This window comes from Cornus florida, unplaced genomic scaffold (genome assembly GCF_030987335.1).
Source record: "Cornus florida cultivar Cherokee Brave unplaced genomic scaffold, ASM3098733v1 CherokeeBrave_3.0.0_Hap2_Chr05, whole genome shotgun sequence".
NCBI lineage: Eukaryota > Viridiplantae > Streptophyta > Magnoliopsida > Cornales > Cornaceae > Cornus > Cornus florida.
Genome location: NW_026775575.1, coordinates 109,946,799 through 110,007,746, shown reverse-complemented (window position 1 = coordinate 110,007,746; position 60,948 = coordinate 109,946,799). Strand labels below are relative to the sequence as shown.

General features: G+C 37.0%; 3 protein-coding genes across 6 annotated transcripts; 1 reads left to right on the top strand and 2 right to left on the bottom strand.

Moving 5' to 3' along the window:
* Positions 1-2,797: 2,797 nt before the first annotated feature.
* LOC132308517 (uncharacterized) lies at positions 2,798-7,837 on the bottom strand. 4 transcript variants are annotated; one of them, XM_059806616.1, is made up of 4 exons: positions 6,986-7,837; positions 5,643-5,884; positions 4,883-4,966; positions 2,798-3,106 (listed from the first exon to the last, which is right to left on the bottom strand). In XM_059806616.1, exons 2-3 carry the CDS (start codon positions 5,865-5,867, stop codon positions 4,910-4,912), a joined length of 282 nt encoding a protein of 93 aa, XP_059662599.1. In that variant the 5' UTR covers positions 5,868-5,884; positions 6,986-7,837; the 3' UTR covers positions 2,798-3,106; positions 4,883-4,909. The 4 variants fall into 4 exon arrangements, with proteins under 4 accessions (XP_059662599.1, XP_059662598.1, XP_059662597.1 ...); XM_059806615.1 differs by having other exon boundaries at positions 2,798-3,071; XM_059806614.1 differs by having other exon boundaries at positions 2,798-3,045; positions 5,643-5,880; positions 6,986-7,834.
* An 8,557-nt stretch (positions 7,838-16,394) lies between these two features.
* LOC132308516 (myosin-2-like) lies at positions 16,395-49,689 on the top strand. Its single transcript, XM_059806612.1, has 24 exons — positions 16,395-17,267; positions 18,105-18,206; positions 18,306-18,449; positions 18,546-18,696; positions 18,807-18,834; positions 18,973-19,141; positions 19,310-19,373; positions 19,508-19,521; positions 19,620-19,704; positions 21,835-21,938; positions 22,041-22,179; positions 32,037-32,155; positions 32,348-32,500; positions 32,583-32,672; positions 33,086-33,163; positions 33,628-33,786; positions 36,452-36,610; positions 36,966-37,171; positions 37,279-37,414; positions 38,005-38,134; positions 40,027-40,137; positions 40,212-40,321; positions 41,824-42,036; positions 48,728-49,689. The coding sequence occupies exons 1-24, from the start codon at positions 16,815-16,817 to the stop codon at positions 49,211-49,213; spliced, it is 3,603 nt and encodes a 1,200-aa protein (XP_059662595.1). The 5' UTR covers positions 16,395-16,814; the 3' UTR covers positions 49,214-49,689.
* Positions 49,690-50,441: 752 nt separating this feature from the next.
* Positions 50,442-54,512, bottom strand: LOC132308515 (probable galacturonosyltransferase 10). Its single transcript, XM_059806611.1, has 2 exons — positions 54,103-54,512; positions 50,442-52,246 (listed from the first exon to the last, which is right to left on the bottom strand). Exons 1-2 carry the CDS (start codon positions 54,250-54,252, stop codon positions 50,795-50,797), a joined length of 1,602 nt encoding a protein of 533 aa, XP_059662594.1. The 5' UTR covers positions 54,253-54,512; the 3' UTR covers positions 50,442-50,794.
* Positions 54,513-60,948: the final 6,436 nt, after the last annotated feature.

Below are 60,948 nucleotides of genomic sequence, written 5' to 3'. Positions count from 1 at the left end.
TGCCGGTTCACTAACTTCACTCAAAGGATACTAGAGTTGAATTTTTTTTTTTTTTTTTTTTCCCTTCTAATTGATACTCACACGCACTTGTCTCTTCTGAGACTTGAACCCTTATCCTCCCTTTGAGAAGTAAGAGGCTGATACCATTAGGCCACTAGCCCGTTGGTTACTAGAGTTATTTTGATTTGCATGATTATCTTACTTGATGTGTGAAAGACCATATTTGCATGTTTGTTGTTGGAAATTTGAAATTTACTTAGAGATGGTTGAAAAATAGCATACTTGAGGTAGTTTCCTTTCAATATTTGTTTGAAATTTTGGTGTCTCTTAAGTGAGAATGAGCTTGATATTAATGGGTATTATATCTGAAAACCCTCACGAGACTTCACTCGTCCACTAGGGGTTTAAAAGGCTTATTGCATATGCTAAATGCAACCGTGATTTCTATAAAAACGGTGTTATCCATTTATTATTTTATAGTTCATAGTTGTATAGTTGTTTATTTCCTTCCTTATAGCGTAGTTCATTGCTAAGGACTAACAATATCTAAGTTTGGAGGTGTGATAAGCACTTAAATGTTACACATTTTAGCACCTAAGTTAGGGTATTTTAGTCCCTTAATCTATCTTTATTTTCCCGTTTTAGTTTTAATTAGTGTTTTTGTCTATTTCATGTCAATAAGGTTCAAATGAGCTAAAAACAGTCCATTATGGCATTTTAGAGTCAAGCTAGAACATTTGGAGAAGAACCGAAAAAAGTATAAAAAAAAACTGCCAAAAGGGACCTACGATAGATCGCAGGTCAGTTGCGATCGATTGTAGCCACATCATCAATTGTAGTCCACGTCAACCCTGAGTCAACATTGGATAAGGTGCCGCGTTATCGTTCGCAGATCCTGTGATTGAACACAGCCACGTCAACAGATAGGGTTGCCACGTCAGCTGCGATCGATCACAGATTTTTGCAATCGATCGCAGACTGCCTGGCAGGGAGCTGTTTTACTCCCGTGTAATTTCGAACTTCACCTACCTAATGGCTGTGGGATTGAATAATTTTGGGGCTTATTTCTGACCTATTTTGGGCTCGAATGGTCTTGTGTAAAAGGGAAAACGAAGCATATTGTAAAGGGTTAGCCATTTTTTTTATTAGATAGATATATTGTTACATAGTTTTCTCTCTAGATTAGGGTTAGAAGTGGAGGCAAGAATATCTCATCTCTAGGGTTTCAAGCTTCAAGACAAGGAGGAAGAAAATGAATCAAGCCATGAGGATGGATCTTAGAGCTACCATGACTGCATCTACACCTTCTATGAGTGGCCAGGCTTCACATTAGGGTTTGGATGAGCCCTAAGTTTATAATATAAACCCTTATTCTTTATCTTTTTGGGGGAATTTATTGTTGTAATGGATGCTTAGCCTTGTGAATATATAAATCTTGGTTTATCTCGTGATTTATATGGTTAAATTCTTCCCATCTAATTCTCTATGTGATTACATGTCTATGTGTCTATGTGTGATTAATTGAAAATTAGGCTCTACATGGCTATGCATGGTATTCGTTAGATGCAATTAGTGATTAATTTAATGGGTTATATTTATGCTTGATGGATTATACTACGCCTTTTCAACTTTTAAGTCCCATAATAGGGATTTTTTTTTTTTTTTTTTTTCTTCCGGGCAAGAAAATTGAGGGTTAGTAGTATATTTGTTAAAGGAGAGGAGGAAAGTGCAAGGCTCGAAGATGGATTATCAAAAACAGGGAGCAATCCAACCACTCAGCAATAGGGTCGGCCTTGGACCTAAGCAACTCACGCAGTTGCTTAGAGTTGCAGAAAATATTGCGCCTTTCATGTTAGCCCTACACTCGGGCAACACAGCATATGCCCCCATAATAAGCATTAGTGGATATGTCTTAGCATTTTTTTAAATAATTAATAATAATTTAAATTGTGAATTATTAAGAAGGGTAAAGAAATAAAAAGATGGTAATTACAGTAGTGAGAAAATAAAGTAATAAATGATATTTTGTTTTGTGAGTATTTTATAAATATGAGCAAAATACACTAGTTCTTATCATTCCTTCATCATTTTTTTCTTCTCTCCAATTCTCTCAATCCAAACGAGGCCTAAGTAATTAAAAATGAAGAGCTCATTGATTTTTTTTTTTTGGATAAGTTACGAAGAGCTCATTGGTTTAAAAATGACAAATAATAATAATAATTGATGGCAAGGAGATTGATTTTGCTATCCTTGCAAGTGGGGAGATAAGGGATAAATGGGTTAAGAGAAGTAGTAAAAAAATATCATTGCATATTTGTTTGGCTTTACTAAGGTTTATCCTTCTTTTTTCTCTATATTTATTTATTTATTATTATTATTATTATTATCGGGTGTGTTTTATTTTCATCTCCATTCATGTCAACCAATGTTTAATCAACTTTATCATAGTTTGAAGTCAAAAGTACACCCATAATTGTTGAAACCCATGCACAACCCATCTTACGATATCAAGATTTGTTTGGATTATATGGATTACATCTGAAATATAATGTCCATAAAATTCAACTGGATTCATATTTGGATATGAATCCTAACATTAGCATGTCAATCTGGAGTTGAATTTATATGGAGGACTATATCTGGAATCGGTGCTATATACACACACACATATATATATGAATTTCCTGAACCACTCTGCACTAAACCATCATAGATTCCAGGAGTGACGACATAACCACAAAACACTTAGAAGGCGTCAACCATCAAATATACATCATCAACATCATAACTGAAAATGTAAGTAAAAACAAAGATGATTTAAACAAAATTCATTAAGGTACACCTTGCAACTCTGCCCCTCATCTTTAGATAGCACCAAGATGATTTAAACAAAGCGGGCTAGAGAAAAAACTTATCCAACCAAGCACATATACACAGAGTGTTACACATAGTATTCATTAGCTAAATACTAGTTCATTTTCGACATTGTACCACCATAAAACTTTTCGCCCAATAGATTCCCCAAGCTTGTTTGGAATACACAACCTGGATTTGGCATGCAGTAATTTCAACTGAAAAATTAGAATATCAGTAGAAAATCTAGTTGCTGCAAAAGCAATATTTTACAGATATTAGAAAAGAGAATTTCACAAGATTACATTAATCAAGATTTAGCATGTGGTTAAAGACAAAATAAGTAATAATTGAACCCCCGGGACACCATTGTGCCTCACCTAAATCATATAGATAATTTAGCAGTTAAATAGCAACTCCAATGATTCCTCATGCATAATAGGTCCGGCATAAGCCCAATAATGGAATATATATATCTATATCTATACATCTAATCATGAACCTTTACCAGTCAAACATGAATTTTGAAAATCTTTCTGAACATCCTATAAGTATTTGCTAGGAGAATTGCTACAAACGATTAGCCATCACAGATACACAGCCAGAGTAACCAAGTTTGCACTTAAGCTAAGACATTCCTCAAAGAGCTGCTCTGCATCAGCATTAACAAGAACATAATGTGAATTAAAAAAAAAAATAAAAAAACAAAAAAAAAAAACATAATAGGAGATGATTATGACGCCTCCACGCACTAAGGTGCAAATGTTGACCATAAACAAAGCTTAAATGAGGATGCCTATCAAAAGGATGTGCAAACATACAACAAAAGTCAACTGAGACAATTTAACCATTTGCAGTGACAACAAACAAATGCATCTGTAATGATCCATAAGCACAGAGAATTTTTTTTTTTTTTTTTAAAAAGATTGAGATAGAGAAAACAGTCTTGTGAGCTGTGATCCAATAAAAGCAGCCCTAGGTATAGTGAAAACGTAGTTCAAGTTTCCTTTTTAGCTGAAAAGTGTGTACTCCCGCAAAGCTTCATAGAGTAAACCGACTTAATGAAAAAAGGAGAAGTTGAGTTATTTACTTTTTATTTTATTTTATGCATTGAAAACAAGACATGGGTTAAATGTAACAGCTGGTAAAAAGAGATTCCCATTTTCAAGCAAACTCAACTTAACATAACTTGTACCAAGTACCAACTATTTGGGGTCAGCTACGCGAATCTTGCTTCACCATTCTACTTCATGTGAAGGCATAACTTCAGTTGATGAGGAACAAGGAAAAATTAAGTTATTTCTTTATTTTGACCGGAAGAAAGAAATAAAGTTCAACCATTTTAGCGGTAACAAGAAGACTAAGGTAACATGTCCGAGTTGGTAACAAAAGAATTCCATTTTCCAGAACAAGTTCAACTCAACTCAAATAGCCTTATCCCAACTATTTGGGTTGCTACATAAATCACTGAATCAAGTTTCCCATTATATTTTATCTCAGGTCATAGTTTCAACTAAACCATACAACATCATCTTTCATTATTATATCATCCATTTAATTTTGACATTTCCCTTCTTCTATCATTACTGTTAATGTGGCCAACTGGCCACGCGTTTCTCACCCATGTAGCTATTGATTTTCTTACATTTTTCAAAATAGAAAAAATACTGTTTCATGCTCTAAAGTGACGGAAAAATGTGTAAGAATTCTTGTTGTCAACACATTAAACTAACCCATATGTATTACAAATTTATGACTTGATATAAAAAATTATTGTCTTTAAACATATAGAAGCTACTCATGCTTCAAACCAAAAATAACTATATTAGAAATGAACCAAGCAGTTACATAGATCATACAATGAAAAGAATCAAAGAAGACATACACACACACACCCAAAAAAATGATCAAAAGATAAGTTCGATTGAAACTGACCACTGCCTGTACAATCTATGAACACATTGAAAAGAATAAAAGAAGACACAGACACAGAGAAAAATGATCAAAAGATATTTTGCTTGAAACTGACCACAGCCTGTAAAATCTGGATTTCTGTTCAAAGAGAAAGCCCAGCAAAAAGCAACTCCAACTCCTCATCCTGTGATGTGGTTCTCTGGCATAAAAGAAAGATATGAAAAAAAACAATGCTGATATTTTCAAGAAGCTTGAATTGAAGTGAAAGCAGAAAATCAATAAAAAATAAAGAAGTTTGAGCAAAATTGCACTTTACCTTCTATCTAGAATTAGCATTTTCACAGATTGTCCAACTTCTGTAAAATCTGGATAAAGTGAAAACTAAAAGGAAGGTTGGGTCTAAAACTGACACCATATCTATGTGGAAGGGAAGGTTCTTTACTTTTTATAAGTTCTGTAGTTCCTATCGCAATATCACAATGCAAAGCTCTGCTTAGTTTCTTAATGAAAAACTAACTGTATGCACTATTTATGAAGAGAAGGCCTCTTCATTTACTTCCAATTCATAAAAAGATTTATAAGAGGTATCCATCGCCACAATCCCAATGTCTCATCAGAAAATTGATTTTCTTAGGATCCTACATACTTATCTTAGTCTTAGTAATAGCAAATAAATTAAACTACACTTTCTTACATTCGTAGTCCAAGTTAGCCTCATATTAGGAATTTTGATCAAAATATAGCAAATATTATTAAAAAAAAAAAAGAAGAAGAAGAAGAAGAAGAAAGAAAAACGTATCTATAAAAGCAGTAATTCTTAATATATATATTTACAAGATACTATAAGACTTCTATGGAATTTTATGTTAGTGTACCTGAATGGACAAAAGTTGCAAAATTTTGTTGAGAACCCGCAATCGATGAGTTGCATACGTGCTGTTTGCAGGAAGTCGGTTCATTCTTTTCATTTCGTCGTGAACTGCTGCCTTCTTTTCTTCACACCCCATTTGCTTGCTTCCATCTTTTGCCTGAGTTCTAGTGATACTCTCTTTTGATTGATTAAGGGCACTGGTGCCCCCTAAATGGTGGAATGAATCCATTTTTGCAGTATACCTGTCTAATGTACATAAAAGATGATTTAATACTATTAAAATCACAAACAACAAACATAACTAGAAACACCATATCTGTGTAAAATTCATAATCTTGGTAATATGGTGGGCCAAAATGCTGGCCCTTCCTTCTCTTCTTAGTGGTGGAAGTGGGACACAAGCATTAAAGTCATGGAACCGCACTTCCCAAGGCTCTCCAAAAGCAAAGGGACAGAAGGACCAAATTAGAAGGTAGGGTGCTATTTATGGAACTACCGATCATATACTTGCAAGTTAAGGTGAAATGTTAGTCTGAATGTAGAGAATTTCTATGCCACTGGCAAAGGACAGACAATTAGAGAATTGGGTGCACTAATACATCTTTCTGGAAGGACGTTGTGCCCTAACTAGAAGGAAATCACAAGTTAATTAGTTGCAGTTCCAAATTTTGGGAAGATCACGTAATTGAGGAACAAATACATTTTTATAACATCTTTATCAATATCATCTTATTGCTGGTCTACAAAATTAGTAACATCATTGCCTTCTAAATCTTCAAAGTAGCTTGTAAAAAGGGTCGGAAATTTGAAAGCATTGTGATTCGAAATATCAATTCCTTTTGTTTCATACTTTCCTAGCAACCAATCGCAGATTAGATGGTCACCTGAAATATTATATATGTCTAGTGTTAACAAATGAAACTAATCTCAATACCAGAAGTGATTGTTTGAATACGTCACCTTCTTGAAGAAGTAGAAAGGAGTGTGCAAATCTATATCTATTAAAGAAGGAAGATGAACTATTAAGAAACAACCAACAAAAAGGCCCTGTCGGAGAAAAGTACTCCTACGAACAGAAACCCTAACCTTTTTGTTTGCTTGCCGAGAAAACGAAGGAAATAAGAAAATAAAATCTAACTGTGAGCTACTATGGTCATCTTATTTCGATTCCTAGGAACATAAATAAACATTCAATTCAACAGCTCCAGACAATCAAAGTAAGGCCTGGTTGAGTATAATTTTTTGGCTTTCTCGGTCATCAATAATTATAGCACGAGAGAGTATATAAATTCATTTTTTCTCTTTTCTCAAACGAAACTCATAGATGAATGAGACTGATGAACTTACCGTTTCTCGAGATCTTATCAGCCTTCCCTTGTCTCAGAGAGAGAGAGCGGGAGGAGGGGCGGAGGAGCGGAAGGGACGTTGCCAGACAATGCTTAGGGGTGAATTACCTGACCTCCCCTAAATTTTGGACTTATTACCCGTACATGAAACTTTTAAAAAAATTACTATAAATTCGACTTCTTGACACCGTTAAAATTTATTATAAAAACGCAAAAATACCTTCACCCTCACATTTAATAATTTATATATATATATATATATATATATATTTTTTTTTTTTCACGAATTAAAATTTAATAAAATATATACTCCATATAAACATATAAAGGTATATAATCTACGCCGCACTCAACAATAATCCAACGCCCCAACCACCAGCTTCACCGTCACCACTATCCGCCACCTCTCTCTTCATCTCCAAACGCCATCTCTTTCCGTCACACACACTCTACACTTGCACACACTCTCTCTCACACACACAAGCAAAGTCAATTAACAGCGTACTGCCGAAAAGAAAACAAGAGCGACCCGAACCTATTATTGCACATATGGTGAAGGCCATCTCGGAACTATTCAACCACTCCTTCCCCGGTGAGATGTTTAACCGACCGACCTAGATTTACCCGTATTGAATTTTCAAACTCCAAATCTCCAATTTCAACAACATCTACCATTTTTTCTCCAATTACTTCCATCCCTTCACCAAAGTATCACTCCAAACACAAGAAAACCCTCCAATCCCATCAACCAAGACCATACTACTCCTTGCCAAACGCCGCAGGTCCCAAACTCAACCAAATAGGTTGAAATTTTTTGGTGTTACAGAGACATAAAGTGGTGGAATAGGACCCCTCCAAGACCATCAAGGTCCCTCTTGCTCTTGGGTCACACTCGAATCCCTTGACATATACCATTGGGCTAAATAGTTGCAAATTATCATATGTTCAAAACATGTCATTATTATTATTATTATTTTAATAGGTGGTACTCACATAAGTGTCCTTACTAAAGGTTTTTTTTTTTTAATTTGTTTTTTCGGGTCTTGCCTTCATTGAAGTTACAAACCTCATATTTTTTATGAGTTCTTAAAAAATAAGGTATTGATAGTACTAAATTACTGACATATAATAAAATATGTCATTGTTGTATTTCAATTATTTAATAAAATAAAATATTTAAATTTCAACATTTTTTGGAAATCAAGTCCACATGTCGGGCACAACTGCCACACAACCAAATATTATAACTTTGTGTCAAAAAATTTCAATATTTTATTTACATGATGACAAACTATGAATAGGAACTATTATTCTAGAGACTTCGTAATAATTTGTCATTTGTCACGTAAGCATTTCCCACATTTCATATCCATTTTTTAAAATAAATATTTAGTATGTCAATGTACCCATTCATCTGAACCCTACATGTATAATATGCACTTGCACAAGAATATTAGTTCCGACTAAACCAGAGCGTCGCGCCAGCCGTACCAAATTCCTTATCCACCAAATTCCTTATTGTCTTCAAGATCTCCAATTCAGAAGCCAAGTTTTCAATTCGAACAACAAGGCTCTCTGCACCATCTTGTACCTCTGTTTCTGTAGGAAAACCCACGAACTCTTCCAAATGGAAAACTCTTTCACGAGTATTACCTCCAGCCATCGTAGAACGGGGCTCTGATACCAATTGTCACAGGGCTAAATTACACCACGAATTTTTGCCTCTGCAATGGCACTTGGGGCCACCAAGTCTCAGCCAACATAACAACACAATATAGAAAATGTAAAGAAGGCACACACAGTTACAGGGACAAGCCCCAACCTTTGCTCATATTAAACATATTACAAAGGAACATGAGTTCGTACAAGGAACAACCAAGGCTCACACCCTCTTCTCTGTTCCCTCTACAAAGCCCACCTTAGCATTATATAGGCCACTCTCAAAACCGCCCATAACTGCCCACTAAGATGATGGATGACACCCCCATCCACCTAGGGTCGTGCTGGCACCCTCTAAATGAGCCAGCACTATAATGCAGTTGACAAGCCCAACTGCTAGACTTGTTGGCATGTTCTGCTCATGCCACATAACCACAAGAAGTTAGATTCTGCATAGTGGAGGAAACCACCCTTAACCGCCTGTGTGTTGGTCCTCTCAGAATTGTGCCACATGTTTGGGAGGTTACTCAGCACTCCCCCACTTCCCATGATGAGTGGGAAGTGCTAGTAACTTCCCCCAACCAACCGAGCCCACTAAGCCACCACCTCTTGTAACCGCAAGCCATGACTTTGTGTTGTCCATGCTCTAGCCACATCTGAGTCAACCTTGTGAACCTAGCCCAAGTCCACCAATCTGCACCCACATACATATGTCTCTGAGTGCACGGCGTGCCAAGCCATGCACGCCCGTGCGCACGCTCGGATGCACACCAAAGTGCACGCCGGCGCACACACTAGTGCCCTTCTTCGCGCGCCATGTTTGAACCCTCATGCGCCCGTGGCTATACGCCCACCTGGACGCCCATGTGCACGCCGAGCTAGACGCTCACGCACACTAGGTTGGACGCCTACCCGTGCGCCCACCTGCACGCCCGCACGCGCGCCGCTGCACCCCAGCGCGTATGTCAGTGCACACTTGTTTGCCCTTCAATATCTTGGATGCTCCCCACTTGTGCAACCATCTTGGAGTGGTGCAACACGTGCCCATGCACGTTGGCTAAGCCCTCTAAGCAAGCCATGCCATAGCCCAACCAACGCGCTCAACAGACCCCCCCTAATATAGTCTTAAGGAAATCCAGCACTCTGACAGGAGTAAACATCACCCATGCTTGAGGAGTCATAATGGCCTTTCAGACCTTTCCCGACATCCAAATTGAGTGCCGTCTGCGCCAACCAGCTTCTATGGACTCAAGGTATCTCCCATAAAGATCCCGAGTCAAAACTCCAAGTTTCACTTTTCGCCATATTTACGAAAGTGCCACTGGGCACCCCCAGTGCACGCCGAGCATCCTTTTAAGCATCTTGTGTGCACGCTGAGCATCTTGTGCACGCTGACAACCTACTGAGCATTCTCATGGCTGTCTAACCAAAGCCAAAGTATTCCCAAGACATGGCATGGCCTTGAAATGCCCATGTCTTCCCTTGGACAACCGTCAAGGGGCTAACAAACCACCCCCACCAGAAGAAGTCGACGCCCTCGTCGACTTGTCCAAGTACTCCCTTACTTGTTTCTCAAACTGCCATAATGTCACATCCCTTTCCCAACTCGCTTCTGCTTCACTGCATCCTTTCCATTGCACCAAATAATCAGTTCTGCGATTTTTCTTACTCTGACCCTGGGTCCGGTGAGACAAAATCTTCTCCACCTCCTTGTTAAACTGCAACCGAATAACAGGTGGGGCTCTCTTAGCCTGCTGTCTTGATGTATCTGCAGTTTCCTCGTGAAAAGGCTTGAGGAAACTTACATGAAAAGTAGGATGGACCTTCAGTCTCTCAGGTAACTGTAATCTGTAAGCAACATTCCCCACTTTCTTCACAACTTCAAATGGACCATCATACTTCTGAATCAGCCCTCTGTGAACAGTCTTGCTGCTTATCTTCTTCCAAATCTGTGGAGTCAACTTCAACAGAACCTTGTCTCCCACTTGGAACTCTAATGGCCTTCTCCCTTTATCTGCATACTTTTTCATCCTTCTCGCAGCCTTGGCAAGGCTGTCCTGTGCCTCCTCCACCATCTCTTGCATGGAACGGGCATATCGGTATGCTGCAGGGCATCTTCCACCAGTCCTCTGCACTGCCACCTCCTGTGGTGTGCGAGGTTGTTGCCCTGTTGCCAACTCAAAGGGACTCATTCCTGTTGCTGAAGACCTGTGCAAATTATAAGAGAATTGTGCAGTGTCTAGCAACTCCAGCCAATTTTTCTGACTTGCAGTGACATAGTGCCTCAGATATTCTTCCAATAACTGGTTCATCCTCTCAGTCTGCCCGTCAGTCTGAGGATGGTTTGCTGTGGAGAACTTCAGTTCAGAACCCATCAAGCCAAATAGCACTGTCCAGAACCTTCCCGTAAATCTGGTGTCACGATCACTAACAATATCTTCGGGCAAGCCAAAATATTTCACCACAAACTTATGAAATAAACCAGCAGTAACTTCCGCTGGGCATGCATGTGGTGCAGCAATAAAAATTGCATACTTAGAGAATCTATCTACAACCACAAAAATAGATCTCATACCTTCCACCTTAGGAAAACCAGAAATGAAGTCCATTGAAACTGACTGCCATGGACGCTCTGGTATAGGCAAAGGTTGCAGTAGCCCTGCCTCCTTCTTCCTTTCATGCTTGTCTTTCTGACAGACCAAGCAAGTCTTGACATATAACTCTATGTCATCCTCCATCTTGGGCCAGTAATATGATCTGGATATCAACGCCAGCATTCTATCCACCCCTGGATGTCCAGCCCACTGAGGATCATGCATTTCCCGCATTAGTTCCCGTCTCAAACCTCCAACAGGAACATATAATCTACCTCCTCTGGCGTAGAGTAGATTATCTTCAATCCAGTACTTTCTGACTTCACCATCAATAACCTGTTGCTTTAGTTTCTGATAGGCATTGTCGGACTGAGATTGCTCTTTGATTCTGTCAAGGAAATCAGTATACACCGTTGTCAATGACGCCACATACTCCTGCACTTCTTTCCTACTCAAGGCATCAGCAACCTGATTCTGCTTTCCAGGTCTGTGAACCGACACAAAATTGAACTCCCCAAGAAACTCTTGCCAACGAGCTTGCTTTGGAGTAAGCTTTTTCTGTGCCTTGAAGTAGGTATTGGCCACATTATCAGTCACCACTGTAAACTTAGTACCCAACAGATAGTGTTTCCATGCGTCAAGACAATGTATCACTGCAGTCATCTCCTTCTCATGAGTTGTATACCTCTGTTCAGCATCCTTAAGCTTCCTGCTTTCAAAGGCACATGGGTGTCCTTCTTGGACTAGAACCCCACCAATTACTCTATCAGAGGCATCAGTATGCACTTCAAATGGCAAACCAAAGTCAGGCAGTCTCAAGACCGGTTCTGTAGACACTGCCTGCTTAAGCATCTCAAAAGCATTCTGGCACTCCTCAGACCAAACCCACTGTTTGTCCTTCTTCAGCAAGTCCGTTAAAGGACTAACCTTCTTGGAATACCCCTTTATAAACTTTCTGTAGTAGTTTGCCAACCCTAGAAAAGATCTTAACTCTGTCACTTTGGTAGGTGCAGACCAATCAAGAATGGCTTTCACCTTTCTCTCATCCATTCTGACATGGCCCTTACTGATCCAATGCCCCAAAAACATCACTTCTTGGCGACAAAACTCACACTTCTCCTTTTTGACAAATAACTGAAACTCCTTCAGTTTTGAGAAAACCAATCTCAAGTGTTTTAAGTGATCTTTCAATGACTCACTATAGACTACAATGTTATCCAAATAAACAACAACAAAGCGATCGATGTAGTCATAAAACACATTATTCATTAAGTTGCAGAAGGTTGCCGGGGCATTAGTTAGCCCAAACGGCATTACAAGAAATTCATAAGACCCATAACGAGTTACACATGCAGTTTTAGGTTCATCTCCTTCTGCTATACGCACCTGCCAGTAGCCTGCACGTAAATCCAGCTTAGTAAAGTATGATGCCCTTGAAAACCTGACAAATAAATCAGCGGCATTGGGCACTGGATACTTGTTCTTCACAGTCACTTTATTCAGAGCCCTATAGTCCACACACATCCGCATTGAGCCATCCTGCTTCTTTTGGAACAACACTGGCGCGCCATACGGTGCCTTGGATGGTTGAATATAGCCAGACTCCAGCAACTCATCCAACTGTCTACGCAGTTCAGCCAGTTCTGAAGGCGCCATCCGATATGGGGCCTGAGCAGGAGCCCTTGCACCTGGCTCCAACTCTATCTTGTGATCAACAACACGTCGAGGGGGCAATTGCTTGGGTAGTTCTGGTGGCATCACTTCTGCAAATTCCTCTAGAATTTTAGCAACAGAATCCGGAACTTCAACAAGCTTGTCCGGTTTGATCTCTATCATAGCTGCAAGAAAGGTAGAGTCTCCCCTCTTCAAACCTGTTTTCACTTGCAATGCAGAGATTATTTCGATGCAACCATATTTACGATCTTCCTTCTTTTGGTGCCCCATAAAGAGCCACTGATGGAATAAAACATGGACAACTCCTGTCCCAAATAAAAACTCCTCCCAAATATGGCACAACTACCACTCTGGTTTTCATAAGGAACTCAATTCCAAGAATTAGATCAAAATCATCTAAGGGAACAGCCATAAGACTAACTACGCCCTCCCAACAACCAACTTTCATAGAAGTGGTGGCCATGCCTAAAACAGGCTTGGCTTCAGAATTCACAGCTTTCATCTTATTAGCATGTGGAATTAACTTTAAATTAAAGTTACTTACTTCCCTCTGCGCAATGAAGTTATGAGTGGCCCCCGTGTCCACCATTGCCAAAACTTCCTTGCCGTTCAGTGTCACCTGAATGAACATGAGCCCTTTCAACTCCATGGACTATTCTTCAGTAAGAGCATTCAGCATTTGCAGAGGATTAACTCGGGTTGGACCAGTTTCCGAGTCCGAGTCTCCTTTTGAATCAGCGATAATAGCACTCAGCTTCTCCCTCTTGGGACAGTCCCTAACACGATGGCGACCATTGCATATGAAACAACCGTAGTTGGGCTTAGTCCCACTACTACTCCCTTTGTTGTTGTAATCTGCCTTGGCCTTGACAAAGCCACCGCCTTTATCCTTCTTTTGATTCTTGTCCTTCTTTTTGTCCTTGAACTAGAAGGACTGGCCTTTGTCTTTCTTCCCCTCCTTGGACTTTTTCTTGTCTTGTGTAGTAGACCCAGTCATCTTGAAATCTACAAGACAATCTGCCGCTGTCATGGCAGTAAGAAGGTCCCTCACACCTTGCCTACGGAGTTCTGCCTGAGCCCATGGTTGCAATCCGGACATGAAATTGAACAGTTTGTCCTCCTCTGACATATTTCGAATGTCCAGCATCAAGGAACTAAAGTCCTTCACATAGTCACGAACGGTACCTGTGTGCTTCAATTTCTTCAGAGATTCCCTTGCAATCCATGCAGTGTTCTGAGGCAAGAACTGGTCTTTCAATTCCTTCTTGAGGGTCTCCCAAACTTCAATCCGAGGCCTATCCGCAGAAGCATCGTCCTCTGTCCGTGTGCGCCACCATAGCTTTGCATCACCAGACAGATACATGCTTGTAATGGTCACCTTCTCGCCATCAGGGATCCGAGCAGCCTTGAAGTACTGCTCCATGTCCCATAGGAAATTCTTCAACTCTTTGGCATTTCGGGTACCACTGAAAGACTTGAGATCCGGCACCTTGATCTTCTGTGAAAGAGAATCACCACCGCCTCTGGAACTCCCATGAATGGCCCTCTTTACCAAGGACACTTCATCTTCAAGGTCTTTCAGGTTCTTCTTGAAGACATCAGTCAATGACTCAACATCTTCAGAGATACGGGTCAATTGCTCTTTGGTGGCCTGCATGAAGTCACCAAACCCATCAGGATCAATCTTCAAGATCTCCAATTCAGAGGCCAAGTTTTCAATTCGAACAACAAGGCTCTCTGCACCATCTTGTACCTCTGTTTTTGTAGGAAAACCCACGAACTCTTCCAAATGGGAAACTCTTTCACGAGTATTACCTCCAGCCATCGTAGAACGGGGCTCTGATACCAATTATCACAGGGCTAAATTACACCACGAATTTTTGCCTCTGCAATGGCACTTGGGGCCACCAAGTCTCAGCCAACATAACAACACAATATAGAAAATGTAAAGAAGGCACACACAGTTACAGGGACAAGCCCCAACCTTTGCTCATATTAAACATATTACAAAGGAACATGAGTTCGTACAAGGAACAACCAAGGCTCACACCCTCTTCTCTGTTCCCTCTACAAAGCCCACCTTAGCATTATATAGGCCACTCTCAAAATCGCCCATAACTGCCCACTAAGATGATGGATGACACTCCCATCCACCTAGGGTCGTGCTGGCACCCTCTAAATGAGCCAGCACTATAATGCAGTTGACAAGCCCAACTGCTAGACTTGTTGGCATGTTCTGCTCATGCCACATAGCCACAAGAAGTTAGATTCTGCATAGTGGAGGAAACCACCCTTAACCGCCTGTGTGTTGGTCCTCTCAGAATTGTGCCACATGTTTGGGAGGTTACTCAGCACTCCCCCACTTCCCATGATGAGTGGGAAGTGCTAGTAACTTCCCCCAACCAACCGAGCCCACTAAGACACCACCTCTTGTAACCGCAAGCCATGACTTTGTGTTGTCCATTATCTAGCCACATCTGAGTCAACCTTGTGAACCTAGCCCAAGTCCACCAATCTGCACCCACATACATATGTCTCTGAGTGCACAGCGTGCCAAGCCATGCACGCCCGTGCGCACACTCTGATGCACACCAAAGTGTACGCCGGCGCACACACTAGTGCCCTTCTTCGCGCGCCATGTTTGAACCCTCATGCGCCAGTGGCTATACGCCCACCTGGACGCCCACGTGCACGCCGAGCTAGACGCTCGCGCACACTAGGTTGGACGCCTACCCGCGCGCCCACCTGCACGCCCGCATGCTCGCCGCTGCACCCCAGCGCGTGTGTCGGTGCACACTTGTTTGCCCTTCAATATCTTGGATGCTCCCCACTTGTGCAACCATCTTGGAGTGGTGCAACACGTGCCCATGCACGTTGGCTAAGCTCTCTAAGCAAGCCATGCCATAGACCAACCGATGCGCTCAACAGACCCCCCTAATATAGTCTTAAGGAAATCCAGTACTCTGACAGGAGTAAACATCACCCATGCTTGAGGAGTCATAATGGCCTTTCAAACCTTTCCCGACATCCAAATTGAGTGCCGTCTGCGCCAACCAGCTTTTATGGACTCAAAGTATCCCCCATAAAGATCCCGAGTCAAAACTCCAAGTTTCACTTTTCGCCATATTTACGAAAGTGCCACTGGGCACCCCCAGTGCACGCCGAGCATCCTTTTAAGCATCTTGTGTGCACGCTGAGCATCTTGTGCACGCTGACAACCCACTGAGCATTCTCATGGCGGTCTAACCAAAGCCAAAGTATTCCCAAGACATGACATGGCCTTGAAATGCCCATGTCTTCCCTTGGACAACCGTCAAAGGGCTAACACTTATCCACTTCCAACTTTAATAAGATCCAGGTGTTATTTTTCCATATTTATTACTACTAAATGAATATTTTATTCCTATCATATCTCAACGGTTTCCCATCCGACATTGTTTTTCAAAAACATTCCCAACAACTTTTTAAAAACATTCTTTTGTTAAAGATAATTTCCGTCTCTGCCATTAACCCATTTCTCTCTATATCTGTCTAACCCTATACCTTCGAGTACTGAATAACAGACGCGAATTCCTCAAATTAGCAAAAACAGTTCCCAAAGTTTGTTTTCCCAAAGCGTTTTGGCGCAACATACATTCTACGGATGCTGAGGGCTCTGACAGCTCACACTTCCGTACACTTCTCCTAGTTTGTTTTCACGCTTTCACCCAAAATTTTAAAACCCTTATTAGTTCCAATATCCGCATTTGGTCCTTCCCTGATCTGAATTAGGGTTTTGAATTCGCGTTTTCGGCAATGTAGAGCTTTCAAATGTTTTAATTTGTAGAATGAGACCACTATATATATGTATACCTGATTCGGATTCGGATTGATTTGTGATTGGAAGAGCAGGAGTTTTTTGTCATGATGTTGACGGTGTCGCATCCGTCTGTAGTTCGTAGCTCGCTGGAGGAGATGCTGGAGTCTCTCCGGCGAAAGGACGAGAATGAGAAGCCAAAGGACTTGCCGCCTGCGTTGCCTGCTCGGCCAACTTCCAGGGCTCGCCATCCCTCCTCCAGGCGGCGGCCTTTGCGGACCAACTTTGAGGTGGGCAATGCTGGTCCAGAGTGCTCGTCCAATTGCATTAGCAAAAAGGAAAATGTCAAAGAGTCAAAAGGTGGTAGTTTGAGGACCAAGAAGACGAAGGAAGTTCCTGCTGGTGAATCGCCTTATGTTATAGAGTCGGAAGAGAAGAAATATGCACAGAGGTTGGATGAAGCAGATGGTGCCAATCTCGCAGCTGAGGCTACTGTATCACCACCACCACGGTTTCGGGAGTCTGAGTGGAATCACAACGTTGGTTATTTTATTAAAAAGGTACACATATGAGTTTCTTATTCTTAGCTATGTTTTCTATTTGCATGAGTTTTCCGAAGGGTGGTTAGTTCTGAAACTTAGTGATATATAATAACTTTCGGCTCTAGGACTAGTTTCTTGTGACTCTAACATGTTGTGTCATTTCGTGGTGAAGCATTGTGAATTTGTAGGCATACATAGTTGAAATGATAGGGAGTAGCCAGGTTCTTATACTTGGGTAGTGTTTCGTCCATATTAACTTCTTGGCTAGTTTAAGGGTCTGCTATGCATGTGTATTCAATGTATTTTGTAGAAGATCTAAATAATGACAACATTGTACTTCCTCTCCTGAACTTGTTGCTTGAATCTTGTTATTTGACTGGCTTACATTTTAATTGGGCATATGGTTATTAAGGTTCTTCCTTTCTGCGGTAAAAGATTTAAAAAAATGCCCACTTGGTTACTTTCTCTTGTGGGCTTGCTTTCAGAGCATTTCCTATGTCTGCCTTTCTTTTTTTTTTTTTTTTTTATCCCCTGGTCCTTGTATCTGTTTAAGATACTTTCACCTGGTTCTGTTGCTGTTGGTACTTCAAACTTCTCTTGTGGAAAATACATTCTATTTGCGAGCGAAAATGATTTTTCAGTGATATGATAAATATTCTGGTTATAGACAATAACCTATATGATTTATTTGTACTCTACTTGGGTACACTACCCCTTTCCTTCTTGTGAGTTTTCAATTACTATTATCACAACTACTCTCAGTTAGTGTATGAGATTTCTTATATTTCATTGTCAGCGTTTTCCCTCAACATGTTTCATTTGTCAAGGAACACTTACCTAAAGTACTTCATGCAGAAACTTCGTGTTTGGTGTCAGCTCCCAAATGGGCAGTGGGAATCAGGACTGATACGATCATCTTCAGGGGAGAAAGCGTCTGTTTTGCTCTCAGACGGGAATGTGAGTCCTTAAGTTCTGGCCACCTACTTAGAGCTTTTAATTGTTCAAAGCACTCAAGTAAATGGAATGTGCATTTCACCCTTGTCGTTGTTACTACAGGTTGTGCAAGTTTCAACAGGAGTGATCTTACCTGCGAACCCGGACATCCTCGAGGGTGTGGATGATCTCATACAGCTCAGTTATTTGAATGAGCCATCAGTTCTTCACAACCTTCATCACAGATATTCTCGTGATATAATTTATGTAAGTATTATCATATAGGTATTTTATTTGCTTTTCAGTGCTAGTAACTCTACCTTTTCCACTCCTTTGAACAATGCTTGTGGTTTCTTCCATTAGAGTAAAGCAGGGCCTGTTTTAATAGCAATCAATCCCTTCAAAAATGTCCAACTTTATGGGAATGACTTTGTCAAAGCTTACAGGAAGAAACTCTTCGACAGTCCTCACGTTTATGCAATTGCAGACATGGCGTATAATGAAATGATGAGAGGTGGGTTAAACCATGCTTAAAAAAATACGGGGAAAAGGTTATTAGTTATCTGCACACTTTGTCACTAAAACATTCATTATATTACTTTTCTGTTACTGTGGCTCTTGCAGATGAAGTGAATCAATCCATCATTATAAGGTTAGTTGCAATGCCTTTGTCTTAGCTCCACAAATTGGGAGCTCCTGTGTTCCTTTTGATGCAGTCTCCTATATCAGGTCTATGGTCTTACTTCTCATAAAATGAACCTTAGAAACCGTAATTTTATCTATTTTATAGTGGGGAAAGTGGATCTGGGAAAACCGAGACAGCAAAAATTGCAGTGCAGTACTTGGCTGCTCTTGGTGGTGGCAGTGGTGGGACAGAGAGTGAAATTCTTCAGACAAGCTGTATACTGGAAGCATTTGGGAATGCAAAAACATCCAGGAATGATAACTCTAGTCGATTTGTGAGTTCTTGCTCTCTCTCTCTCCCCTTGCAGGAAGGCAATTATTGCTTTGTGCTTAAATAATCAAAATTGTGACTACCACCTGGTTTAATCATTAAGCAATAGGGGTAACTCAGATCATTTATAGAACAAACAGTTTAAGTCACGAATCTTCCTGATGTGATGCAGGGAAAGTTCGTTGAAATTCATTTCAGTGCAACTGGAAAGATATGTGGTGCTAAAATCCAGACATGTAAGTATGTTTAGATTGGAAAAGTTGCTAGAAGCAAGCATTATTCTATGTTCACTTTGTATTTGTTAACTTGATCCATTTCTTTAACTTCAATGTGTTTGTCAAACATCAACTTATACAATACTTGTGGATAGCTCTGCTCGAAAAGGTAACTGATTACCCTTCTGAACTCTTGCTTATTTTTTATTTTTAACAAAAAAATCAATGAGTGCCAGTTTTAAAAAATATCATGTTTTCTTTAAGCAGTCAAGAGTGGTTCAGCTGGCCCATGGGGAAAGGTCATACCATATATTTTACCAACTTTGTGCTGGGGCTCCATCCTATCTCAAAGGTAGTTTGCATTTGATTATTATTCCATTTTAGATGGTTCATTAATTTTTTTATTTTGTAGAAATTCTAAAATTGATGTTAGACTGGATGTTAAAATTGACGGGGTTTGACACTAAGGCTAGGTATCTAACACTGACATAAATAAGAATTATTTATAACTTAAATGCTGGTGTGACACTATATGTTCAACGTGTTACATTTGGAATGTGTTGATATGGTGGTAAAGGTTATGTTATATGTATCTTTGTTTTGTAGTTAAGCCACTGCACAACTTCTGTATATATTTTTTGGGGACACGAAGCTTAGTTTTAGAAAAAATATATATTAGAGAGAGTGATCATTTTTTGTTGTTGTAGGATCAGGATGTGCAAGGGTAAAACATGTATTGGAGAGATGAAATAGGGAATATGAAGGATATTGTTCCTATTGAGACTTGGATGTGTTTACGGAATGATGGCATGTCACAACTAACAAAATTGTTCATGATAACTACAAAAATGCTTCATACAACAACAACAACAACCACCGCCAAGCCTTTTCCCAATTATTTGGGGTCGGCTACATGGATCCCATGTTTCCATTCTTCTCTATTTAAAGCCATAGCTTCGGTCAATCCACATCCTTTCATAAGAAAATGTTTCATGAGTAGTGTAAATTATTTTAGTAACTATGTATAAAAAAATAAGGGGATATTCAAAATTGTATAAATAATCATGGTGTTAAATTAACAAGTCGCAATATGGATCTCTGAGAGTAAGTGATTGAATGATTAAGACGTATAATTATGGTATCGAAAAATTCGTATTTTTACCAGAAAGGTTAGAAAAAGAAACTATTTACTAAGTGAATAGATTAATGGAAAACATAAAAAGAAAAAAGAATTTTGAATGACTTCTCTCAATCTGGAGAAAACTTATAATAGGTTTCCCAGAGATATAATGCAATGGATTTTTGAAAAGAAAAAGGATTCACAATAATATATTGATATGATAAAGGACTAGATGCTATTGTGCTAAAATTAAGTAAGAAAGAAACATTACATCAAATATTAGCATTATATCTTTAGCCTTAGGTAGATGAACTAACAAAATACATACATTTAAGATGGGATTTGGGAGTAAATGTTATTTTATTGATTATTTTAGTTGTTGAAATCAGCAAAGAATGAATTCCGAAAAAATTAGAAAAGAATAAATGTGAAATTAGAGGCGTGGAAAGAACCTCTACAATAAAGAGAGTTTCGGATAAGCAGGATTAAAACTAAATATTAGAAATTCAACTTAGCAAATTTAGAAATGCAAGGATTCTGAAATATCTAAAAATAAACATTTTCATTACCTAGACTCGATTGTACACATACCAGAGAGAGAGAGAGAGAGAGAGAGATGTTTCTCGCATAATTCATGCAAGATGGGTTAAATGGAGGAGTGCTTCTCGCATAATGTGTACTCAATACGTACCATTAAAATTGAAAGATAAGTTCTATAAAATAGATATTAGACCACTCATACTCTATGAAGCAGTATGTTGGGAAGTAAAGAAATAACATGATGGTAAGACAAAAAAGGACAAAACTGGAAAGAACATATTCGTGAGACCATTGAAGTAACACCTATTGGAGATAAGATGAGTAAAAATTGGTTATGATAGTTTTGCCACATGCCGGGAAGAAGAACAATTACACTTGTGAGGAAGACTGATGCGGTCCACGTTGGGTAATGTTAGGCAAAGAAAAGCCAAGTAATGGGTTGATACAGTTAGGAAATGTATCATAGAATGTAGTTTGACAGGGCTTATTGCTTTCAATAGAGCAAAAAGGGGTTCATCCCCAAATAGTTGAAATAAAGGCATATTGAGTAAGTTGGAATTTGATCTTTAGAATTTCGATACCGCCTGAAGTTATTTGCAGCATATGGCAGTTGAAATGCAACTAGATGGTTGGAAACTGTCACGTCATATGTTGCACCAAGGATTTCTGTTGAACAACAATATTATTTTTGTGCTGAACCTCGATATGTTCACTCTTTTTTTAAAACCAGATATAGGGTGTGGCATTCTATGTCAAATTTTTTAGTTGAAATTTCACAAAGACTTTGTGCTCTTTCAGTGTCATATATGTTTCTCTTTACAGATAAATTGAACTTAAAAATGGCAAGTGAGTACAAATATCTCAATCAGAGTGACTGCTTGGCAACCGATGATGTCAATGATGCTTCAAAATTTCATATTCTTATGGTAACTAAAATGATACCACCATAGGGTAGCATTCCTTATTTCAGTTAATTTATGCCTCCCATAATACGCATTTTTAAATTTCTATGTTTTTCATCTCTCCAGAAAGCCTTAGATACTGTCCGAATCGGCAAAGAAGATCAAGAACATGCCTTTGAAATGCTTGCTGCAGTATTATGGCTGGGTAATATATCGTTTCAAGTAATTGACAATGAAAATCACGTTGAGGTTGTGGATGATGAAGGTATGATCTGCATGCTTCCTTTTTTGGAATGTCATATATTGATGGTTGTCCTGCATCTGATTCTGTTTCAAAACAGCTTCATTGCTAACTTTGTTTTTTTATTTATTAGCAACTGCCACAATCTTGGTGTTCCATCATAAATTGAGAGCAACAGTTTATATCTTTGTAGGAATCACATGTAGATATACCTTTTCTCTGAGCACTTAAGCAGTTAAGCATAGAAGGAATATGCTAAATATTTTTCCTACACTAAATTCCAAATTGCCCTTTTGGTGGGCAATGTAACTCTTCGTGTTAGCTGTCATTCTAAGCTCTTTAAGGTCCCAGAGCTTTGAACTTGGTACAGAAAATATCATCCATGATCTGGGAAAAACTGAACAACTGGACGGCACGTGTTAAACTAGGTTTAACTGATTAGTATTGTTGTAAAGTATAAAACATATGTGAAGAGAAATAAAACGAGAAAAACACACAGATATTACTTGGTTCAGCCATTAGGGCCTACATCCATGGCATAAAGAGCCCAAAGGGCTACATCACTTTTATAATACTCCCTCAATTCATTCACAATACAATGGTGGAGGCTCCTTTTTATAGGAGAAGAAATTACGATAATGCAAAGAATTAGAAAATAGGAATCAAGGAGGATTTTTCTCCACTGATTCCTCTAGTAACACCAAATCTTCAATAATAGGAAACAACATCAATTACTGAAAGATTTTCCTCTACTGATTCCTCCATTAAATCTTCAATACTCCCCCTCAAGTTGGAGCATGAATGGCCAACTTGCCATTGAGATGACGAGTAACAACAAGTGTGAATGATGAAGAGAGAAGAGTGAAAACGAAGAACAATACTACCAAACACACCGACAGCTCAAACAAGTTGATAAAAACTGCCGGAGATATGGCAAAGACAAAGATAATGCTACCGAACAAACTGGTAGCCCAAACAAGTGAACAAAAAACTGCCGGAGACACGACAAAGACAAGGACAATGCTATTGTACACACCGGCGGCCCAAACAAGTCGATAAAAACTGCCAGAGACACGGCAAAGGTGAAGAACATTACTGCTGAACAAACCGGCATATGAAACAATATCAATTACTGAAAGATTTTCTTCCACTGATTCCTCCATTAATTCTTCAATAAGTATATAGAGGTATCTCTTGGAGTTTATTCTAGAACTTTAAACCTCCTTTAGAAAATAATATCCATAATTGGAAAAAGTTAATGGATGTAAAAAATCTATGAATTAAATCACGTTCAATTATTAAGTATTGAGGCATCTCTTTGAGTGTATTCTTGTAGTTTAAGCCTCACATTTTACCGAAGCAATGATGGTAATTTAATATAAACATATGCATCATCATATTGCCAAAACGACCTATTACTCAAATGAGGTAGTAGAGTAATAATTTGTTGTCTATACCAACTGACTTGCTAACTGAACCAGTAGTCCTAATCACTGGGAGTGTCAGAAGATAAGATTGGTATGTTTTTCCGGTATCGTAAAACACTTATCTCAATAATATGGCTTATTCTACTGCTGATCTATTTACCTATTATACAACCCACTAAATTGCAACCTTATGTTTTTATCTCTTATGATTCAGGTACAACCCATTCTATTTCATATCTTATTTATTTATTTATTTTATTTTTGAAACTCGCACACCCACTTTTACCCTATCCCCGCTTAAACCCTTAACCTTCTACTTTAGAAGGTGATGAAGCACCACTAGGTTATGGCCCTTAGTATTCTTTTTCATATCAATCTCATGTGACGGAGTGAGAGTTATGAATGTTCATGAAGGAACAAATATGACTTTGATTTCACAAAGTTTAGAGAAAATGAAACGAATTATGATATTTTATTAATGAATAATGAATAATGAATTTCTAATGTGCCATTGCAGTACATGTAAGAAATTCTAAAAACAGTCCAATTTGGCAAAGTCTTTAAAAATTATGAAAAAATAGAGATACAATCCTAATGCCTAAACGAAGACAACTACCAAAAAAAATCTAGAAATATTGTCTTTCTACTGAACGAAAAAACGTGGTTTTGAGGCCCTAAAGATCGAATTCGGCTAAAAAATGACATGGGCCACAAGCATAGCTTTTGATATTGATTGTTGGGCGGTTTCTAATCGGGAATAAGTATGCGATTCATAGTGGGTTCGTCAAACTTTACCAGAAAAATTCGGTGACCTGTCCTACATTATCATGCTAATAAATATAGTTAGACCGATTATCAATTACATTGCATGGGATTATATTCTAAATCATACATTATCTGGAGTGTTATCTCCTTTCAGATATTCTTTCAATCCCTTTTTTGTCTTGTGGCGTCTTGTTCTAATGTGACACCTTGTGAGCACCATCTGTCTGTGATCATGATGCAGGACAAATTAGATACGAACTAGAATAAAAGAAGGGGATGGGAATGAGAAGATGAGATGAGACTAGACGAAAGAGGTGATAAGATAGACGAAGGAGATGAGAGATGGATTGAAGGGGGTAGGCTGGAGAGACTGAGGGATTGAAAAAAGCAAGAACACAAGGAAGAAGAAGACTCAGAGGGAGAGTTCACAAACTCGCAATAATATTCAATAATCCAAAGCTGAAAAACTTAGTTACATAAAAGCCTTTATATAGGCAAAATTATTACCAAACACTAAAAACCCTAAAAATACTAAAATAACAGAGCTAAACATTAACAAAAATAATGATAGACTTAATTTAAAAAACCTAATTTACATCAATTCATAATTTCATTTATCTTTGCCCATTCTCCAAAAGTAGAGGCGGAATATGTGCGGCTCATCCATGAAAATCATAGCTCGTTCTCCATCAGATCAGTGACACCCTAATACTTTTGCATGCTTCAATTAATTTGGTCAGTCATATTTCTTAAAACCTAGCATAGTTATTTGTCAGCTTCCATGGTATCCTTTGTCTTTGTAATTAGAGGGTATACCCTCCGTATTGGCCTTGTACTTCATTGATATATGTGGAAAAATACGAGTTAGTCTCCTTGATTAGTGGTAGGTTAGCACTAGAATTGTGTAAATATTTGTTTCCTAGAGTTTAGGGATTTGTGTAAATATTTGTTTCTTAGAGTTTAGGGATTTGATTGATAGAGAATCAGGGATTCCTGATTATAAGGTTTTCAAAATTTAGTTAGTTGCTGATTTTTCTCTCTGTAATTTCTTATATATAGTCCAACAGAGGCTCTTGTAAAAATTAACAGATTCAATATAATTGAATTCATTTCACCACATGGTATCAGAGCCGTAAGGCTTGGATTCCTGGAAAAAAATTTCAGCGGTTTTTTTTTTTGTTCAGGCCTTCATAGCCAATTTTCTCTGTGACTTGCCTTCATCGCAGTCATTCTCTGGCAATTTCTTTTGCCAATTTTCGCATAACCCTTTTGTCCGGCCTTCATAGTCAATTGTTGAAGAATGTCAGAAACTATTGTTCAACCTTCCCAATCACCCGAGGAAGAGCAGGTTCAGCGCTCCACAAGTGAACTGCAGAATATTCAACCGGCGTACCAACTTAATGGAAGAAACGACTTGAAATGGTCTCAATTGGTTTGAACTTTTCTGAAAGGAAAAGGGAAATTAAGTCACTTGCTGGGAACGGGACCAAAGAAAGGTGTTGCAAGTTTTGAAGCGTGGGACGAGGACGACTCAATGGTCATGTCCTGGTTGTGGAATTCCATGACACCCGAAATCAGCGATACATGCATGTTCCTACCAACTGCGAAGGCCATCTGGGACGTTCTCAACCAGACTTACTCCAAGGTTCGTGATGCAGCGCAAGTATACGAGATCGAGACAAAGACAATGTCTACAAAACAGGGGAACAAGTCCGTGACTGAGTATGCCAATTTTCTGCAAAACCAGTGGCAAGAACTGGATTACTACTAGGTGATTGATTTGAAGTGCAGCGAATGCGCTGTAATTATCAAAAATTTCATTAAAAAAGATTAAGTTTATGATTTTCTCGCTGGCCTAAACTCTGAATTTGATCAAGTCAGAATTCAAATTTTGGGCAAGGAGGAGGTACCATCTCTTAATGAGGTGATTTCATTGATTCGGGCTGAAGAGAGTCGGAGAGGAATCATGCTTGAACCTCATTCGATTGACAGCTCAACACTCGTAGTCTCTGGTGACAACAAGCGGGGTTTCACTCTAGAACAACCGCAAAATGCTGAACATGGAAAGGTGGAATTATCAAAGGGGGCAAACCGAGATAATCTTTGGTGTACATACAATAAAAATTTGCAACATACCAGGGATCGTTGTTGGAAATTACACGGGAAACTACCCACATCCAGCCGAGAATGGGGAAATGAGGACAGCAGCAACGACAACAAGGACAAACCAATATGACCTCACAGGTGGGTCAGGACCAGGCAAAAGAATATGGAGGATTCGACGGTGAAGAAATAGAGAAGTTAAGAAACCTGCTGGGAACCCTTGAGAAACCATCTTTTGGTGTTTGTTCTTTAGCCCTCTTAGGTGAGTCTTTATTCTCCCTTGGATTAAATGTTTCTGATAAATTGTATGTGGATTTGTGGATCATAGACTCGAGAGCCACAGACCACATGACACATGCCTCAAACCAGTTCAGCACTTATACCCCATGTCCTAGTAATAGGAAAATCACTGTTGCTGATGGAACCACAACCACAGTTGCTGGTGTAGGAGATATCCATATCACCCCTAGTCTTATTCTTAAAAATGTTCTACATGTTCCTAAACTGTCCGCCAACCTAGTGTCCATTCAAAAGCTTACTAGAGACTTAAATTGTCATGTTACGTTTTATCCCTCTTACTATGAATTTCAGGACCAGGATTCGGGGAGGAGGATTGGATGTGCTAAGGAAAAGGAAGGACTTTACTACCTTGAGACACCGCGCCTTCCGAGTATGATTAGAACAAATTTATCCTCTCCGTTTCTCTCTTCTTCCAATAAAGATGTCATATGGTTGCATCATTTTCGTCTCGGACATCCTTCTTTTGCAATTCTAAAAATCATGTTTCCTTCTTTGTTTAAGGGATTAAATATTGGGACATTTCATTGTGATATTTTTGAGTATGCAAAACACACTCGTGTAGCTTTTCCCATTAGCAATAAAAGAAGTTCCTCCCCTTTCTAGTTAATTCACAGTGATATATGGGGACCCTCCACAGTCCCAAATGTTTCTGGTTCACGGTGGTTTGTGTCCTTTATCAATGATTGCACTAGAGTCTCTTAGGTATTTTTACTCAAAAACAAATCAGATGTGAGTAATATCTTTCTCAATTTCCATACAATGATCCGCAATCAGTTTGGTACCAAATTAAAGAGGTTTAGGTCTGATAATGCGAGGGATTACTTCAATCAAGTCTTGTCACCCTTCTTTTAAAAGGAAGGAATTATTCATGAGTCATCTTGCATTAATACTTCACACCAAAACGGAGTAGCCGAAAGGAAAAACGGTCATCTCCTAAACACTACTAAAGCACTCTTGTTTCATCAAAATGTACCAAAACACTATTGGGGGGAAGCAGTACTTACATTTGCCTACATCATAAACAGACTTCCTTCATGGGTTTTAGGGTTAAGAAGTCCAATGGAAGCCCTTTCTAAATTCTACCCCGGCCTTAGTGCCACAAAGCACTTCATTTGTTCATGTCCATAGCAACAACAGAGGCAAATTAGATCCTAGAGCCATTAAGTGTGTGTTTGTAAGATACTCGTCCACACAAAAAGGTTACAAATATTTTCATCCTCCTACCAGGAAACTTTATATCTCAGCTGATGTCACATTTGCGGCAGGGAAACCGTATTTTATTGAACCTTATCTTCAGGGAGAGTTGTCTATCATGGAAGATAAGGATTTTTTCCAGCTCGCCTTACCGTCTTCGCCTTGTTCACCATCTCTCTTACTTGTATCAAATACTCAATCCAACTCAGTACCTGAGCCTGAATCTCTTGTTTTGTCACCTATGTCTCCTGTTGTGTCTCCTGTGAAGGATAATATGACTTTTGATCATGTACGGTGTGGGAAAGGAAAGGTGTACTCGAGGAAGCAAGGTCTAGCTCCTGATCCGGTGTAGGCCTAAACCTCCAACCTAACTCCTGAGAATGAGGTAACGGTATATGAACCTACTCCACTTATAGAACACCAGCTCCCTAGACCTCAAATAACTGACCAAGATTTGCCCATAGCCGCGAGGAAATGAACTCGAGAGTGTACCAAACGACCATTATACCCTCTATCTCATTATGTATCCTTAAAGAAATTCTCACCAGCCCATAGGAGTTTTCTCACGAGTTTAAATGAAATCTTTATTCCAAACACTTTATCTGAGGTATTATCCAATGAAGAATGGAGGAAAGTAATGAGAGTTGGGATGGACGCATTGGAAAAAAATGGGACGTGGGAGGTGGTTGATCTACCAAAAGAAAAGAAGGCAGTAGGGTGTAAGTGGGTTTTTACCTTGAAATATAAGGCTGATGGATTATTAGAGCGCTACAAAGCAAGGCTAGCTGCTAAGGGGTACACTCAGACATATGGAGTTGATTACCAAGAGACCTTCGCTCCAGTTGCAAAAATGAACACTGTGAGGATCTTGTTGTCATTAGCAGCCAATTTTAATTGGGAATTACAGCAGTACGATGTGAAGAATGCCTTTCTACATGGTGACCTGGAAGAAGAAATCTATATGAGCATCCCGCCAGAATTTAGAGGAGTTGAAGTGAACAAGGTATGCAAGTTAAGGAAGGCCTTATACGGTTTAAAACAATCGCCCCGTGCCTGGTTTGGGAGATTTACTAAGGTGATGTTAGCTACAGGATACAAGTAGAGTCAAAGAGATCACACTCTTTTCATCAAACACTCAGTTTCAGGGAAAGTCACGGCCTTAATAGTCTATGTGAATGACATAATTATGACTGGAAATGATAAGAAGGAGAAGCAAGCCTTGAAACAATGTTTGATTAAAGAATTCGAGATAAAAGATTTGGGGCGATTGAAGTATTTTCTAGGGATAGAAGTGGCTCATTCTAGACAAGGTATCTTCATCTCGCAGCAAAAGTATGTCACCGATCTTCTTAAGGAAATAGGAATGCTCGCAAGAAAACCTGCTGTAGCACCTATAGAGCCGAACCATAGACTTGGAGAGGCTATTGGAGATCAAGCAGTAGATAGAGAGATGTACCAGAGATTAGTTGGAAAACTCATTTATCTTGCCCACACCCGGTCGGACATAGCATATTCTGTTAGCGTCATCAGCCAATTCATGCATGACCCCAAGGAGATTCATCTTCAAGCTGCCTACTGTGTGCTTCATTACTTGAAAGCTAATCCTGGGAAGGGATAATGTTCAAGAGAAAATTTGAGCTTGTCCTTGAAGCCTACACAGATGCAGATTACGTAGGGTCCCCTATGGATCGGAGGTCTAGTTCAGGTTATTGTACATTCCTTGGAAGCAATTTGGTAACATGGCGAAGCAAGAAGCAAAATGTTGTAGCCCGGTCAAGTGCAAAAGCCGAGTTTAGAGCAATGGCACAAGGTGTCTGTGAGTTGTTATGGCTGAAGATTATACTGGAAGACTTGAAGATTAAATGGAGTGGGCCAATGAGACTCTATTGTGACAATAAATCAGCAATCAACATTACACATAATCCAGTGCAACACGACCGAACTAAGCACATCGAGATAGACAGGCATTTTATCAAGGAAAAACTAGAAAGCGGATTAATTTGCACACCATACGTTCCCAAGGGAGGTTAAATGGCAGATGTTCTTACAAAGGGGCTCAACCGTGTTATCTTCCAAGAAATTATTTCCAAGCTGGGAATGGTTGACACCTATTCACCAGCTTGAGGGGGAGTGTGGAAAAATACGAGTTAGTCTCCTTGATTACTGGTAGGTTAGCACTAGAATTGTGTAAATATTTGTTTCCTAGAGTTTAGGGATTTGATTGATAGAGAATCAGAGATTCCTGATTATAAGGTTTTCAAATTATAGTTAGTTGCTGATTTTTCTCTCTGTAATTTCTTATATATAGCCCAACAGAGGCTCTTGTAAAAATTAACAGATTCAATATAATTGAATTCATTTCACCACAATATATCTTTATAAAAATCATCTCATTTAGGGGAAAAATATATATATGATAGCTTAATGCGCATTAACTGCCTCCTCCCAGGCCCTCATGAAAGTTGAAGATATGCTCTGTAATAGGTCCTTGCCATGCTTCAATGAACAGAAATGAAATCCAGCAAGACATCTCACTGTGGAGTGGGGATTCTGGAAAACATATTTCCACAATTTTAGGTGGTAAATTGGAAAAAATAGATTGAAGGAGTGTGAAATGGATCCACCTTTAAAATAATTGCATAGGAGAGAAGTAAATCTCATAGGTGGCAAAACTTGTTTAGCATGATGCGTTTTTTGTGTGTAAATTAAGCAGTGGTAATGTGGTCTGTGTTACCTGGACTCGCCTGTTCAGGCCGAAGTGTCCGTGTCGACACGACACGACACGACACGGACACGGACACGGACACTGGATCTGAGTCGGATCCTTCATGGCGTCTACCGGACACGGCTGATAGATGACGAAAACTCAAACAAAGATGTTTGGGTTGGTAGTTGTGAAGGATTGCGAACTTTCTTCATGCTTTATTTGTTAAATAGGTTGCCATTAATGAGATCAGAAAACTTACTGGTACAACAATGGCGGTTTGCTTCAAAAGTAGCGTCTTTCGAAGGTTAGAGAAGACTGAAGTGTACGCGCTTTGTTTGCACAAAATTTTGTAACGGCCGAGCGTGTTTTCACATTCTTACTAATGCTTTTAATACCCTTCAACGGTGATGATCATGCCACTTGTCAATTTGGATGTAAAAATATGGGAGAGTTTGGTCTTTTAACAAGGATTATGTTTTACAGCTGTAAAACACTATCTAAGCTATGAACAATTTACAACTGTACTGGGACAGCTGTATTATTTTATTTAAGTAATATCTATCGGTCAATCTCGAGCAAATTTTTTGACCTGACAATTTGACTTTATAAATAAGGTAATATTATTATAATAGTTGTATTACCTTTTTTTAATTATTTTTTACAGTAAATCCATTCATTAAAAAAAAGAAACTGTACAAGGAAAGGCCTAGCCCAAAGGCAGCCCAGAAAAACAAAACTAAAACAGGCCCACACAGGAGCACATTGCAGTTGCATCCACAACTGTAAGAACAGGTACAAGTGCAACAACAGAGCAAAAAAAGAAAATCTGCATCACAAAAAAATAGAGCTTGGAAGGCTCCACACTGCTATCTTTACATTTATATATTTATTCAATTTTTCATTAAAAAACTGAGGTCTAACATAAAAAAGGGTACATTTTTTAATTTTCCTACAAGTGTCCAAGTGTCCGTGTCCAACTTTTGGACACTTTTATTCCATGTCCCCGTGTCCTATAATTTGATAGATGGATGGATCCGACCTCTGGACACGCACCCGTGTCCGACACCCGCACCCGAGTTCAGGTAACATAGAATGTGGTATATGGGTTAGCAGTTATTGTTTCACCCAGATAAATGTACCCCTTGATGTGTTTTTCATCACCATCAAGAGTTCTAATGTTCTATCCTAACTGATATCTTTTGTTTTTAAATGTTATTTCATTTATCAAGAACCTGGGTAGAATCTTTTTGTTATATTCATGGGCAAGTGTGCATGCAATCTATGTGAGAGATTACTATTATTACTATTTTTTTTAAAGAAAAAAAAAACATGTATGGATGAGAGTGTAGAGATGCTACATTTTATTTATTTATTCTTTTTAACAGCTGTTACCAGTGCTGCTAACTTGATGGGTTGCAGTGCCAAGGACCTCATGTTAAGTTTATCTTCCCGTAGAATCCAAGCTGGGAGGGATAGTGTTGCGAAAAGGTTAACTTTGCAGCAGGTGTGTGAAGAAATTATATATTATCTCCCTCCCTCTCTCTCTCAAAAACACAGGAAAATACATGTTGTATGTTTATGTCTGTGCCTGCATATGTACATAAATACCAACATAAATATGCATATTCATATATGCATATCTTCTTCGGTCCACATACATTTAAATTGAAAGTCCATTGTTTCTTCCTATATTTAGGGAATTGACGCAAGAGATGCTTTGGCAAAATTCATCTATGAGAGCTTGTTCAACTGGCTTGTTGAACAAATCAATAAATCACTTGAAATTGGAAGACAACGTACATGGAGATCTATATGTATCTTAGATATCTATGGGTTTGAGTCATTTCAGGTATGTGGTTTGTATTTATCTGTTTATTGATGTTAATTACAATACAATGTCTCACATAATGAGCCCTTCTACTCATTTCCAGAAGAATAGCTTTGAACAATTTTGTATAAACTATGCAAATGAGAGGCTGCAGCAACATTTCAATCGGCATCTATTTAAACTTGAGCAGGAGGTGAGCATCTAAGATCTATAGTGATGCTTATTCGGAAAGCCATGCAACAAGGATTTCTTTCAATTGTTTTTCTTTTTGTCCCCAAAATTATCTGTAAGAGAAAATAACTTGAGTTTTTTTATATGGTGAACAACAGAATCAATTTGAATGCATTATACTTAATGAGAACTGCAGTCGTGGCACATTTATGCAGATTCCATAACTCTGCAGTATCTTTCCTGCTCACACATTCAATATACAAAGAATGAAGCAAAAGGCCTGTGTTCAGGCCTAGCATCTTAATTTTCTATGCTGTTGACTCTCCTTACCAGATGCATGATTCCTTGTCCATAGCTTTCTTGAAGCTCCCCAGAGTTCTTTTAGCAAACTGAACATAAAAATATTTTTGTCACAACTTGTTTATTTTGTTTCAGGACTATGAATTGGATGGAATTGACTGGAAAAAAGTAGATTTTGTAGACAACCAAGAGTGTTTGAATCTCTTTGAGAAGGTAATTCTATTTTTGAGCCCTTATATTTCATTCAGTATGCATTCAGGAGTTTCTTAAGAGTCCCCACCATCATTTCGTTATGCATGGGACTCTATCTTATATATGTTATGATGCTATAAATGTGGGTCTTCTTAACAGTTTGGGTGAACCTTCCTTGTATCCATGAAGCTATGTTCTCTTGAAGGATTTAAATATTAAAGTACACCCTCTCTAATAGCTTAAGCTTTTGGGGTAGATGTTTGTTAACATGTTTTTGTTTTAATGTTGATTCTCGTTAAAGAAGATTTAAAGAAGAAAAACATTGAAAATTTGGGTTCCCAGTTGACACGCAATGATGGACTAAGTTCTCATTTTTCTAGAGACTATCTTGTTATATAAAACCAAATTATATCTTTTCTATTTAAAAGCGCTTTTTATTGTGTGGTGGAGTGCGCATTTATGATTTTCTGCAATGCATCTTGCAGAAACCTATAGGGCTAATATCTTTATTGGATGAGGAATCAAATTTCCCCAAGGCAACTGATTTGACGTTTGCCAATAAGCTGAAGCAGCACCTAAGCTCTAACCCTTGCTTCAAAGGAGAACGAGGTGGAGCTTTCAGAATTCATCACTATGCTGGAGAGGTAAGTTGTAAAACAAATCAGCCTGAAATTGAAATAATAAAAAATTTACAGCTCAATTTGGTGTCTATTTTGACCATACTAGACGTTGTGCTCTTTTTGGAATAATAAAGAGAAAGTAGAGCCAACAATTATTAAACATTTTATATTGATATTTACTTAATAATGCCTGCGTGTCGAGAGAGACAGAGGGAGTAACTTGTGCACAAATCTAATGAAGCTCTTAAACATTGTTCCATCCACAGGTGCCTAGATCCTTTCCTCTGGCACTATCTCCATTTCCAGTCATGTCATTAGATTGTTTAATTTACTTTGGTTACTACGACCCGTGATTCTATGGAAATAGTTATTAGGCCAGTCATATTTAATGGGACAAGATATCGGGCTTTAAGAACATGCTCGCAAAATGAGCATGGGTGAAATGTAGATGTTGAGATAGATGAGTGATAAGAGAATTAAAGTAGAAATGAATACATCCGCTAGATGGTTGGAATAGGTAGTGAAGACAAACAAAGAGACGATAGATTAAGAGGGGTTTCATATGTGCAAGGAAGACAATTGTACTAGTAACGAATTGTGATGTGGTGAAAGTTGAGGCTAATGCTAAGGGAAGAGGAACATAGTTCGAGATTGTGAAGTAAGATATGATGGCATGTGGTTTGTTGAAGTTGATGGCCTTGTTTTATTGAAGTTAACAGCCTTCTAGTAATGACAAAACATGATTCATGTAGTTGAAGCCAACTAGTTGGGCCAAGGGTTTTTATTGAGTGGAGTTGCAATGGCCAATTGGTTAAGCTCATATACATTCTAATGGAGCAGAAATTTTGGAATGAATCAGAATTTGGATTTGATATAAAAAAAATATCTCCTTTTTCTTCTTTTTGTTCTTGTAGTTCTTGCTCTAGAATTTTGTTTAAATTAAATATTATTTATTTTGTTCCATTCACTGAACTCTCAAGAGCATTTCAATTATATACTAGCCATGTTTTAGTCATTGACTATTTTAAAAGGGTCAGCACTATTTAAAATTTTGGAATTTCGAACTGGTGCCCAAGTTGACTTATATATTGTTCTTGTAGTTGATGATGATGTAGATTTGTTGTGGATTAACTATTTCAATTGGTATGTAAATGCTTAGAAAATGTCTGATGAATGGACTGGGCAAAACACTCGGATAATTACTTTTAAGGATAAAGATGATATCTAGAGCTACAACACCTACGATGATATTAACATAATGAGTGCATGAGGAAAGTAACTTTTAGCTTCCATTACTTCATTTCCTAGGTTTTGAAAAAAAAAAATTTTCTCTTGATTTTTAAGAAGTATGTTTGAGCTTCTAATCAAAAATGACTTTTGCTTTTTGTCTCTCTAAATAAGAAACTCTTTAATGTTATCCAAACAATTCTAACAAGATCACCACAAACTCCTTGTGATCAAGGCCTTGCCCTTTATAGGTTTAGAGAGGTTGAGCTGTTGAGGCTTATGTAGGTGTCATCAAGGCTAGGAATTACACCTGTCGGATAATTTTTCCTAAGATTAAACATAGAGGTCTATTTATAGTGTATAAATAAGACAATTGCATAAAACAAGGCACTCATTCAATGATGCAGGCAGAACTGAAATAGACTACTCATGTTCATCTTTCACCAACTCATCAAATAACATATTAGTCAAAAGTTAAATAACTAAACAAACACCAAAAAAGAAAAAAAGTAAAAAAGAAATGCCAAAGTGGTCGTAATTAAGAATAATTATTACAAGTGGGTGGTGGAAGAAGAAATTGTGGTGTGAGACTGTGAGAAGCGTGCATTGTGCAATGGTTGTGAGTGGTGGTGAGGAGTGATGTGAGGTGGTGCATGGTTGTGAGAGTAGATTTCTGCTGGATGACGTGGTGTGGTAAGGGTGGTGGTGTGGTGGTGGGGGTTGAGGATGTGGCGGTGATGAGGGTGAACAGTGAAGGTGAAGGGATGTGCACTAACTAGGAAAAAAATAAAAAAAAAAGGGATGTGCACTGCATGAGTGGGTAGCGGTGAGGGAGAACAACGGTGGTGATGAGTGTTGAGAGGATGTGCACTGTTTAGGTGGGGAAGGTGAGGCTGTAAAAGAGTTTTAGCGTTTTTCATGAGAAAGTGAGAAATAACACATTGCCGGACAGGTACTCTTGGGATGAACTACTCTGATAGTCATGCACCAAGTTGTAGATGGCTTCTGAGTTTGCAACCAAGTACCGATCCAGGCATTGCATGAGGTGCACAAATTCGAGGTCGTGGGACTTAGCTCGTGTGATACTTCGAAGAGGTTTTATTTATGCCATATTTGGAGAGGACTGCTGGATAATGCTGTGGAGAATGCTACATGTTGACATGTAGAAGTGACATGTTGATTAATTTGGATATGCTGTGGCCAATTGAAAGGTCCATGAAGGTGTCGCAGTTAAATTTGCCATCTAGGCAACTCGTGTAATCAGAGTTAGGTACCCACAGCAGAAAATCCTTATGCTTCAAAAACTAGACTTATGCTATCTGAATTTTACTAGGTTATTGCAAAAATGAGAACTGTTAAGTCACATATTTATAATAAGTAATCCAGTTCGGACATGCACTGGTTGTGCATTTTATCTCGTGTGCGTGTGTGTGCGTTTATTCTGACACCTGAAGTTTTTTAGGTTCTATATGACACAAATGGCTTCTTGGAGAAGAACAGAGATCCACTGCACTCTGATAACATCCAACTCCTCTCATTATGCAGTTGCCCACTCCCTCAATTGTTTGTCTCCAATATGCTTAACCAATCACAGAAGCAAAGTGTTGGCACAAAGTTCAAGGTAAAGATACTTCTGTATTTTCCTTTTGAACTGGATATATTTGCAGCTATAATATTCTGGCACTGGAAACTATATTTTGATTATGGCATGTAAAAGGATTTTGGAACCAACTCTGTTCTGAAAATTATGTGGTATTTTAATATGCAGTGTATAAAACGCATTGCATTCTTTACTTGTTTGATGCAGTTACTTTAAACATTCTCCCCTGTGCACAGCTTTTTTTGTCAAAAATTTACCATCTACGCTTTCTATTTCATGATGAAGTAAACCAATAAAACATGTTTTGGTGCAATCTGGGATCTTCCTACTACAGAAATTCTTTCTGCACAATTTTATTGGAGTTGTATGCTTGTAGGGTCAATTGTTCAAATTGATGCAGCAGTTGGAGAACTCTACACCACACTTCATCCGATGTATAAAACCAAATAGTAAGCGGCTTCCTGGCATGTATGAAAAGGGTCTTGTCCTAGAGCAGCTTAGGTATTGTGGAGTTTTGGAGGTTGTTAGGATTTCGAGATCCGGATATCCTACTCGAATGACACATCAAAAATTTGCAAGAAGGTAGATTATCCTCCAACTATTTTTAGCAGATTTCTGATTTTGCAATAATTCATGGTTTTTCTCATGAATTCTGAAGAGTTCTTCAAATATGTTTGCATAAATTATAGGTATGGTTTCCTGCTTTCGGAGAACGATGCATGTCAAGATCCATTGAGTATATCAGTTACCATTCTGCAGCAATTGGATGTTTTGCCTGATATGTACCAAGTTGGTTATACAAAACTATATTTTCGAACAGGACAGGTGAGTTTATATATGTGCCGGTGGTCCTTAATCAATATGATATATCCTCTCTAGCGTAGGTAGTGAGATGCTTTCATTGTAGACATGACTGCATTAAATCTATCCTTAGCGGATTTCTAAAATACCAGCTTTGAACATTGTGTAGATATTCTGATATTCAATGTCCTTCCCGCAGTTTAGTAGTGTTTTCTATATACTGCTGGAAAACAATAGGAAAAAAGCATGTTATGTCATGGGGTTCATGCATTTTCATTAGTATTCTGGCAACTTTATAATTAATAGCCACATCAGTGAGACCTTTTCCATTTATGATAATGATGTGTGAGTTTTGGATCATTTTTGAAAATTCAAAAAGAAATTTCAAGGAAAGGAAATAAAGAAAAAGAAATCTAGCTCAAATATGGACTAAGTAGTTTAACGTAATTCCAATATGTATCTAAAGATAATTTAACTACTTGAATGTAAAACTTGACAACTTGGACAATCTCCAAGTTAACATGCTGAATTTTAAAGCAGTAAAATATAGTTCTTGTGTCTGAAACAAAAGTTCCCTGCAAAACTGACTTTTCTTGATGTTCTGTTGTTAATAGATTGGTGTATTAGAGGATATAAGAAAACGAGTTTTGGAAGGCACACTTCAGGTGCAGAAATGCTTTCGTGGTCATCGGGCTCGTTGTTACTTCCATGAACTCAAAAGAGGAGTACTAACACTGCAATCATGTAAGAAAAACACATCATTCAATTTTAGGTGTTTCATATAGAAGATATAGTCTGCCCGATTTATAGCGTGGTTAGTTTCATGTCTGCTTTGTTTGTTGTGGTTATTTTTTGGAAATTATTATAGCATATTCCGGTTTTTATTGTACCATAGAAACTGAATCTTATTGTCAGATGTTTTGTGTTAATTTTCTAAAAATTGGTTTGAAGAACTCTACTCTTAAATTATTTTACGCATGAAAACTCTCCTACTTAGTGTTCAACATAAAACCAATAAAGGTAAGTCTCTGACCATCAATAGCAGTAAGCTCTATGGCTTTGTCTCCAACACCAACAAAGATTTTTTGTTATTCCTTTTCCAGTCCTTCTATGAACAATTATAGTTCAGTCTACGTTGATTTTGTTTGTTTTCTATATTCCTCGGGTTCGGCTCAACGCTGTAATTCATCCTACATCTCATTCCATTTTTTATTTTTGTTTATTTTGTTTCTAAGTTTTGCTATTACCTGTTTGATGTAATGGCGCACCCCCGGCGACTGTTTACCTGAAAATAAAAGAAAACATACTAATTTATTGTTACGACAAATGCAACGAACCCAAGAACAAATCAAGAAACATGATAGAAAATAAACATGCCACACATAAAGAACACAAAGATTTAGTGTGGTTCGGAAAAGCCTACATTCACGGTGAAGATCCGGCAAAAGAATTAACTATGGGTCCGTTTGGTTAGATAGAAATTTATGATAGAAAGTGAAAGTGAAAGAAAGTGAAGTGAAAGAAACGAAAATCAAGTTTCTACCATGCATTTGGTTAGCATGAAAGTTTTTCAAGAAAGTTATGAGAAAATATGATTTTGTTAATTTGGGTAGGATGAAAGTGAAAAGAAAGTGATTCTACTTACCAAAACTACCCTTATATCAGTTAAAATTTAATTGTGCAATGGATGATAAATAAAAAAAATATAATAAAATAAGGCAATTACAAGTTGGATTATACATAATTAGAGAGCAGAGGCTCAACTAAATATTAATATTTTTTTCTTTTATTTTTGAACCTCCACATTATATTTTATTTTTTTCATTATTAATCACTATTTAGTATTTACGTCTATCCAGGGTTAAGAGTTGGTGGATTATATTAAAAAAGAAACACCTATCCTATTTTATTGAAAGAAAAGAAAAAAAATTGTTTCATAAAAATACTCGTTGACAATTGACAAAGTCACAAAAGAGAGAGTTACCCAAAAACAAATACAAACAAGTTAGTTGGATAAAATAGGAAAGTCAAATAAAAGGGACTCCTTTCAAGGGAAAATAATATTTTCGCGTGTTTTGTTCTAGAAAATTTTTGGGGAAAAATAGGCAGATGCTGGAAACCAAGTTTTCTCTTTCTTTTCTTTTTCCTTATATCCAAACTCCAAAAAAGTTTAAATTTTTTCTCTTTCCTTTCTTTTCTAGTTAATTCCACCTAACCAAACGAAACCTCGCGAAAGTCTGGAGATTACAAGTTTCAGCCCCCAAATCCTAGCTCTCGCTCTCACTCTTTTTTATGTGATTTTCAGTCTCTCGATCATCCACTCCAAACCCTAAACGCCCTTATTTGTTGGGCTACAAGAGAGTACTAAATAGGATCCACCACCCGCAAGCAGAAAATGGGTCAAAATTTTCCACCAGATAGTAAATTGGTTGCAACACGACCCGGCACCAAATTCGGGCCACGACATCACATTTATTATAAAAAAATAATACGAAGAAATTAGGTTGTAAAACATCTTATCGATGAATCAAATATATTTATTCCATTGTGGTATAACTGCTAGTTCGTCAGGTTGTTATTGAATTTTTGTCTTGAGTTGTGCATGTGCTTAAAAGTTCTTAAATTATTTCTTGCAGTTATCCGTGGTGAAAACGCTAGAAGGGACTATGATGCTTTGATAAAGTTGAGACAACAGGTTGCACGTAAAACCCTTGAGCAGACGAGGGCAATTATACACCTACAATCTGGTAAGATTTATGTAATTTTGGACTTCTGTGTCCACTTAACTGCATCAAATGTTCTTTACATTTTCTTTCTGCAGTGGCCCGTGGGTGGTTGGCTCGTAGGCAATTTAGTTACCTTTTGAAATTGAAGAAGTTAAATCAGAATAGCATAAAAGAGAAGCCAGGAAGGAAGATTTCAGAAGTGAAGGTACTGTCTTTATGGTCAATGACCAGTACTTCCTCAACCATAACTGAGTTGCTGCATCTGTTCTGGTCTCCTATGCTGATCTTTTTCTGTAGTAATCTTATGTTCTTCTGTGACGTCCTTTTGGTTATATCATTTATTTATTTATTTTATTATTATTATTTTTGTCTCTCATTCCCACGAGACCCGTAAGTTTTGGGTTGGAAAATAAGATCTATAATATTTTTAAAATGAAAAAGACCAATACCTGGAGTCAGACTTAGATATTTAGTTTCTGTCCAAGATTGAATTAGGATGAAAGAAAAGTTGCCTTTGGTTTGGAAGGCTAAAATGCATGCCCCGGTATTAGGAATTGCTTATTGGAGTCCAAATATATTATTCAAAGATCTCCTCCGTAATCAGTAAAATTGTCTTTTAAGCTTCCAGTAACTTAGCATTTTTGTCTTTTGGATTGAATGGGAGCGATGAGGGAATTTTTATGAACTTTTTGTTCAAAATTTGCAAATGTTTAATGGAATTGATTGAAATGAAGGTTTTTATTTATTATTATTTTTCTCGGTGTTTTTGGTAGGAAGAGTGTGTCTCTGTGTTTTTTTTGGGGGTTGGGGTTATGATTGTTATTAGGAGTCATGCATGTTTTGGTTTTAATTTCCCCTTGGAAGAAGTAGTAGTAATAATTATTTATGTTACTGATGGGTGCATTGGACCATTATCCTCTAAGGATCTGATACGTTAGAGTGCAAGCGTTTTATTTTGACCTAGAGGAGGGTGGGCATGTGAATAGGTCTTATGGATATTATTTTTCACCTAACTAACTTTTTGAATTACCGTTGATCATTGTTTTAATATTCAGTTAATTAGTTTGATTACGTGTCAAAATTGCAATCATATAGACGTATAAAACAATAAAGTAAACTAAAGTAGAGACACATTATTTGTTACATGGAAAACCCTAAATAGGAAAAAATCATGGGACCTAGTCTAGGCAAATCAAAATCTAGTATATGAGAAAGAGATTATAGACTAAGTTAACAGACACTAACCCAAGGACCACCTAGTCCCTCCCAACTCAGACTTGGCAAGATTTCCCCAGATCCTCTGGCTGTTGATCCATTGAAAAACTCGCTCCTCATCCTATCTGCTTCTCCATGAATTTATTGGAATGTCTACGATGTGCGACAAAAGGCCTTAGCTTACCCAAAAGAAAAAAAAGAAGGCATATGTGTTGAAAACCTTCCAGTGTGTAGATCACCAATTTGGTCTTTTCTTAAGCTTGCCATGGCATTATTTAAGACTATGCTTTGATAGCCGCTTGAGTTCATAGGTGTTGTCATCTTTATTAATGTGTTGCATTTGAAAAACTGCACCTAAGCATATGCTTTCCAAGTATTAGAAGTTCGAGAACATGATTGTAGATGGGAAATATGGTACTATTTTGTTTTTAATCACTAAGGATGTTGAGTATTTTTATTATTTAGAAAATGTGACTCTTCTTGGTTGAGCAGGATTTATCGCAAGAGCATGTTGGAATTCAGCCTTCAGTTTTGGAAGAGCTTCTAAAACGGGTTACAAAAGCTGAAGTGACCATAGGGCAAAAGGAAAAGGAAAATGCAGCATTGAGGGAGCAACTACAGCAATTTGAGGCAAGATGGTGCGTATATGAGGCTAAAATGAAGTCGATGGAGAAGACGTGGCAAGAACAGATGACATCTTTGCAAGTGAGTTTGTGTGTTCATTTATATATATGCTTAAAAAGAATATATATTTGTACAAATCTATGAAGCACATATACATCTAAAAGGGGGATGAACCCTTATCATGTCCGTATCGAATACCGGCACTCATTTGATTCTCGCAGAACATTTTATTTTTATTTTATTTTTAATTCTAACACGTATCTAATACCTCTTTGATATTTTAGCTATGTATTTGATACTTCTCAAATACTTCAGGATACATATGTAACAAATCTTGAAAATTAAAATATAACTTTTCCAAATATAATATCATTGTATAACTGTTGAGAAAAGTTTAAAATCTCTTCAAAAACGAAGTATTGAGATACGTATCATGACTGATTCTCAGTTTGTTTTGTTATACACAGACACACATGTATGCATTGATATTAGTTTTTATATATAGTTACATGAATATGATATATCTTGTCATGTCTTTTTCGTATCTATATTTTATTTTTTAAGAATATTTTATGTTGTCGCATCTGTATCGTATCATGTTTATGTCCCATACGGGCCATACCCATGTCCCTGCTTCATTAAGTACATATATATTATACTCCCATCTCAATCATATTAATGGTTCATTTTTTATTTTCCAACTTTTGAGGGGGACAAGCATTTAATCTAGGAAACACGGATACAGATAGGGGACACGAGTACGGGACAGGAGGGACACGGCGATATGGCAAATCTGTAAAAAAAAAATAAAATAAGAAAAAGAAGACTGATTCGACTGGAATACGTCAAAAATAATATTATTATGTATAAAAATAATATTTTTTGCTCATTTTATCCACATTATCATGAATGAACTTACTAATTTGGAGCTTAGAGCTAGATGTTTTTTTGTTAGTTTTATAAAATTTTACATTAATTTTTTTTAATTAATCCATAATATATTTTAAAATTGTATTGGAATCACATTATTCTAAATTACAAAACTACTAAAGTGCCCCAAACATGTCCCAGCCGTGTTCATGTTGTGTCCCCGTCGTGTCCCAGTCGTCTTCATGCTGTGTCCAACCAGGAAAAACATATTCAAATTCTAGGACACTTCTAACCATGTGGGACACGTGTCCGGGCTGAGTCCCATGCGAGGCATAAGGTGCAAGGCGATAACTGAATTTGCATTTGAACTAAGTTTTGAGAATAAGTAATTCCTTTCAAGATTGTTGATTTTCATACTAATATATTATTTAGTTCCACCACAATTAGGCTAAATGATTTGTTGAAGGAATCCTAAAAGTTGATTCATTAGGATAATATATTATTTAGTTTGACCACAATTAGGCTAGCTGATTGGTTAAAGGAATGGTATTCATCAAGGTAATATATTATTTAGTTTGACCACAATTAGGGTAGTTATTTGGTTGAAGGAATGGTATTCACCAAGGTAATACATTATTTAGTTCGACCACAATTAGGGTAGTTGATTGGTTGAAAGAATGATATTCATTAAACTAATATATTATTTAGTTGGACCACAATTAGGCTAGTTGATCGGTTGAAGGGATGGCATTAATATTATTTAGTTGGACCACAATTAGGCTAGTTGATCTGTTGAAAGAATTGTATTGTGTAAGTAATATATTATTTAATTCCACCACAATTAGGCTAGTTAATTGGTTGAAGGAATGGTATTTATTTAATAGTATATTATTTAATTCGACCACAATTAGGCAAGTTGATTGGTTGAAGGAATGGTAATATATATATATATATATATATATATATATATATATATATAATTTAGTTCGATTAGGCTAGTTGTTTGTTGAAGGAATGGTATTCTAATATGTTATTTAGTTATACCACAATTACGCTAGTTGATTGGTTGAAGGAATGAGATTCATTAACATAATATGGTATTTAGTTCGACCACAATTAGGCTAGTTGATTGGTTGAAGGAATGGTATTCATTAACATAATATATTATTTACTTCGACCACAATTAGACTAGTTGATTGGTGGGGAATGATATTAATATTATTTAGTTGTACCACAATTAGGCTAGTTTATGTGCGGCAATGTGCGGAAAGAATCATATTCGACAAGGTAATATAGTGTTTAGTTCAACCACAATCAGGCGAGCTCATTTGTTGAAGGAATGACATTCATTTACTTCCATTACAATTAGGCACTAAAGGCACGCGCCTTGTGCTTGGCTCCCAGGTGCGAAAGGTGCACCTCGTTCAACTCGCCTCGCCGCGTATGCCTGTCTAATACTTTCATGACACTCCTAGGAGAATTGGCCGTGTTTCCTAGCATTGAATGCATCCACCCTGAGTGGGGAAGTGTTTATTAAAAAAAATGACTCCAAAATAAACTAAAGATGACGACAAGGGTAATTTTGCAAAAATTATAAAAATCTCGTTTATTGACTTTTCAAAGTGGACAACTATTATGGAACATAGAGGAAAGGAAAGATGGACGATTAAATTGCCGGGGGGATATTGATAATTGGATCAATTAAATGGAAACGTATCCTGTGTCATGAGACACCTGAAAACTCTTTTGGGTAAATCTTAAATGAACTGAGGTCTGTTCTAGGACCTACCAGTGATGCCATCAAGGTAAGGCCAGTTACATTGTCATATTGATAAATGATCTTTAATTATCAAACAAGCTCTCAATCCTTTCAGGTGTCCATCTTTAGCTAAATCTTCATGGACACAGTAAATGATTCTGTCCTAGGACCTACCAGTGGTGATGTCAAGGTGAGGTCAGTTACATTGTCATATTTGGTAGATGACCTTTATTCATTAAACGAACTTTCAATCCTTTCTTGTTTGATAATATGGTTATGATCTGGTTCTATTGCTTACCAGACCGATTCTTGATGCTAACATGGAATAAGTTCATTTGTTACTAGACTTCTCCTTTGCTGGCATTCCATATATTTATTGGTTAATGGACACCGATTAAGGGGGATATATTGAGGAGGAGCAACCTAGATCTATAATGTGTTGCTTTGGTATCATTCTCGTATGAAGATCGTTATAAGTAATGAATTGTGTCTCAAATGCTTATTGTGATTAAGTTATTACTTCAGAGTGTTTTTTTTTTTTTTTTTTTCCAAGTGCTGACTGTTGAGAAGTTTTTGTTGGTGTTCCATTTGAGCCATAGGAAATGTTATTCTTTGCCCAACAATTAACCTAGGTCCTAAATTTTTTCTTTTTGTTCTCTTTTACTCTTCAAATTCCTTTGATTCCCTTAAAAAAAAAATGTTACATTCCCCTTCTTCAATCAAATCCTAAATTTTTCCCCTTCAAAGTTCCCTCATCTTTCTTTCTTTTTCTTCTTCATCATCTTCTTCTTTTTTCTTTTTTTCTTTTTTCCTTTTCTTAAAATTCTTCTTTTTGCACTTATGTTATGTATGATGTATGTTTTGAAACCTTTTTTTTCTTTTTCTTTTTTTTTTTTTTCACTTCTTATTTAAATTTATTACTATGATTTTATGAACTCAATGTGTGTATTTTTATATTTTTCAATTTTTCTTTATTGTAATTTTTTGCGAATAATGACACTATTTGAATCTTGATTAATGTACCGTTACTGCACTTCTCTTTTTCGGATTACTGTCTTGTTGCATGGTTAGTCATTATGTTAGTTGAAAAAAAAAAAAATTATAATGTTCAATATGCCTCTCCCCAAATAGATTCTTGGTTGCACTGTTTTTATTGAGACTATCAAGCATCGTTACATCGATTGGGGCTAATTAAATCAATGTAAAATAGAGGGAAGCTGCCTTATGTGGCATAGATAAGCTATCATGCATCGGTTTCAATATACAAATATATTTGTGAAGAATTTATCTTTCTTATACTATTCCTTGATTAACATATTATTTTGCAATCCTTTTTTTTTTTTTTTTTTTTTTTTTTTTTTTTTTTTTTTTTTTACCTTTTGATTTGAACAATCTATATTTGTCATGTTAATTGATTTTTCTTTTTTTTTCTTTTTTTTTTTTCCCGTCCCTGATTGCTAAACCACGTTAAAGATTGTATTCTGACATGCAACTTTTTAAAGTTATGGTTTTGTATGTGATTTTCTAGTATATTATGTGATTGACGTATCCCCTTACGATTGAAAGGGGAGTTCTATAGAACAACTATTACACCAGTGATACTTTATGGTACTGATTGTTGGGCAGCTAGGAAACAACATTTGCATAAAGTGAGTGTGGTAGAAATGCGATTGTTGGGATGGATCGTAAGACTAGAAAGGAAGAATTAGAAATGATCACATTCGGGAGAGGAGTAGCACTAATTGGAGATAAAATGAGAGAAAATCAGTTAAGATGGTTTGGACATGTACAAAGATGACTCTTAAGTGTGCCGGTTAGGAAAGTGACAGTCTACATTAAAGGTAATAGTAGGGCAAGAGGAAGAGGAAGACCAAAGTTAACCTGGGTAGAGTTAGTAAAGAAAGATATGATAATATGTGAATTGACTGAGACTATGGTCTTAAATAGAGTGGAATGGAAACATGGGATTCATGTAGCCGACCCCAAGTAATTGGAAAAAGGCTTGGTTGTTGTTGTTGTTTGCTGTTGTGGTCATGTATGTGATTTGTGTATTTTTCCGTCACTCTGCAGCTGTATGTGGGATAAGTGAACTGAAAGGCTTACGGTGACAGACAGGCAGTCATGGAGTGGACATTGTCCCATAATTGTTTTTCAGGTCCAATTTTACTAACTTGACTTGTGGGCTATACACACAGTCCTAGAGCATTGGTTTATTGGTTTATGGGCTATACATATGGTCAGTCCCTAGAGCATTGGTTTATTATTACTATACTTGTAACAAAAGAATACCAAATAATTTTTTTAAAAATTATTCTATAGAATGGTCATTTGACCAGCCATATTGTATGGAGTAGAGTATTGGGTGTTGAAAAAAAAAAAACAAGAACAATGCATCTATGTTGCGGAAATGAAGATGCTATGTTAGATGATAGGAATAACTAGAAAAAATAAGATTAATAATGAACGTGTGAGGAAAGGATCATTGTTAATAATGAACGTGTGAGGAGAACAATAGGTATAGCGCCTATAAATGATAAAATTAGAGGAAGTAGACTTAGGGGGTATGGTTGCATTCATCATAGACACGATGATGCGCCAATTAGAAGATTGGTCAGTGGACCTTATGGCTTGCATATACCATGAGGAGCTGAACCCAGCAAAAGAAGTGAGCTTTATGATGTTGTTGTGGTTCTGACAGCACACCATGAGAGTCCCAAATAAAGAACCACATGAGAGAATAAATTAGAGCTAAGGTTTCTTTTGTACTTTATACATGTTGAAGGATTAAATATGTAAAGTTACACCCTCTTTAACAGCTTAAGCTTTAGGAGTAAATGGTTGTTAACATGGTATCAGAGCCAAAGGTCTCGAGTTCAAACCTCACCGCCACCCTGATATTTGAAAATTGAAACACGAGTTGGACCAAAAAGAAGGCCACATGTGAGGGAGCGTATTGAAGGATTAATTATGTAAAGTTACACCCTCTCTAACAGCTTAAGCTTTTGGAGTAGATGGTTGTTAACAAAAATACATATTCATGGTATCTGAATGAAAAAAAAAAAAAACATTTTATTAAAATATGATAACAAATAGCCGTCTGATTGAAGTCCAACAAGATTAAGAATTTCCAATTAGCTATTTGAAGGACAATATAAATAGGGTAAATTGCAAAAATAAACCCTCGAACTATCACGATTTTTAAAAGTAAAATAAAATAAAATAAAAACTGAACTATTAACTTAGTTAAAAACATCCTGAACTTTTCAAATGATTTGCAATGTTCCCCCTGCCATTATATTTCTGTTAAAAATGTAATGGAAGTTTGTCATGTGCATTGCACATGACTAATATTTTGGCTTTAATGACCATCAATGCCCCTCACCTAATTGTAGTAATGCTCCAATATTATAAAGGTAAATGCAAAAAATCCCCATAAACTATTAACTTTTTGCAAATACCCTCTAACATTGCAAACAAAGCCCTTAAACTATCAAAAATTTGCAAATTAGTCCATTGCTGTTACCTGTGACGTTAAATTATTGATTTACCCATTAATTAAACTAAATCATTTTTGCTTAGTTTTCTTTGCAATTGAGTCACCCATTAATTTCATATACGTATTTTCATTTGTACACACAGATATATGTATGTATATATATTGCAAATTTTCTACATAGTTTAGGGTTTTTTTTTTTTTTAAACCAAATTAATGGTTCAAGGTTTTTTTTTTTTTTTTTTGGTTGCAAAATCAAGATAGTTCAAGGGAGTTTGTTGCATTTTGACAGGTTATTTATTTATTTATTTCATTCTTTGATGACACGTAGGTAATTTTACAGTGGCATTAATGGCGTGGATGCTATTTGCAAATGTTGGATGGACCAAGGGTTTTTTGTAGTTCAGGGTTTTCTTTTTGTTGTAAAACCGTGATGGTTCAGTGTGATTGTGTGCGTGTTTTTCTTGTTTCCCATATAAATATGTGTTAGTTCCAGTAATTCTATTCAGTAAAAATGCCAATCCAATCTGTGGAAAGCAAAAATGGTTTGTCAATTGGTTACTCGTGTCAACTTTATGTATGAGGGATTCATACTCTAGATAATCAAATTCCTGACATGCAAAAGGATAACTAGTATAACGTTAATGCAGATGAGCTTGGATGCAGTCAAGAAGAGTCTTTCTCCCGACAAGACTGCATGTCAACCTGGAAGGCTAGATGGTTCCACATTGCCCCGTTGCTGTAATTGTGAGGATACTATGCCCTTAGGAGCTCAAACTCCTGGTGGAAGCACACCCATTAAATCCCCCAACACTGGTAAAAACATTGGAGCAGGACAGGAGATTAATGGTGGTTTGAATGAAGTCAGTCATCTGGTAAAAGAGTTTGAGCAGCGGGAGCAGAATTTTGATGATGAGGCCAAAGCCATTGTTGAGGTCAGATCAGGGCAGTCATGTTCTATGAATCCTTGTGAAGAACTTCGAAAACTGAAATTCAGGTTTGAGGTGTGGAAGAGAGAATTCAAAATTCAGTTACGGGATACGAAATCAAGACTTCACAAGCTTGGGTATTCAGAAGGAGAAAAATGTCACCGGAAATGGTGGGGAAAGAGGAGCAAGAGCAGAAGAGTGACATAATATTGTATTTTGGATTTTCCAGCTTCCATATCGGGGATTGGACAAAGACAAGGAGTGGTTTTCTGAAAAGAAACACTGCCAAAGCTATGCGTCTTGCCATTTCTAGAAGCAGTCTTGTTTCTAATGTCAGTTCTCACGCATGCCACTGTAGCACGAGGTTTGTGGAGAAGGGAGAGTGATATCTACCAATTTTTGTTACTTGGTGGAAGGATTAACAAGCTTGTCCACAGCCAAATGGGGATTTATTGAAATGCCTTCGTCTTCTCCCCGAAGGGGTTGAGTTAGGTGTAGATATGTTATTGTTTTTATGTAATATGTATATGTAGTAATCTGTAGTTGATACCTAGAAAATGGAAGAGAAATGTTCAAAATGCCTCTCCTTGTGTATGATAGGATACGCTTTGTAATATATAATTTATAGGCGTTCTGTATAATTTATATTCTTTGGCAAAAATTAGCAATTGTTGTGTACTTTACCTTATAATTTGGAACTTCAAGGACAAAGCTCCCCACACTCTTCTAGCAAACAAAACCTGTGATTATGCAATTGACAAACTGTTTGTTCCGTACAGAGAATTTCTTCAGTTTCAGTGACAAGAAAGTTACAATATATAAATACTCGAATCACTTTATGCAAATAGGATGACAGTTTCATTGAATCTGAAGTTCATCATGGAACGGAATCAATATATTCCTCTGGTTTATGATCTGGCGGCGTGTGATCATCCATGTAACTAGTCCTTTAAACCGAGTATCTATATATTCCGCTGTAGATATTGGCACAACTCTATATTTTCTGGGCTATTATCATCTAAAGGTAAGAACTAGTAAATCTTATCTGAAATTACTGTGTTTTGTTCTGATTCAGGTGTCTTAATATAATTGAACGTTCAGTGAAAAAAGCTACAAAATAAAAGGGAAGAGAGCCACAAAGCAACATTCCAAGCTAAAGCATCTACACATAATCCAGGACTATTCCACTTTCCCTAAACTAGGTGAAGGAAAGACCTTTCACCCCTCCCCATTTCCTCCCCCATCTTGTTTCCTTCCATTCTTCATCCCTACCAAAGTTCCAAACAGGCTCTAAGAGTGATACCCTTTTGAAGATTTCCTGTTCAATCAAACAAATCCCTCCAAAAAAATTTAGCTCTAAAAAACGAAAGGCAAACATAAAGAAACAAAGAAATAAAAGCAAATTTTAACGTTTGATGCTTAAAACTCACGAGCATGCTAGATAAATGGATCTATATGTTGGTGAAAGAAGTACAAAAATAACAATGTTGCAAACAGCAAACTATGAGATAACAAGAGAGAGAATGAATATAAATTACAATTGCAGCTACTACCTAGCGAAAATTTCCTATACTGCAGTAGGCATCTAATAAAAACTCAGTATATATCTCCCCAATCACCAACCTTGCTTGATGACTCAGAAAATCTCATAGCCATTACCAAGCACAGCGTCTCTTGATCACCAACCTTGCTTGATGCACTCACAAAAACTTACAGCCATTACCAAGCAGAGTTCAGTACAATAAAGAGGTATTTTGTTGTGCAGAAACCCAAATTTATGTCCCATTATCAATGTACATTACATTGTTGCAACATAGGATGAGCATAATCAACATATTTATTCCACAGCGGTTTGTATTTCTCCATCCCAATCTTCAACCATGGCTTTGAGTTTCCATTAAAGTGCAGTACAGCCCCATTCTCTAGCAATTGAGGCTCAACATTTGTGTAGCCCAATCCCAAAACATGCCACCTGGGATTGAGAGGCTCAGTCATCCCATAGAAAGTCAGCAGTCCTGGTGGCAATGTTCCAAGCTTCCACAATGTTCGGTCGATGTTTTTCTCCTGCCAGTAGTGATAGATGCCAGTCACATTCCTTTTTTTCCACTCAACCAAATCAAATATATTCATCCCAAATGCCCATCCACATGCATCTGGATCAAAATGTGCACGTATTAGCGGGTGAGAGTAATTCAAATATTTGTGGTATCTGTGGAAAGTCTCCATGCATGTCTCAACAGCTCCAATTACATTTCCATTCAAATCAATAGAGAAGAGAGGTGACAGATCTTTCTGTACCACCACATCATCGTCAAGAAAAACTATCTTCTCCAGTGCAGGGAAAACTTCAGGAATGTAAAACCTAAGATGGTTAAGCATAGAAAGGTATTTTGGGTTACGGTATTTGATTGGTGTCTTGCCATTATCATTATTTCCAGAGAAGTAATAGTTTTGAGTGTCCGAATCTTGGAGCTGCTTTAGAACAGGGACATAAGAAGCATTCAACCAAGTAAAGTCTTCAAACTTCTGAACCTCAACTGTTACACCGTGGAAACTGTTCATGGAAAACCAGGCCTTCATCGGAGCATAGTTGATTTCATCAGTCACAAGGTGGAAAACAAACAGATCTGGATTTTTGGAATTTGACGCTGTTGAGTTAACCACAACTGAAGTTGCAAGGATGTTGTCAGAAAAAATGCAGAAATGATAGAGATTATTGTCTTCAAGTTTCTCAGCAATCTGATTTCCTCCTGTGAGCTTCTTCTGGAAATTTAAATTCCTGAACCATTCACCTGTCAACCTGACACCGAGACAGTATAGGCCTTTTGGAACTTCTTCAGCAGCTATTTGTCCATACTTTGAGCTCTTCTCACTCAACGACTTGGCTTGTTCTTCGAGAGACTGGATTTTGACTTTCAGTCTCATAATCATGGTTGCAATTTCGTAATGTAGTTGCTGGGCTTGATATAGCAACAACGCCATACGGCGGATTGCTGTTTCTGACTCTGCTACTGTCAATGGGTTTTTCATTGTTGCTGCATTTGATAGAAGGACCTGTGAATTGCGGATCTGGGCACTTAACTCCCATGCAAACTGAAGATTGTTGCTTTCTTTCGCAATTACAACAAAAGCTTTGGCAAGAGAAATTTGATCAGTGAGTTGTCTTGTAATTGAGTGAGGGCTCACCATTTCTTCAGTAATGTTAAGGCCTGCCATATATTTGGTGCGCCACTTGTATCTCTGCACAGAGAGTATAAATAGTTTAGTGTTACATGCATATAGGGATTAAGTAGGCAAAGAAGAAGACAGATGAAAGAGTCTGGGATTTTTATAAAGAGTCTACAAGAAGATTAGTTGCATGTAAAATTCTCATCCAATATATTGGATACTACCACAGAGATATGACCCAGAGAGAGAGAGAATTTCACCATATCCTGTCCCGTACTCGGGTGGCTTTAACAAATAGTCAGGTCAATACCCAATGAATATGACTATGAAGAATTTTGCGAGGTTCTAATACGATAACAATTCATGTCTCTGAATACAGTTCACCCTCTTCTAGCTTCAAAATAGATTTTAGTAGTAAGATTATGCCGTTTCTCTATGTGATTTTGGAGTAAACTATTCTACCAAGTCCTTAATTTTAGTTAAATAGTTGCAACAAAAAGCCATTTCCGTGACATGTGATTTTGGTGTAAATTATTCTACCAAGTCCTAATTTTTTGTTAAATAGTTGTAATAAAAAGTTTGCGCATGTGGTTTAGTTGTACATGGAAAATGATTGTACTAAAATGTAGTAGACACATGTACTTGGGAAGATGCATCTGTAAAACCTACAAATATCCATGCAACCTACGCAGCTAGTTAAGGGAAAAGGAATGTTCATGAATTTGGGCAAAAAAAACGGATTTCATTTTCGCGCCATTGTAAGTAGAATTCATTCAAATCAAACAGGAACAAATATAAAGTGTTCATTCCCCCTCCACTTCTGGCCCAGAAGCCTATTGCTTAAAGCTAGCCAGATATTTCAGCGAGGTGGTATAAGAGCAACCCTTAACAAATTGTTATCAGAACAAATCCAAACAAAACCAACAATGCTGTATCAGAGGCAGGGCACCATGGAGGACTCAACCTATCAAAGCCACATTGATCCTGAAAATCTTCATAAATCAGAGCAATGATAACCTTAGAGGGCTTGGCCTGTTAGAGGTGAAAATGTATTTTTTGGTGAAAAGTTTTATTCTTTTAATCACAAAGGGCTAGGTATTACACTATGTGTTAAAGCAATTGACTAGTGAATATTGGCAGAGAAGAGTCAAGGCAAAGATTGATATGTCCAAAAGAGATGGCGAAAGAAACTAATGAGTGCAAATCTCCAAGTCGTGCTTGGAAAATGCTTGAGGCGATCACCTCTGATCGTAGAGGTAAGTGAAAATTCGGAGGAAGATGAGTTTACAAAGTAAGACTATGAAGTTCTTGACAACAACTCACTAAACTTGGAGGTAACAAGTGAAAATTTGGGGGATATTTTAGATTGCCAGTGCTCCAGTGTAACTAAAATTAAATAGATAAAAAAGGGAAGCATTTGATTAAATCTATTTTAATGAGGTTCTCTTCTTTGTTGTTCCTGTAAATTCCAATTCTAGGAGTGCTGGAGGGTAATACATATATCCCCTCCAGCGTTATTTCTGTATTTGAAACATAGTTTTTGGGTGAAAGAAATACGGAGTAAAAAAGAATTAACCCCAAAATGAGTAAATATCATAGAAGAAAATGGCATCTAATCATGTCCTGAAGGTGATTCTTAAATCATAATGTATACATCCAAATTCTAACATCTATAACATGTTTTGTGTTACAATATGCAATAAATATACCATTATACACCATTTAGTAAGCTGAAATTCGATACCGACTGGATCAATTATAAGTTATATAAATCATGGACACACATTGAGTTAATTGAGCGATGATTTAGAGTTATAACATAAAAAGTAGTACATTTTACAAACTAGTACACTACACATGTACAAACATAAACATATACTATATGTAGATGTAAAAATTACGTTAATGCATATATAATATATCAAAACCTGAACCATTGCTGGTGTTGATGTTGATCTTCTCTCTTGGCGAACAAGAACTAAAAATAGCAAAATCACGATGGCACATAGTATCAAACATAGCACCTTCGAATACCTCCTCCTCACTGGCCTTCGAAAGTCAACCCCTCTTCGTCTCATGGACTTGTTCTCGGAATCGAATGATATTGAACCAAACAAGTACGCATGTAAAACATGTACTCTATGTGGGGATGAGAAACTAGGGTTTTCGAAATTGGCTATTCGAAATATAAGTATGTGTGTGTGTGTGTATATATATATATAGTGTTTGAAGAAGAGAGATGAAAATATGGAAGTAGCAGAGAGATGGAAACTGTCACAAGAGAAACGATTTTACAGGTAACTACTCGTTGGCCTCTAGACTTGTCGGTGGGAATTGGAACTTAAATCGAAAATATGGTATAATTACAAGGATGTTCCATCTTTTTTCAAAAATTACTTTGCAATTGTTGCAAAAAAACCCCTAACATTACTGTATCATCCACCGACATGACTCCAACTTAATGTGAAATTAGTATATTTGAATTGTTTTGAATCACGTAATCTATAATAATCTATCAAAATAAATAGGTTATCTTTGGATTTGAAAATTCAATTTATTTAATTAAATGTTGAGATGTTTTAATTAAAATATCATATTAATACAAATATGCATGAGGAGTATAATGAGAATTTTGTTTAATGTACCTGAGCAAAACTCTTAATTCATATTTTAGTTTTAAGTCTTAGATCACATGTTTGCTCCATGCATTTTTCCATCTGATTTTTAGTTCCCTTACAAATGCTTGATATTTATATTTCACTTATTAAGAATAAACATGTCATTACAAAAGTCTGAAATCTTGTAAGCTAGGTGTTATTACAATGTTATATGACCCAATTTATTAGAGTTCTTTTTTAACAAGGACAAGAGAAAATATAAGCACAGAACTTAGAGGACACATCCCTATCAAAGCTTCTCCAACCACAAAAGATCAAACATGATCAAACAAATCAGGACCGATAGACCATTTGCTCACTTCACGAGCTACAGGATTACAATATTTTGGGGACTCAATTTAACGATAGATTTTTCCTTGTTGAAGAAGAACCTTAATACCACGAATAACAATGATTAAAACTTCATATGAGGTACACAAAAACATAGTTGTTTGACAATAGTCACAAGAAATGAATAGCAACTCGGAGTAAACAAGTTGAATTTATGTAAAGAGTTTTTCACACGTAATAAATAATAGGATTAATTTTACTGACACCTCCTCAGATTTAGTCAAATATCACCTTCAAATATGTTTCAAAAATAATTATCATTCACATTACAAATTTTTGTTCCGTTTTTCACTCACGCTCCAACTGTTAGTTGAACAATTCTGACACCATATAAAATGATATAAATACCCTTTGACTTTGTCAAAATAACTATACACGTGTGTGTATATATATTAGAGAGCACTTTTGGCCGATTTATACACGTGTGTGTATATATATTAGAGAGCACTTTTGACCAAGTCAAAGGGTATTTAGGGGTAAAATTGTCTTTTAAATATTTTTAACGAAAACTGTGACAGAAAAATGAAAATGGATCTAAGTAATAGTTATTTTCGAAAGATATTTGAGGGTGATATTTGACCAAACTTGAGAGTGTGTGAGTTAAATTAACCCTAAATGATAAGGTACTCTTCTTGTTCACATATATACCTAAGTATCTTTATTTTAACTTGAGAAATTTTGAAATATGAAGTTATCAATTTTGCCCTTCTAAACAAATCTAGATTCTTGGCAAAAGAGTAGGAGGTAAATGTTAATTTTTACTATATTTTTTAAAGGGATTTTTACATATAAATGGGGTTAGGGTCCCATATTTACACATTGATAGAGTCAGAGTCTTATATTTTCACAAAAATGAGTTTGACCTAAATGATGACTTGGCACATGAAGTTTTACTGTTTAAAATTTTTGTTGTCTAAAATGCACTTCTCTCTATTCCAATGCATTTACCTTATTACCCTTGTTATTTCCTCATCTAATTTAAGCCATTGGAGCCCTAATCATTCAGAATCCTTATTCGTGCGCCTTCTCTGGCTGTTTGGGCTTTCCGGGAAAACAACCATTGACGGCGAGCTAGAGCACCGAAGTTCTCAATCTTCAATCTGGTGGACAACAGCAAGATAGAGGAAGGTCCAGTAATGGAGAATGGAACTTGAAACAGCACAATCCTTCAACAATTCCGTTTTAAGGGTCGAAGAGATGGTAAATTGGGTTTCTCTGTTCTGTTTTCTGCCATGTGTAATGAGATTAGGGAACACAAGATTTGTGCATGATTTTGTGTATTTGGTGTTTGTTTCTTGTTTCAGATTCAATTTTTGTTATTAAATGTGAATGAAAGTGCGTTGGTCTCTATTGATCATAGTTGATTTTTGGAGTTTTTGAGTGTTAGGGTTTTTGGTTGCATACCTTATGAATCCTGCCTCCTTTTTTATTTTTTATTTTTATTTGGTGCCATTAGTTTCATTTATTTTTCTCTCCATTATTTACTTTTCTTTTCATATATTTGAGCACCAAAAGTACAACCATTATCACTTTCTTGACTATGAATGCTATAGGATTGACACATGTTTATAAAACTGGCATGTTCTTAAATGTATTTATCTATTTGGATGTGAAAAATTACATGTGTTACCCAAGTATAGACTCTAGAGGGGGGTGAATAGAGTCTTTGGCAAACAATGGCTAATTTTCGGATTTGCAAATTCTACTAAACCCTTCTAATAATTATGCAATTATCAAGATATAAACACGAACAATTAATAGCATAGATGTAAAGGAGATAAGGGAAGAGAGATTGCAAACATTCACACGGCGATTTTAGTGAGGTTCGGAAACTCTTACTCCTCTGCTCAAGACCCCTCTTTAGACTTCCCAATCCACTATGGCACCTCCTTACGAGTGGAGAGCAAATCTTTACATAAAGCAACACCTTGCTTCACCTTGCTAAGAGACAACCTCTCTTAGTCTTCTTTTGGGTCACACCAACTCTTACAAATTGAAGCTAGCTTGCTTCTTCTTTCTTGGGCCACACCAGCCCTTATAAATTGAAGATCAAATTTGTTGCATACAAGTATATCTCTCAAAGATTGATATAAAGCTCACAACTTTCAGCTCACTCTAGAGTATATATATGAATAGATTGAAGCTCAACACTCTATGAATGATATGGGATGAGAGAGTATGATATGAATGAAGAATAAAAGCTCTTTGGATGCTAGAAGATGTCTTTCAAGTGTAGCAATTCTTAATCCCGAAGTCCCCAACTCTATTTATAGAGTTCTGATGCAGCTATTCAAAAATATAGCTGTTGTGCACAGAGTTCAAGGCAAAATAGCCGTTCAGATTCAGATCTGGGCAAGGTTCGGTCGACCGAAATGAAACACCCTTGTGTTTCGGTCATCTGAAATAGTTTTAAGCTTGGTCATCATCCTCTCAGTACTCTTGGTTCGGTAGACCGAAGTAAAACCCTTTTCTGTTTCGGTAGACCGAAATGGTTCAGGTTGGCCATGATTCCTTATTTTGGTAGACCGAAATATAATGGTTCTGAATTTCGGTAGACCGAAATAGACCTGCTGCCTCATGAATTGTTCTAAGTTAACAGATTAGACAGTGCTCTACAGGACATCTGCACAGACCTTATTTCTATTGAAAACATTTAACCTATATGTCCATTTACTTTAAGTTTATGTCTTTACTTTAATTTATATGTCCATTTACTTTAAGTTTACAATGTAAATAAGAAAGTACCCCCCATTTGGATTCAATAAAAAATACTAGAAAATTGAAATCCAACTAAATCAAAATGTAGAAATTCAGTTTTAGTACAAATTTGGATTTCTGACAGTTTTGGTAAAATTGAATCTTTAAGTAGACCAATGTAGACTTGGTCAAAAATTCTGATAAAATCAGTTTAGGCTAGTTTAAGTATAAAGAGTTATTACCGGGAAAAATTATTTTGAAATAATCATTATTTCAAAAATCCATTTTTCACACTTAGCCAAAAACACAGTTTTTCATGACGTGCATTCTGGGGTCCTAATGTCCGTTACCAACTCATGGTAATGAAGGCTTCTCAAGCCTTATATGATTGATGTGCATGGTCTTAGCATTTCTAGCACAAATGATGAGTTCTTTCAAAGCTTATGCAAGCTTGAACCAACTCATTTTTTAGCAAAGACTCCATATGTCAATTGTATATGAATAAAGTGCAAAGTCTATTGCCAATGGATATAGGAGCATATGAATGATGATATTATATGCATGGTCCTATAGAGATGAGTTTCAAATGGATTCATAAATACTTTGACATTGAATCATAAACACTCACCATCCTATCTACCCCTTTTCTTCAAGCTTTATCCATGATCGTGTAGGCTTTTAGGTAGACTTGCTTTTTTCCTTCCTTTGAGTTGCTTTCTTGCTCGTTGTAGTCCAAGCTATATTTGGATGAACTTTGCATTTGGTTCCTTGCAACTTCATATTACTTTGTCTCCTTTGCTTTCCATAGATGTGAACTTGAGTAATGGAATACTTGGAATGATCTTTCGTGCTTCATTGATGTTATCATTTGAATGTGAATAATCTATATGACACTCAATGTAAACATTAATCCTTAAACATCATTAATGGTTTGTTATCATCAAAACCTCTATATTGTCCTTGGATGGAGTCCTTAAGGTCAACAACATGTATATTGTACAGACTTTTTTTTTTTGCATACTTATTTTTCGAAAAAAATAAAAACAAAAAATACATGTATATATGGAGTATCCTAGTATGGTTATCCCAAAGTCTTAATAGAATAAGATGGGGTTTCTGTAATGATTGAGTGGCTAACTTTAGGTGTCTGGAAAATTACATCTCCTGTAAAAATACATGTTTTTCTCTTATATATGTGTGTGCGTGAGATTATAAGCCAACACATCAAATGGGCAATAGGCCCGCTGGTACAAGCCCCTCCTTCCCAAAGGGGGAGGTCAGGGTTTGAGCCTTAATGAAGGCATGGGTGTGTGTGTGATTGCTTAACATTCCAAAAGAATAAAGAATAAGATAAATCCCAACACCTTAGATGAGATAGATCATTTGACCACAACTAGGTATTTGGATTAAACTAAAAAAAATGTGAACTGGAAAGCTGCAATTTTTATAGGTTGTAACAGTTTACCTGGTCGTTTTGAATTAATGTTAGCCCTTTTCTTCCATTTTTTTTTTTTTTTTTTTTGATTGTCAAATATTGTGAATTTTTCTTGCAATTATTGTGAACACTTATTTACTGTAAATGAGCTCACTTTGTTACTGATGCACATTTCAATTGAAGCCTCATGTGATATGTTAAGTTGAGTTGGAAATTGCCAAGTTAAATGAGTTCCCTCTCATGCACAAACTCTAATCGAGGGTGGTGGGAATCACATGCTTGTTTAGCAAGGACATGTTAGAATATAATGTTGCTAGAAAGAATTAAACTATCTGAAATGTTTTTGTTTATAGTTTTGGATCCTACATTAATTTAGCTGTATTTTTCTATGTTACATGAAGACTGTGTTCTTTGTGATGATACTTTGGGGATGATTGGACACTCCACTACAAGAAAAATGCTCTTTTACGACCTGTGATTAACGACATGCATAAAAAAAAAAAAAGCCTTATTAATAAGTACTATTTAAGCCTTTATGTTTTGGACAAGTCGTTAAATGTTATATTCACGGCTTATATTTAATTGCCCATTTTATTTTCTTTTAAAGGCCTATCTTATTTATTTATTTATTATAACGACATGCTTGTTACATCGTCCATATTGGACCCAAAATTACTTTAAATTAATATCATTCCCTCGTTATTTACTTATGGAAAAAAATATCGCCCAATAAGCCCTAAATATTAGTCTCATGGTTGATCTCTTCCAAACAATAGAATAAGAATCCTGCCTTATCCTTCTCCATTCCAAGGGAAAACTCTGTAGCTGGTCGATCTAAATTCAAGAAGGAGTAAGCTTGGCTATGGCTTCCATTTTTGCTTCAATCTTGTACTCTTTACCAGTGCTTCAACAGTTCTTCAATTTCATCCCTAATTGTGAGTTTTATTATACTTTCTACTTTCTTTTAGTTTTGATGTTGTGAGATAGATTATGAGAATATGAATTTGATTGTGAGATTGAGGGTATATATATATATATATATATATATATATAATGGTTGAATTTGGTTTTTGGGGCTGCTTCACTGCACTCCTTTATTGCGGTATTTGTTGTCTTGTGATCTCTTTGTTGGTGTGATTTGGCTTGGATAGTTTGATGGAGATTGGCATTGGGTATGCTTAAAAGAGAATGGGTTGTTACTGATTTGTTGTTCTCTCCTTATATGTTGAAATTAATTTCAACATATACTCTCTTTCAATCTCAGAAATTATCTTTATTTTCCTGCTAATTCCAATTATGGGTAGCCAGACAGCAAAAATGTACATCAATTGTGAATTCCACCTAATGGCAGATAATGAAAATTAATAAGATAATTATTTATGTTAGCAAGTTGTCTTTTGAGAGGCATGATGAAAATTAATTTGGATGTCGTTCCCTTAGAACATACTGTAAAAATTAATTTGTATTTATAATATATGTAAATATTAAATGGAAACAAAGTATGTAGTTAGCCTTTACTCGAAGTCATCAAATGCTACTCTAATAGTGTCAAGCTTCCCAGTATACCCATCTTTTGTGTGCATGTTGGAGACTTGAAGGAACTCTGTTATTTAGTCTGGGCAAAATATTAACGG

Coding starts and splice junctions, on each gene's coding strand:
- LOC132308516 (XM_059806612.1), top strand. CDS start 16,815: ATGATGTTGACGGTGTCGCATCCGTCTGTAGTTCGTAGCTCGCTGGAG. Junction 18,835..18,972: donor AATCAATCCATCATTATAAG/GTTAGTTGCAAT, acceptor TCTATTTTATAG/TGGGGAAAGTGGATCTGGGA. Junction 32,673..33,085: donor TATTTAAACTTGAGCAGGAG/GTGAGCATCTAA, acceptor ATTTTGTTTCAG/GACTATGAATTGGATGGAAT.
- LOC132308515 (XM_059806611.1), bottom strand. CDS start 54,252: ATGAGACGAAGAGGGGTTGACTTTCGAAGGCCAGTGAGGAGGAGGTAT. Junction 52,247..54,102: donor CAACACCAGCAATGGTTCAG/GTTTTGATATAT, acceptor CTCTCTGTGCAG/AGATACAAGTGGCGCACCAA.
- LOC132308517 (XM_059806616.1), bottom strand. CDS start 5,867: ATGGATTCATTCCACCATTTAGGGGGCACCAGTGCCCTTAATCAATCA. Junction 4,967..5,642: donor TGCAACTTTTGTCCATTCAG/GTACACTAACAT, acceptor CTTTTATGCCAG/AGAACCACATCACAGGATGA.